Source organism: Engystomops pustulosus, chromosome 9, assembly GCF_040894005.1.
Source record: "Engystomops pustulosus chromosome 9, aEngPut4.maternal, whole genome shotgun sequence".
Lineage (NCBI taxonomy): Eukaryota > Metazoa > Chordata > Amphibia > Anura > Leptodactylidae > Engystomops > Engystomops pustulosus.
Genome location: NC_092419.1, coordinates 2176800 through 2235104, shown reverse-complemented (window position 1 = coordinate 2235104; position 58305 = coordinate 2176800). Strand labels below are relative to the sequence as shown.

The window sequence follows — 58305 nt, the reverse complement described above, 5'->3', positions numbered from 1 at the left end:
GGATGGAGGTGTATATATATATATCCAGTGTATCTCCAGGTGACAGGACGTGTAGTGTAGGATGGAGTGTATATATATATATCCAGTGTATCTCCAGGTGACAGACGTGTAGTGTAGGGATGGAGGTGTATATATATATATATCCAGTGTATATCCAGGTGACAGGACGTGTAGTGTAGGGATGGAGGTGTCTATATATATATACCAGTGTATCCCCAGGTGACAGGACGTGTGTAGTGTAGGGATGGAGGTGTATATATATATATCCAGTGTATCTCCCAGTGACAGGACGTGTAGTGTAGGGATGGAGGTGTATATATATATATATCCAGTGTATCCCCAGGTGACAGGACGTGTAGTGTAGGGATGGAGGTGTATATATATATATCCAGTGTATCTCCAGGTGACAGGACGTGTAGTGTAGGGATGGAGGTGTATATATATATATATCCAGTGTATCTCCAGGTGACAGGACGTGTAGTGTAGGGATGGAGGTGTATATATATATATCCCAGTGTATCTCCAGGTGACAGGACGTGTAGTGTAGGGATGGGGTGTATATATATAGATATCCAGTGTATCTCCAGGTGACAGGACGGGTAGTGTAGGGATGGAGGTGTAATATATATATATCCAGTGTATCTCCAGGTGACAGGACGTGTAGTGTAGGGATGGAGGTGTATATATATATATATATCCAGTGTATCCTCCAGTGACAGGACGTGTAGTGTAGGGATGGAGGTGTATATATATATATATATCCAGTGTATCTCCAGGTGACAGGACGTGTAGTGCAGGGATGGAGGTGTATATATATATCCAGTGTATCTCCAGGTGACAGGACGTGTAGTGTAGGGATGGAGGTGTATATATATATATCCAGTGTATCTCCAGGTGACAGGACGTGTAGTGTAGGGATGGAGGTGTATATATATATATATCCAGTGTATCTCCAGGTGACAGGACGTGTAGTGTAGGGATGGAGGTGTATATATATATATCCAGTGTATCCCCAGGTGACAGGACGTGTAGTGTAGGGATGGAGGTGTATATATATATATCCAGTGTATCTCCAGGTGACAGGACGTGTAGTGCAGGGATGGAGGTGTATATATATATATCCAGTGTATCTCCAGGTGACAGGACGTGTAGTGTAGGGATGGAGGTGTATATATATATATCCAGTGTATCTCCAGGTGACAGGACGTGTAGTGTAGGGATGGAGGTGTATATATATATATCCAGTGTATCTCCAGGTGACAGGACGTGTAGTGTAGGGATGGAGGTGTATATATATATATCCAGTGTATCTCCAGGTGACAGGACGTGTAGTGTAGGGATGGAGGTGTATATATATATATCCAGTGTATCTCCAGGTGACAGGACGTGTAGTGTAGGGATGGAGGTGTATATATATATATCCAGTGTATCTCCAGGTGACAGGACGTGTAGTGTAGGGATGGAGGTGTATATATATATATATCAGTGTATCTCCAGGTGACAGGACGTGTAGTGTAGGGATGGAGGTGTATATATATATATCCAGTGTATCTCCAGGTGACAGGACGTGTAGTGTAGGGATGGAGGTGTATATATATATATCCAGTGTATCTCCAGGTGACAGGACGTGTAGTGTAGGGATGGAGGTGTATATATATATATCCAGTGTATCTCCAGGTGACAGGACGTGTAGTGTAGGGATGGAGGTGTATATATATATATCCAGTGTATCTCCAGGTGACAGGACGTGTAGTGTAGGGATGGAGGTGTATATATATATATCCAGTGTATCTCCAGGTGACAGGACGTGTAGTGTAGGGATGGAGGTGTATATATATATATATCCAGTGTATCTCCAGGTGACAGGACGTGTAGTGTAGGGATGGAGGTGTATATATATATATCCAGTGTATCCCCAGGTGACAGGACGTGTAGTGTAGGGATGGAGGTGTATATATATATATATCCAGTGTATCTCCAGGTGACAGGACGTGTAGTGTAGGGATGGAGTGTATATATATATATATATCCAGTGTATCTCCAGGTGACAGGACGTGTAGTGTAGGGATGGAGGTGTATATATATATATATCCAGTGTATCTCCAGGTGACAGGACGTGTAGTGTAGGGATGGAGGTGTATATATATATATATCCAGTGTATCTCCAGGTGACAGGACGTGTAGTGTAGGGATGGAGGTGTATATATATATATATCCAGTGTATCCCAGGTGACAGGACGTGTAGTGTAGGGATGGAGGTGTATATATATATATATCCAGTGTATCTCCAGGTGACAGGACGTGTAGTGTAGGGATGGAGGTGTATATATATATATATATCCAGTGTATCTCCAGGTGACAGGACGTGTAGTGTAGGGATGGTGGTGTATATATATATATCCAGTGTATCCCAGGTGACAGGACGTGTAGTGTAGGGATGGAGGTGATATATATATATCCTGTGTATCTCCAGGTGACAGGACGTGTAGTGTAGGGATGGAGGTGTATATATATATATCCAGTGTATCTCCAGGTGACAGGACGTGTAGTGTAGGGATGGAGGTGTATATATATATATCCAGTGTATCTCCAGGTGACAGGACATGTAGTGTAGGGATGGAGGTGTATATATATATATATATCCAGTGTATCTCCAGGTGACAGGACGTGTAGTGTAGGGATGGAGGTGTATATATATATATATCCAGTGTATCTCGAGGTGACAGGACGTGTAGTGTAGGGATGGAGGTGTATATATATATATATCCTGTGTATCTCCAGGTGACAGGACGTGTAGTGTAGGGATGGAGGTGTATATATATATATCCAGTGTATCTCCAGGTGACAGGACGTGTAGTGTAGGGATGGAGGTGTATATATATATATATCCTGTGTATCTCCAGGTGACAGGACGTGTAGTGTAGGGATGGAGGTGTATATATATATATCCTGTGTATCTCCAGGTGACAGGACATGTAGTGTAGGGATGGAGGTGTATATATATATATCCAGTGTATCTCGAGGTGACAGGACGTGTAGTGTAGGGATGGAGGTGTATATATATATATATCCTGTGTATCTCCAGGTGACAGGACGTGTAGTGTAGGGATGGAGGTGTATATATATATATATATATCCAGTGTATCTCCAGGTGACAGGACGTGTAGTGTAGGGATGGAGGTATATATATATATATCCAGTGTATCTCCAGGTGACAGGACGTGTAGTGTAGGGATGGAGGTGTATATATATATATATATATCCAGTGTATCTCCAGGTGACAGGACGTGTAGTGTAGGGATGGAGGTGTATATATATATATCCAGTGTATCTCCAGGTGACAGGACGTGTAGTGTAGGGATGGAGGTGTATATATATATATCCAGTGTATCTCCAGGTGACAGGACGTGTAGTGTAGGGATGGAGGTGTATATATATATATCCTGTGTATCTCCAGGTGACAGGACGTGTAGTGCAGGGATGGAGGTGTATATATATATATCCAGTGTATCTCCAGGTGACAGGACGTGTAGTGTAGGGATGGAGGTGTATATATATATATCCAGTGTATCTCCAGGTGACAGGACGTGTAGTGTAGGGATGGAGGTGTATATATATATATATCCTGTGTATCTCCAGGTGACAGGACGTGTAGTGTAGGGATGGAGGTGTATATATATATATCCAGTGTATCTCCAGGTGACAGGACGTGTAGTGTAGGGATGGAGGTGTATATATATATATCCAGTGTATCTCCAGGTGACAGGACGTGTAGTGTAGGGATGGAGGTGTATATATATATATATCCAGTGTATCTCCAGGTGACAGGACGTGTAGTGTAGGGATGGAGGTGTATATATATATATCCTGTGTATCTCCAGGTGACAGGACGTGTAGTGTAGGGATGGAGGTGTATATATATATATATATCCAGTGTATCTCCAGGTGACAGGACGTGTAGTGTAGGGATGGAGGTGTATATATATATATCCAGTGTATCTCCAGGTGACAGGACGTGTAGTGTAGGGATGGAGGTGTATATATATATATCCAGTGTATCTCCAGGTGACAGGACGTGTAGTGTAGGGATGGAGGTGTATATATATATATCCAGTGTATCTCCAGGTGACAGGACGTGTAGTGTAGGGATGGAGGTGTATATATATATATATCCAGTGTATCTCCAGGTGACAGGACGTGTAGTGTAGGGATGGAGGTGTATATATATATATATCCAGTGTATCTCCAGGTGACAGGACGTGTAGTGTAGGGATGGAGGTGTATATATATATATATCCAGTGTATCTCCAGGTGACAGGACGTGTAGTGTAGGGATGGAGGTGTATATATATATATCCAGTGTATCTCCAGGTGACAGGACGTGTAGTGTAGGGATGGAGGTGTATATATATATATCCAGTGTATCTCCAGGTGACAGGACGTGTAGTGTAGGGATGGAGGTGTATATATATATATATATATATATCCAGTGTATCTCCAGGTGACAGGACGTGTAGTGTAGGGATGGAGGTGTATATATATATATCCAGTGTATCTCCAGGTGACAGGACGTGTAGTGTAGGGATGGAGGTGTATATATATATATCCAGTGTATCTCCAGGTGACAGGACGTGTAGTGTAGGGATGGAGGTGTATATATATATATATATCCAGTGTATCCCCAGGTGACAGGACGTGTAGTGTAGGGATGGAGGTGTATATATATATATCCAGTGTATCTCCAGGTGACAGGACGTGTAGTGTAGGGATGGAGGTGTATATATATATATCCAGTGTATCTCCAGGTGACAGGACGTGTAGTGTAGGGATGGAGGTGTATATATATATATATATCCAGTGTATCCCCAGGTGACAGGACGTGTAGTGTAGGGATGGAGGTGTATATATATATATCCAGTGTATCTCCAGGTGACAGGACGTGTAGTGTAGGGATGGAGGTGTATATATATATATCCAGTGTATCTCCAGGTGACAGGACGTGTAGTGTAGGGATGGAGGTGTATATATATATATATATCCAGTGTATCTCCAGGTGACAGGACGTGTAGTGTAGGGATGGTGGTGTATATATATATATCCAGTGTATCTCCAGGTGACAGGACGTGTAGTGTAGGGATGGAGGTGTATATATATATATCCAGTGTATCTCCAGGTGACAGGACGTGTAGTGCAGGGATGGAGGTGTATATATATATATCCAGTGTATCTCCAGGTGTTAGGACGTGTAGTGTAGGGATGGAGGTGTATATATATATATATATCCTGTGTATCTCCAGGTGACAGGACGTGTAGTGTAGGGATGGAGGTGTATATATATATATCCAGTGTATCCCCAGGTGACAGGACGTGTAGTGTAGGGATGGAGGTGTATATATATATATCCAGTGTATCTCCAGGTGACAGGACGTGTAGTGTAGGGATGGAGGTGTATATATATATATCCAGTGTATCTCCAGGTGACAGGACGTGTAGTGTAGGGATGGAGGTGTATATATATATATCCAGTGTATCCCCAGGTGACAGGACGTGTAGTGTAGGGATGGAGGTGTATATATATATATATCCAGTGTATCTCCAGGTGACAGGACGTGTAGTGTAGGGATGGAGGTGTATATATATATATCCAGTGTATCCCCAGGTGACAGGACGTGTAGTGTAGGGATGGAGGTGTATATATATATATCCAGTGTATCTCCAGGTGACAGGACGTGTAGTGTAGGGATGGAGGTGTATATATATATATCCAGTGTATCTCCAGGTGACAGGACGTGTAGTGTAGGGATGGAGGTGTATATATATATATCCAGTGTATCCCCAGGTGACAGGACGTGTAGTGTAGGGATGGAGGTGTATATATATATATATATCCAGTGTATCCCCAGGTGACAGGACGTGTAGTGTAGGGATGGAGGTGTATATATATATATATCCAGTGTATCTCCAGGTGACAGGACGTGTAGTGTAGGGATGGAGGTGTATATATATATATATCCTGTGTATCTCCAGGTGACAGGACGTGTAGTGTAGGGATGGAGGTGTATATATATATATCCAGTGTATCCCCAGGTGACAGGACGTGTAGTGTAGGGATGGAGGTATATATATATATCCAGTGTATCTCCAGGTGACAGGACGTGTAGTGTAGGGATGGAGGTGTATATATATATATATCCAGTGTATCTCCAGGTGACAGGACGTGTAGTGTAGGGATGGAGGTGTATATATATATATATCCAGTGTATCTCCAGGTGACAGGACGTGTAGTGTAGGGATGGAGGTGTATATATATATATATATCCAGTGTATCTCCAGGTGACAGGACGTGTAGTGTAGGGATGGAGGTGTATATATATATATATCCAGTGTATCTCCAGGTGACAGGACGTGTAGTGTAGGGATGGAGGTGTATATATATATATATCCAGTGTATCTCCAGGTGACAGGACGTGTAGTGTAGGGATGGAGGTGTATATATATATATCCAGTGTATCTCCAGGTGACAGGACGTGTAGTGTAGGGATGGAGGTGTATATATATATATCCAGTGTATCTCCAGGTGACAGGACGTGTAGTGTAGGGATGGAGGTGTATATATATATATATATCCAGTGTATCCCCAGGTGACAGGACGTGTAGTGTAGGGATGGAGGTGTATATATATATATCCAGTGTATCTCCAGGTGACAGGACGTGTAGTGTAGGGATGGAGGTATATATATATATATATCCAGTGTATCTCCAGGTGACAGGACGTGTAGTGTAGGGATGGAGGTGTATATATATATATCCAGTGTATCTCCAGGTGACAGGACGTGTAGTGTAGGGATGGAGGTGTATATATATATATCCAGTGTATCTCCAGGTGACAGGACGTGTAGTGTAGGGATGGAGGTGTATATATATATATATCCAGTGTATCTCCAGGTGACAGGACGTGTAGTGTAGGGATGGGAGGTGTATATATATATATCCAGTGTATCTCCAGGTGACAGGACGTGTAGTGCAGGGATGGAGGTGTATATATATATATCCAGTGTATCTCCAGGTGACAGGACGTGTAGTGTAGGGATGGAGGTGTATATATATATATCCAGTGTATCTCCAGGTGACAGGACGTGTAGTGTAGGGATGGAGGTGTATATATATATATATCCAGTGTATCTCCAGGTGACAGGACGTGTAGTGTAGGGATGGAGGTGTATATATATATATCCAGTGTATCTCCAGGTGACAGGACGTGTAGTGTAGGGTGGAGGTGTATATATATATATCCAGTGTATCTCCAGGTGACAGGACGTGTAGTGTAGGGATGGAGGTGTATATATATATATATATCCAGTGTATCTCCAGGTGACAGGACGTGTAGTGTAGGGATGGAGGTGTATATATATATATATCCAGTGTATCTCCAGGTGACAGGACGTGTAGTGTAGGGATGGAGGTGTATATATATATATCCAGTGTATCTCCAGGTGACAGGACGTGTAGTGTAGGGATGGAGGTGTATATATATATATATATCCAGTGTATCTCCAGGTGACAGGACGTGTAGTGTAGGGATGGAGATGTATATATATATATATCCAGTGTATCTCCAGGTGACAGGACGTGTAGTGTAGGGATGGAGGTGTATATATATATATCCAGTGTATCTCCAGGTGACAGGACGTGTAGTGTAGGGATGGAGGTGTATATATATATATATATCCAGTGTATCTCCAGGTGACAGGACGTGTAGTGTAGGGATGGAGGTGTATATATATATATATCCAGTGTATCTCCAGGTGACAGGACGTGTAGTGCAGGGATGGAGGTGTATATATATATATATCCAGTGTATCTCCAGGTGACAGGACGTGTAGTGCAGGGATGGAGGTGTATATATATATATCCAGTGTATCTCCAGGTGACAGGACGTGTAGTGTAGGGATGGAGGTGTATATATATATATATATCCAGTGTATCCCCAGGTGACAGGACGTGTAGTGTAGGGATGGAGGTGTATATATATATATATATCCAGTGTATCTCCAGGTGACAGGACGTGTAGTGTAGGGATGGAGGTGTATATATATATATATATCCAGTGTATCCCCAGGTGACAGGACGTGTAGTGTAGGGATGGAGGTGTATATATATATATATCCAGTGTATCTCCAGGTGACAGGACGTGTAGTGTAGGGATGGAGGTGTATATATATATATATATCCAGTGTATCCCCAGGTGACAGGACGTGTAGTGTAGGGATGGAGGTGTATATATATATATATATCCAGTGTATCTCCAGGTGACAGGACGTGTAGTGTAGGGATGGAGGTGTATATATATATATCCAGTGTATCTCCAGGTGACAGGACGTGTAGTGTAGGGATGGAGGTGTATATATATATATCCAGTGTATCTCCAGGTGACAGGACGTGTAGTGTAGGGATGGAGGTGTATATATATATATATCCAGTGTATCTCCAGGTGACAGGACGTGTAGTGTAGGGATGGAGGTGTATATATATATATCCAGTGTATCTCCAGGTGACAGGACGTGTAGTGTAGGGATGGCATATATCATGGGACAAGGCTCCAGCGTATCCCCCTTGCGCCTGCCCTCGGGGTGGGACGCACGGCAGATTCCGGACAGGACTCGGGGCGCATTCCCTCGGGCAGGACCTTTTTATAACTACATCAATCAATACGTCAACAAAAATGTCCAATTGACGAGCCCTAACAATAATCCATAGTATAATGAGCTCTTCCTCTATAAGATGCCCCCTTTCTGTTCTCCCCCCTTTGTGTAACCCCCTGATTTATGCCCATGTTTCCCTTTAGCACCCCCATTATTGGAGCTTATGACATTTTTTAATCTTTTACACAATCTCACCCTCATTTACTCCCTTGTGCCATCAACCCCCAAAAATCTGATACTCCCATTACCCCACAGCAGCTCCTCTCCCCTCTCTCTTCTCCTCTCCTCTCCTCCCTCTCCTCTCCCCTCACCCTTCTCCTCTCCCCTCTTCCCTCTCTCCTCTCTCTCCCCTCTCTCCTCTCCCTCTCCCTTCTCCCCTCTTTCCTCTCCTCTCCCTTCTCCCCTCTTTCCTCTCCTCCCTTCTCCCCTCTCTCCTCTTTCCCTCCCCTCTCCTCCCTTCTCCCCTCTCTCCTCTTTCCTCCCTTCTCCCTTCTCTCCTCTCCCCTCTTCCTCTCCCTCCTTCTCCCCTCTTTCCTCTCCTTTCCCTTCTCCCCTCTTTCCTCTCCTCTCCCCTCTTTCCTCTCCCTTCTCTCCTCTCCCTTCTCTCCTCTCCCCTCTTTCTCTCCTCTCCCTCTTTCCTCTCCTCTCCCCTCTTTCCTCTCCTCTCCCTTCTCTCCTCTCCTCTCCTCTCCCTCTCTCCTCTCCCTCTCTCCTCGCCCTGCCGGCCTAGAGGCACAATGGTGGAGCAGGGAGCTCATTGCTTCCAGCATCAACATTGCATCCAAGGAATTGTCTATGATCCCCCCCCCGTACAACATTTTAGATGGTAAATATGGCCGATATACAATAAAGACATCGCCTTAGACTCTGTTCACACGCAGCTCGTCTTCCATGGTAATAGCACAACTATCCTGCACAGTGACCTGGTGTCATCGCTTGTATGTAGGGGCCCTAGCGAGGTCATGTCCTGGTTATTATCTTCTGAATGTGGCACAAGGACCATCAGTGATGCATGTGGAGGCTGCTCCACCCGATCCTACAGAAGAGAGGGGTCAGGACATCCGCTGCCACATCACAGAATAATATGATATTGTGCAGGATTTGTTGTACCTCTCGAGATCTTATCTTTATCTTCTCTTCTCTCCAGACTCCTTCAATGTAGGTTTCATCTCCTCAGGATAATTGTCCTTTACCTATCAGTCAGGGGTGGACAAGGACAGAGGCATGATGGCGGAGCAGATCCTGGAGCTGACCCTGGAGATCATCTACCTGCTGAGCGGAGAGGTGCGGGGTCCTGGGCATCACATGAGGGTCCCTGAGATAGTATATAGTGATGAGTGTCAGTGCGTCTCTCCATATACAGGATTACACGCTGGTGAAGAGACCTGAGGGACAGAGCAAGAACCAGACGCCCATCATGGAGCCTCCATCACTGACACATCCCAGGGATAACGAGCAGAAGATCCTGGAGCCTCCATCACTGACACATCCCAGGGATAACGAGCAGAAGATCCTGGAGCCTCCATCACTGACACATCCCAGGGATAACGAGCAGAAGATCCTGGAGCCTCCATCACTGACACATCCCAGGGATAACGAGCAGAAGATCCTGGAGCCTCCATCACTGACACATCCCAGGGATAACGAGCAGAAGATCCTGGAGCCTCCATCACTGACACATCCCAGGGATAACGAGCAGAAGATCCTGGAGCCTCCATCACTGACACATCCCAGGGATAACGAGCAGAAGATCCTGGAGATCATCAACAAGATCCTGCAGATGCTGACCGGGGAGGTGAGCGCCGCCGGGAATGCTGGGACATGATATGGTCATGTGACTGGGTGATGACCGTGTCGTTGTGTGTGTCAGGTCCCTGTAAGGTGCGAGGACGTCACTGTCCATCTCTCCATGGAGGAGTGGGAGTATCTAGAGGGACACAAGGATCAGTACAAGGAGGTCCTGACGGAGGAGCACCAGGACCTCACACCTCAGGGTAAGGCTTCCTGGATCCTGAGATTTGACTTTACAAATGTTCAATAATAAAATCAGATTTCTCAGTTTTACACATATGTCTTACAGATGAATACAGTAACAGACCCCAGAGATCCCCCAGTCCTCAAGATGGTGCAACTAGAAATGAGAAAGCGGCAGAGCACGGCCAGGTAGAAGAATCACAGCATTAATGAGCTGTAGAGATGTTTGCATCAACATTGTTTCATTTCATGTTTTCTGTTTCTGTCAAGATTGATGACCTGGTTATTGTCAAAGTGGAGGAAAATGAGGATTATTATGGCGCTGAAATCCCCTGTGAGGAGGAGGATAGTAATACCAGCACAGGTGAGTACAGATAAGTCTCACAAAACTACATTTCCTATTATTTCCACTTATTAGGCAATAAAACAAAGCAGGACATTTATCTGGGCTTGTATGTCAGTTTTGTCTGAAATAATTACAATAAGTTGGGCACCGCTAGGCAGGGTTGGTTCCAGGTTTCAGTAGGCCTTTGGGCGACAGAGCCTTGTGCCCGGTGGTGTTCTTGAATCTTGGGAAGCCTGGATCGTCTGGAAAAAAAAATGATTAGCAGACACATAGGGGACAAGATGTCCGGCGCTCCGGGCTGCTAATTATTCACACCTCACAGGTGAGGGAGGTGATGTCACAAAGGAGGCGTGAATAATTAGCAGCCCGGAGTGCCGGACATGTTCTTGCGCTGCGGCCTGCTCATTATAAGTCTTCTTTCCAGGTGATCCTGGTGTGTCAAGATTCAAGAAGAACACAAATCTGAGCTCTTCAAAATCTGCATAATGCGTTGAATCCGTTTTGTTATCTCCAGGGGATGACTGCTCCAGAGGCTCGGGGAAACATGGCAACACCACACAAGATGCCTATGAAGACCACCTCATTCCTCCTACAGCCCAGCACAGCGGGGGTCTACCATGTGCTGCCACTACTCTCACCGACCCCTCATCAGAACAGTCGCAGGTCCCTCAGCCGTTCCCCTGGTCAGAATACCGGGAGTATTGTAGGAACAGAGCTAAGATGCTGAACCAGAGGACGATTCTCCGAGAGGAGAAACGATTTTCATGTCCGGAATGCAAGAAAACGTTTTCTTATAAATCTAATCTGTACGACCATCTAAAAGTCCACACCGGGGAGCGGCCATATTTGTGCTCAGATTGCGGGAAGTGTTTTACTCGCAGATCGGATCTTGTTAGACATCAGAGAACTCACAGCGGGGAGCGGCCGTATTCCTGCCCCGTCTGCAGGAAAAACTTTGCCATGAAATCCGTTCTTGCAGGACACGAGAAAATCCACACGGGGGAGCGGCCGTTCACGTGTCTGGAATGTGGGAAAAGCTTCAAGCGGAAGTTCAGTCTGGTCGTCCATCAGAGGATCCACACCGGGGAGAGGCCCTTCTCGTGTCCGGAGTGTACGAAATCTTATACTAATAAGAAACAACTGATGCTGCACCGGAGGAAACACGCAGAGGCCGAGAACATCGCCTGACGGGAAGACAATCAATCTGAATACACATTCCAACGTTCTTGGGTCAGATGTGAAAAGATCTCCTGGTGGAAGTGCAGGTCTTATATTTATTGCTCCATTCTATGAGCTACCGCAGTGATAACCACTGGACTTCCCAGATTCTGATCCCCTTCATACGGCCGTGTGCATTTCCGATCAGGACCTCAGCATCGTAGCCTTTTACATTAAGCCCGGCGCGGTCATGGTGCAGTAAGACGCTGCGGAGTGCTCGGTTAGCTGTGGTCTGTACACTAAATACAGAATGTTGTAGCTCTGGAGTGTCCAACCTTGTACAAATTATCTGTAGCCGTGGGCAGCGTTCAAGCCTTTGCGTTGCATAAGTTCTGGGGGTCACTTCGGCCAATGAGTGGCCCCCACAGACCTGGGGACCACAAAGGAAGTTCTTCTCAGAGTGCATGGAGGAGGCCTATGACCTATGTCCTATGACCACCACCAGCGGAGTATCGGAGTACAACAAGTATTGCTACACTTATAGCTTTTGATACAGAAAAATGTTGTCAAAATCCATCTCCTATTTCCAGAAGCGACGTGACCTGTAATCTGCATAGAACCTACTAAAAATATAATGATGGGGTTGTAAAAACCAAAGGTTCACAGTTACAAACCTAAAAACACATCTGCATATGAAAGGCTGGATCCCCAGGGCAATAACACATCTGTATTATATGGACTGTAGGACTTATCCCAGCCGGACTCTGGTGAACTTACACTTGGGTCGGGAACTAAGAGTTCTCCTTCTGGAGACTTTGCCAGCTAGAGGACATCTACCACCAGGATGTAGGACAGTAAACTGCGCACACTGACATACAGATTTGTGCCCCCTCTGGCAGGATCCGCTCTTTTAGCTTCTTAAGAAAAAAATGCTTTAAAATGCAAATGAGCTTGAGGGGCTCCAGGTTCCATTTACACCTATTAAGCACGGAGCCCCTCAGGCTCATTTACATCAGTTTAAAAGCTTTTTTTTTTTTTTTTTAACAAAACAGGGAATAAGAAGCTAAAAGAAGAGCAGATCCTGCCAGAGGGGGCGCACACCAGGATGTCAGTGCTTGATTTACACTCCTTGATCCTGGTGGTAGATGTCCTTTAAAGGAAATCTACCACCAGGATGAAGGATTGTAAACCGAGCACAATGACATACTGGTGTGTTCTCCCTCTGGCAGGATCTGCTCTTCTTTGAGCTTCTTATGCCCTTGTTTTTAATTAATAAAAAAGACTTTAAAATTAATTTAATTGAGCCTGAGGGGCTCCGTGCTCATTTAACACCTATGTTGAACTGAGCCCCTCAGGGTAATTTGCATAAATGTAAAAAGCATTTTTTTTTTTTTGCAAAACCCAGGACATAAGAAGCTAAAATAAGAGCATCTCCTGGCAGATGGGGGGACACATCAGTATGTAAGTGTGCTTGGTTTACAATCCTTCATCCTGATGGTAGATTTCCTTTAAGGCAGCCTTGTAGGCGTGTAGAGACTTATAGAGATTTAAGCTCCACTGGAGGATTCTGGGAAATATGATAATACGTTTTCCAGGATGGGATAAGGAAACTCATGCTTCTTTTGCTACCCTGTAAGGCAGCCCCCTAACCATCAAGCATGACCTTCAGGAAGCCTAATGCAGGATGTTATATCTATTACAGAAGGAACAGACTCCGAACTGCAAAAAGCGCTGTTTGGACCTGGTTGAGTCTCTTCAGTACAGTACAGGGAACATTATTAAAAGTTAATAAATGACACCACCCACAGCTCCGGGCACCGAAGTATGAAAAAGTTATTAGCATCAGAAGAGCACGGTGGCTCAGTGGTTAGCATTACAGTCTTGGAGCGCTGGGGTTCTGGGTTCAAGTCCCAGGGTCAACATCTGCATAGTGTTTGTATGTTCTCTCCGTGTTTGTGTGGGTTTCCTCCGGGTCCTCCGGTTTCCTCCCACACTCCAAACATACTGGTAGGTTTATTAGATTGTGGCCCCATTGGGGACAGGGACTGATGTGACAGCTCTGTGCAGCGCTGCGGTATCTGTGTGCGCTATATAAATAAAGAATAGAAGAAGATGGCAAAATGAAGAACTTTTTTTTTTTTTGTGCAGGAGGTTTTAATTTTTGTAAATGCATGAAAACATTATAAAACCAGTGTACATTTGGTGCGCCTGTGATCGCACCGACCCAAAGAATAAAGTAGACGCGTCATGTGGGGCGCACAGTGGCAGCCGTAACATCCAAGGCCACAAGAAAATGTCGCCAATGCATTCTGTCACTAATTTCACTGCATTTGGAATTTTTTTCCTGCAGTAAATGGCCGGGAATATTAACCCCTTTCCACCATTTGACGTAATTTGATCGAGCTTCTGGCACCGGATCCATTCAGAAGCTGCGATTGTCGGCTGAATATTATAGCTGACACCCGCCTCTAACACCCGGGATCAGAGATTCCTCCCATCGCAGGTGTTAACCCCTTACGCTTGACCGTGGCATGTAAGGGGCATCTCAAGTGATTTGGCACTTACCGAGGGGTCCACTAATCGGATGGCAGCCGGGGGGGTCTGCCAGTGCCTTGGGGCTGCACTATCCTCTCCCGGCTGTAACGCACTGAGCATGTGCAGCGCAGCATGTTACATAACATACATCTGTATTACACTGCTATATGAATGACGACTTGAACAAGCAATTAAAGCATCGCTCGTACGAGCCAACCGGTTAAAAACATTTTTTAAAAAGTTTAAAACAAAAGAGAGTTTTTGCAATAAAAAGAATTAAATAAAGTAAAAATCCCCCAAACACAAACATTCCCTATACACATCTAATAAATACCAACATATTTGGTATCGCCGCGTCTGTAACAATCTGTACAAAAACATTATTGGACCCACTTGGCAAACACTGTAAAAACAAAAGCCGAAAAACTCGACAAAAAAGTTACATTTTCCATAAAATCCCTTCACAAAAATATTCCAAAAAGTGATCAAAAGAAGTTATGAGCGCCAAAATGTTACCACTGAAAAGGACAACTCAACACGTAAAAAATAAGCCCTAAAGCAGCTCTGGCAGCCGAAAAATATGAAGGTTATGTCTCTGAAACAATGGCGATACGAAAATAAGTATTTTCTCTATATCAGTTTTTTTCCAGTAAAATTGTAAAAAAAACGATATAAATGAGGCGTCGGAGTGATCCATGGAATAAACGGTGAACGGCCCCCGAAGAATACAAAACGAAAGGAAATGAAAAGTGACGATTTTCTTTCCCCCATACAATCAAGAGTTAATAAAATCTCATCAATAAGCCAATAGAATGAAAGATTTGTAAAGTGCGTCTCACATCGCAGACACTGGGGGTCATTTACTAAGGGCCCGATTCGCGTTTTCCCGACGTGTTACCCGAATATTTCCGATTTGCGCCGATTGTACCTGTATTGCTCCGGGATTTTGGCGCACGCGATCGGATTGTGGCGCATCGGCGCTGGCATGCACGCAACGGAAATCGGGGGCATGGCCGAACGAAAACCCGACGGATTCTGAAAACCCACCACATTTAATAACCGAAAATGTGTCACTTGGGAAGCGCTTACCTTCACCTGGTCCGGCTCGGTGTATTGCGGCGCGATCAGATGCATTTCAGTGCAGCAGCGCCACCTGGTGGACGGCGGAGGAACTACCTTCATAAATCCCGTCCGGACCCGAATCCTGTGCAGAGAACGCGCCGCTGGATCGCGAATGGGCCGGGTAAGTAAATCTGCCCCAATAAGCCCCTGAGGGGCCCAAATTGCCAAAAAAAATAAAGATTTTATCAGCCAATAAAAAGTGACGATGCGTAATCTGCTGTGAATGGCCCCCATACTTTGTGGAGCGGTTTGGTTCTTTATCCGGCGAGAATTTGCACATTTTATGAAAAACACTTTCATTTAGCCAAAAAAATTTTTTTTTAAAATTTAATAAAATGTAATAAAATTGCATCCGATTTTTTCACCTCTGTAAAACAAAGGGTTAACAAATTTCATGTGGTTTTACATACGCTGAGGGGTGTAGTTTCTATAATGGGGGTCACTTATGGGGTTTTACTTTTATTTCACGTCCCATCAGTTTATGTGCTTTATCAGCAGCCGCCTGGCACTGATCACTACAGGACACCCGGGAGAATTACCGGAATATTCTCATATTTTATAACTTCATTCATCCGCTGCATTTGTCATGTTTGCCCTATCACTAGTCGTGTGCAGTATATACCGATACATTGCACCAGGGAGATGAAGGACCTGTGATGATGTCATGATCATGTGACCAGACATGTGGCTTGTGTGAGACTGGAGGGCGGTGCTGCAGGTGATGTCACTGCATGTTTGGTCACATGATCATGACATCATCACAGGTCCTGCACCTACCGTCTGTGTTTCCTGGGGAGTCTGAATGTTTCGAGGGATTCTCCATGTTCCCCTCCCCTGCTTCCTATAGACGTCCAGGTAATTCCTTGTCCCGTCTTCTCTGCTGTTTAGTTATTGCACTAAAATTACCTGTAAAATGTTGTTACAAATCTTCTACCTAAGTATCCGCAAGATCCCCCACCTGCCTGGAGACAGCCGGGGCCCAGAGTACCTGAGTGGCTGGTGTCACGGTGCTTGGTGTGGGGACCGGAGGGCTGTCCTACAGCCTGGCAGCTCTCCAGCAGGTGGTGTGTGCAAGAAATATGGAGGGAGAGGCTGCTATAGCGGATCTCCCTGGGGCAACCCCTGAGTGTCTGTAGAATATGTCCCTGGGTAATGGATGGGAAGCCCGTGGTGGTAACAGCCGTATCCAGGGATCAGACGGAGGCAACGATGTACAAATCAACTCACGGTTCTTTATTGAACAACAGGCAACGGCCAAACAATAAAACAGCAGATTCAGCAGAGCTGGAGGGAGATAACTGGTGCGCAGGAAGGTTACACGCAGCTTCAGGCTGGGCTGGTGCAGATGGAACTGAGTCCAGATGGGGACCTCTGCTCTGGACCTCTGCTTAAGTCTCCTGACTTGCCTTCATGTGTCAGGCAGCAGCCCTTGATGTACCTTTTCTTCCTGGTCCTGGGTCTGGAGAGCAGTTCTGTAGGGAGCCGCACACTGGACCGGCATCTCTATCCACTGACTGAAATCCAAGATAGTGATGTGCAGTTCGGGGCTCTTTTTTGTGAACGTTAGGAACCGGCTCCCATCAGAGAGCCGATGGCTCACATAACCCCGCCCCTAACCGGTTCACCATGCCCACAGTCAGGTTAAAAGTGTCGTGGAATGGGGGGACTGGCCTCCGGCTCCCTATTATTCCATTCAGCAGCCAGAAGAGCCGGCTCTTCTTAGTCAGCGGAGCCTAATGAGCCAGATCACTAAGAAGAGCCGGAATTCCCATCACTAATCTATGACCGTGTAATCCCGCCCAGCAGGGGCTTATATACTCTCTGGTCAGGTGGTAGCTCTCCTCCAATCAGCTTCCAGCTTGCTTTACAGGGACATCATTGGACAATAACATTTGTTATTGTTAACTCTTGCCTTACCAGGCAATGACCTATTGTCGTAGGATACATTCACATTACAGTGACCTTGTTCTCAGCATCACACGGCATCCACCATCACTACAACACAGCGCCAGCAGGGAATGAGACCCAAAAGCGTATTAATAGGCTAAGCCCCCCCCCCCCCCCATGACTCTGGGTCTCAGCCAGCACCGCACCGGAAATAAACCGTATAATACCGCACTGTGTGAACAGGTCTTGATTGCTCACATACGTATATAAAGAGGGAAAGAATGAGTTGATCAGCGCTTCGTAGGCGCTGCTTATCTCTACCTACAAAAACCTTTGCACTGGAGCCATGTGGTCTCTGGGACTCCTGTGTCTGTTCTATTATAATTGGGCAGAACAATGTATTCAATGTAAATCTCAGCCCTAGATATTCTTAGATATTAGTCTTGTTCTCTCTCCAGGGTCCTGAGGTGTAGTAAACCCCCCCCCCCCCCCCCCAATTCATCTTTCATTTACGTCCTCCCTGTCCCTCCGCTGATTGACAACTCAAGGATGGACGCAGGAGACAGGAGTCACAGGATAACGGAGCAGATACTAAGCCTGACCCTGGAGATCATCCACCTGCTGACCGGAGAGGTGAGGGATCCCATCTATACAGGGGGGTGAGGGATGATGGGAGTGATATTTATCAGTGCTCCTCTCTGCACACAGGATCACATGGTGGTGAAGAAAATGGGTGACTGTGTGGCACCCAGCACCCATCCCATTGTGCCAGGACGACAGAGCGAGATCACAAAATCTTCATCTGTGAAGCATCAGAAAAGTAACGAGCAGAAGATCCTGGAGATCATCAACAAGATCCTGCAGATGCTGACCGGGGAGGTGAGCGCCGCCGGGAATGCTGGGACATGATATGGTCATGTGACTGGGTGATGACCGTGTCGTTGTGTGTGTCAGGTCCCTGTAAGGTGCGAGGACGTCACTGTCCATCTCTCCATGGAGGAGTGGGAGTATCTAGAGGGACACAAGGACCAGTACAAGGAGGTCCTGACGGAGGAGCACCAGGACCTCACACCTCAGGGTAAGAGGAGACCGTCCACATATGGAAAGCTTTGCTGTTTAATGCATAAGCCTTATCCATACGTATGTTTCTTACAGATGGATCCTTTAATAGTCCTTCCCCAGAGAATTGTCCCTCTCCTGTTTATTCTCGGGACGGTGAGAAGCCGAACATCCCGCACGACCAGCAGGTGAGAAAATCTTATCACAGAGACACATGTAGAATCATCCATCAGTCTGTTATCTCAGACCTTCTGCGTTGTAGATGGACGACCTGATTATCGTCAAAGTGGAAGAGACGGAGGGAGACGAGGAGTATTACAAGGAGGAAACCCCCCGACATTACAAGGAGGAAACCCCCCGACATTACAAGGAGGAAACCCCCCAACATTACAAGGAGGAAACCCCCCGACATTACAAGGAGGAAAGCCCCCAACATCCTACTGATATCAGCACAGGTGAGTCGTAACCTCTCGCTGTAGAAGTCCCAATAACAATGGCCGCAATCTCTTAGGATCTGTCCACATCAGATTTTTGGGGGCATCATAGTTATAGGTAGAGGGTATGTACCAATATATACTAACAAAGGGAGAAACATATTCTAGTAAATTGGATTTCTGGGAAAATTCTGTGTTCTGGAATTTGTATGAGCGATGGCTGGCTGTAGAGCGCCCCCTGTTGATTTGGAGCAGAGACATGATGTCCATCCATTAAAATCTTTTTAATCCCAACAGATGTCCCAATGGGTCTTGGGTTCAGTTCTCTCCGGCCGTCCTCAGACTGTGAAACGCACCTGAATATCCCACAGAATCCGTCCGGCCGGCACTTCCTTACCATAAACATTCCTTCCCTCGCGCACGGCGGAGATCTGTTATCCGTTCCTGCTCCTCTCATCCGACCTTCTGATCGGCCACAGATTCCACTTCTCTCTCCAATGCCTGAAAATGAGCAGCAGAGGAACAATACTTCCAGAAATGAGGGTGGCTTTCCATGTAAGGATTGTGGGAAATGCTTTGCTATGAGATCAAACTTTATGGAACATCTGAAAGTTCACGCGGCGGAGAAGCCCCTGTCCTGCTCCGAATGTGGGAAACGCTTCAAGCGGAAATCAGATCTGGTGCGACACAAGAAGACGCACACGGGGGAGAAGCCGTACTTGTGCTCAGAATGCGGGAAACGCTTCGCCATTAAGTCCAATCTTTTTGCCCATCACAGAATCCACACGGGGGAGCGACCCTTCCCCTGTCCTGTGTGTGGGAAATGTTTCATCCAGAAGTCGGATCTGGTCGTACATCAGATCGCTCACACAGGGGAGAAGCCGTTCGGATGTAAGGTGTGTGGGAAATGTTTCAACCGGAAAAGAAGTCTGGTACGACACGAGAGAATTCACACAAGAGAGAAGCCATAGCTGTGGCCACATGGGGGGGGGGCGCCGGGTCCAGAATGTGAGAATTTTTGTATAAATAAAAGAAATCCAACAGAAGTTCTGTCATCTTCAGAATATGGGAACATCCAAACACTTTCACCAGATTCCGCACTATATCAATCTTTATGTAGCGCCAACATATTCTGCAGCGCTGTGCGGATAATAAGGTACATTTACAGATAAAATAGACAGGGAAATATTACGGAGGAATAACTTTAGGAATGAGGGCCGTGCTGTGTGATGTCCGGGTAATGTGTCATGAACCAGAACCTCGGACCTAAACGTTGGGTCCACTCATCTCCACCCACCGAGGATCAATAATGCTAATTATCCGGCTCTGAGTGTCTGCATCTACCCTCCCCTATGGATTGTACAGAAGAGAGGAGCAAACTTTTAAAAATTTGATGTAACTTTTTTTTTCCAAATGTTCAATTCAATCCAAATTTATTAATCTGGAAGTTTTCCCCGAAATCTCCAGGAGATTGTCAGTACATTATATCACTAAACACTGATGCAAATCCCAGTCCTGGTAATGAAACTGTCACAGATCCCCAAGTAGTCCAGAGTCACGCGGCCCCCAGAGTCACACATTCACCATCAGCCAATGTCACGGAGCCTAAAATTACAATTTGGAAGATTTCCCTGCTGGATTGTGCACCGAGGGTAAGGTATATCCAGAACTATTAGTATCCAGCAGAGCGTGTACTGGATATTTGGCTACAAAAATATACAGTGGCACAAGGAACAATCATGCAGAGTGTTTTGCAGGAATGATGGTGACCCCTCGTGCCCCCCCCCCCCCGCCTTTCCACAATTTTTTTCTACATGCAAAAAAAGTGAGGCGCCATATTTCAGGAATGCAGCAGGGAATAAAACCCAACAGAAGGCAGCGAGTGCACAGACACCACAAGGGACCCGCAGAGGCTTCTGTCTGTGACCCCGCGGGTGCAGTGAGATGGGGGGGGCAGCTTCTCCCAATGATATGTCCTCACCCATTATCATCCTTCATAACTGCATCTGAAAAACTGGACGTATGGATGCAGCCAAAGTGATGGATGGGCCCTGGCCAAGCCCCTCTCTACTCCCTGCAGCCTGTGCTCCCCCTGCAGCCTGTGCTCTCCCTGCAGCCTGTGCTCTCCCTGCAGCCCCTCTCTACTCCCTGCAGCCTGTGCTCCCCCTGCAGCTCCTCTCTATCCCCTGCAGCCTGTGCTCCCCCTGCAGCCCCTCTCTACCCCTGCAGCCTGTGCTCCCCCTGCAGCCTGTGCTCTCCCTGCAGCCCCTCTCTACTCCCTGCAGCCTGTGCTCCCCCTGCAGCTCCTCTCTACCCCTGCAGCCTGTGCTCCCCCTGCAGCTCCTCTCTTTCCCCTGCAGCCTGTGCTCCCCCTGACGCCTGTGCTCCCCCTGCAGCTCCTCTCTATCCCCTGCAGCCTGTGCTCCCCCTGCAGCCTGTGCTCTCCCTGCAGCCCCTCTCTACCCCTGCAGCCTGTGCTCCCCCTGCAGCCTGTGCTCCCCCTGCAGCCTGTGCTCCCCCTGCAGCCTGTGCTCTCCGTGCAGCCTGTGCTCCCCCTGCAGCTCCTCTCTATCCCCTGCAGCCTGTGCTCTTCCTGCAGCTCCTCTCTATCCCCTGCAGCCTGTGCTCCCCCTGCAGCCTGTGCTCTCCCTGCAGCCTGTGCTCTCCCTGCAGCCCCTCTCTACCCCTGCAGCCTGTGCTCCCCCTGCAGCCTGTGGCCCCCCTGCAGCCTGTGCTCTCCCTGCAGCCTGTGCTCCCCCTGCAGCTCCTCTCTATCCCCTGCAGCCTGTGCTCTCCCTGCAGCTCCTCTCTATCCCCTGCAGCCTGTGCTCGCCCTGAAGCCTGTGCTCTCCCTGCAGCCTGTGCTCCCCCTGCAGCCTGTGCTCCCCCTGCAGCCTGTGCTCTCCCTGCAGCCTGTGCTCCCCCTGCAGCTCCTCTCTATCCCATGCAGCCTGTGTTCTCCCTGCAGCCTGTGCTCCCCCTGCAGCCTGTGCTCCCCCTGCAGCCTGTGCTCCCCCTGCAGCCTGTGCTCCCCCTGCAGCCTGTGCTCTCCCTGCAGCCTGTGCTCCCCCTGCAGCCTGTGCTCCCCCTGCAGCCTGTGCTCCACCTGCAGCCTCTGCTCTCCCTGCAGCCTGTGCTCCCCCTGCAGCCCGTGCTCCACCTGCAGCCCGTGCTCCACCTGCAGCCCGTGCTCCACCTGCAGCCCGTGCTCCCCCTGCAGCCCGTGCTCTCCCTGCAGCCCGTGCTCCCCCTGCAGCCTGTGCTCTCCCTGCAGCCTGTGCTCCCCCTGCAGCCTGTGCTCCCCCTGCAGCTCCTCTCTATCCCCTGCAGCCTGTGCTCCCCCTGCAGCCCCTCTCTACCCCCTGCGGCCCGTGCTCCCCCTGCACCCTGTGCTCCCCCTGCAGCCCCTCTCTACCCCCTGCAGCCCGTGCTCCCCCTGCACCCTGTGCTCCCCCTGCAGCCCCTCTCTACCCCCTGCAGCCTGTGCTCCCCCTGCACCGTGCTCCCCCTGCAGCCCGTGCTCCCCCTGCAGCCTGTGCTCCCCCTGCAGCTCCTCTCTATCCCCTGCAGCCTGTGCTCCCCCTGCAGCCTGTGCTCTCCCTGCAGCCTGTGCTCCCCCTGCAGCTCCTCTCTATCCCCTGCAGCCCGTGCTCCCCCTGCAGCCCCTCTCTACCCCCTGCGGCCCGTGCTCCCCCTGCACCCTGTGCTCCCCCTGCAGCCCCTCTCTACCCCCTGCGGCCCGTGCTCCCCCTGCAGCCCGTGCTCCCCCTGCACCCCCTCTCTACCCCCTGCAACCTGTGCTCCCCCTGCACCCTGTGCTCTCCCTGCAGCCCGTGCTCCCCCTGCGGCCCGTGCTCCCCCTGCGGCCCGTGCTCCCCCTGCGGCCCGTGCTCCCCCTGCGGCCCGTGCTCTCCCTGCGGCCCGTGCTCCCCCTGCGGCCCGTGCTCTCCCTGCGGCCCGTGCTCTCCCTGCGGCCCGTGCTCTCCCTGCAGCCCGTGCTCTCCCTGCAGCCTGTGCTCCCCCTGCAGCCTGTGCTCTCCCTGCAGCTCCTCTCTATCCCCTGCAGCCTGTGCTCCCCCTGCGGCCCGTGCTCTCCCTGCAGCCTGTGCTCCCCCTGCAGCCTGTGCTCTCCCTGCAGCTCCTCTCTATCCCCTGCAGCCCGTGCTCTCCCTGCCGCCCGTGCTCTCCCTGCAGCCTGTGCTCTCCCTGCAGCCCCTCTCTACCCCCTGCAGCCTGTGCTCCCCCTGCAGACTGTGCTCCCCCTGCCGCCCGTGCTCTCCCTGCCGCCCGTGCTCCCCCTGCAGCCTGTGCTCCCCCTGCAGCTCCTCTCTATTCCCTGCAGCCTGTGCTCCCCCTGCAGCCCCTCTCTACCCCCTGCAGCCCGTGCTCCCCCTGCACCCTGTGCTCCCCCTGCACCCTGTGCTCCCCCTGCAGCCCGTGCTCTCCCTGCAGCCCCTCTCTACCCCCTGCAGCCTGTGCTCCCCCTGCAGCCCCTCTCTACCCCCTGCAGCCCGTGCTCCCCCTGCACCCTGTGCTCCCCCTGCAGCTCCTCTCTATCCCCTGCAGCCTGTGCTCTCCCTGCAGCCCGTGCTCTCCCTGCAGCCCCTCTCTACCCCCTGCAGCCTGTGCTCCCCCTGCAGCCCCTCTCTACCCCCTGCAGCCCGTGCTCCCCCTGCACCCTGTGCTCCCCCTGCAGCTCCTCTCTATCCCCTGCAGCCTGTGCTCTCCCTGCAGCCCCTCTCTACCCCCTGCAGCCTGTGCTCCCCCTGCAGCTCCTCTCTATCCCCTGCAGCCTGTGCTCCCCCTGCAGCCCCTCTCTACTCCCTGCAGCCTGTGCTCTCCCTGCAGCCCCTCTCTACCCCCTGCAGCCTCTCTCTACCCCCTGCAGCCCGTGCTCCCCCTGCACCCTGTGCTCCCCCTGCACCCTGTGCTCCCCCTGCAGCCCCTCTCTACCCCCTGCAGCCCGTGCTCCCCCTGCACCCTGTGCTCCCCCTGCGGCCCGTGCTCTCCCTGCAGCCTGTGCTCCTCCTGCCTCCCGTGCTCCCCCTGCTGTATAATATATCACAGGAGCGGCCCCTCTCATCACCTCTGTGGTTGCTCCGGATCCTCATTATTCTTATGTTATTCTGAAATTATTATAGAGTTTTATCCACAATTTTCTGAGGTAATAATGTGCACAGATCATGTGACCAATGGGAGTGACGTAATCTCACAGACACGCCCACCGCCTTCTAGCTGCACCTTTGTCTGCTCCGCCTCCTCCGATCTATCACGTGATCAGTGTTCCGAGTGACGTCACTGGTGACAACACATTCTAGTTCTCTGTCCCGGCGACCTCTGACTCCGCCTCCGCGCGGTCACGTGGTGGTGACGTAATATAAGGTCCTTTACCCTCCGAGCTGTGGCCGCCGCTGTCTTCGGGTCTCTGCTCTTTGTAGTCATGTGATCTCTCCACAGCGCCGCCTCCGCCGCCAGTACAGGGAAGGTAACTGCAGCGTGTATATACATGTATACAGGGGGCGGGGCTACACTGTGACTACAGGGGGGAGAGGGATGGGGGGTCTGTACTGTGACTACAGGGGGAGAGGGATGGGGGGGGGGTCTGTACCGTGTGACTACAGGGGGGAGAGGGATGGGGGGGGTCTGTACCGTGTGACTACAGGGGGGAGAGGGATGGGGGGGGTCTGTACTGTGACTACAGGGGGGAGAGGGATGGGGGGGGTCTGTACCGTGTGACTACAGGGGGGAGAGGGATGGGGGGGGTCTGTACCGTGTGACTACAGGGGGGAGAGGGATGGGGGGGTCTGTACCGTGTGACTACAGGGGGGAGAGGGATGGGGGGGTCTGTACCGTGTGACTACAGGGGGGAGAGGGATGGGGGGGTCTGTACCGTGTGACTACAGGGGGGAGAGGGATGGGGGGGTCTGTACCGTGTGACTACAGGGGGGAGAGGGATGGGGGGGTCTGTACCGTGTGACTACAGGGGGGAGAGGGATGGGGGGGTCTGTACCGTGTGACTACAGGGGGGAGAGGGATGGGGGGGTCTGTACCGTGTGACTACAGGAGGGAGAGGGATGGGGGGGTCTGTACCGTGTGACTACAGGAGGGAGAGGGATGGGGGGGTCTGTACCGTGTGACTACAGGGGGCAGAGGGATGGGGGGGTCTGTACCGTGTGACTACAGGGGGCAGAGGGATGGGGGGGTCTGTACCGTGTGACTACAGGGGGCAGAGGGATGGGGGGGTCTGTACCGTGTGACTACAGGGGGCAGAGGGATGGGGGGGTCTGTACCGTGTGACTACAGGGGGCAGAGGGATGGGGGGGTCTGTACCGTGTGACTACAGGGGGCAGAGGGATGGGGGGGTCTGTACTGTGACTACAGGGGGCAGAGGGATGGGGGGGTCTGTACTGTGACTACAGGGGGCAGAGGGATGGGGGGGTCTGTACTGTGACTACAGGGGGCAGAGGGATGGGGGGGTCTGTACTGTGACTACAGGGGGCAGAGGGATGGGGGGGTCTGTACTGTGACTACAGGGGGCAGAGGGATGGGGGGGTCTGTACTGTGACTACAGGGGGCAGAGGGATGGGGGGGTCTGTACTGTGACTACAGGGGGCAGAGGGACGGGAGAATTTATATGGAGAGTGCGATCAGTTCCAACTCTCTTTGAGCCGATGGTCGGGGGAGGAGATATCTCTATGATGTAGACGCCACAGTAAAAGGACTTACCTCTCCTTGGATTTCAGGATCACCCTTCTCCTCCTTCTCCTTCTTCTTCTTCTTCTCCTTCCTCCTCCTCCTTCTCCTCCTCGGATCCTCGCAGTATCGGATCTTCTCCATCACCACACGGTGTTTCCTCTGATTTGCAGCCACAACATGACGGAGCAGATCGTGGACCTGACCCTGGAGATCATCTTCCTCCTGACCGGAGAGGTGCGGAGCTTTGTACCCCCTCCCCCGCCACTGCCCCCCCCCCCCCCCCAATATGTGATATTTATCCCCCTCTCCGCACACAGGATTACACCGTAGTGAAGAAATCTGGTGACAATGTGGCCCCCAGGGCCCCCGACATGGAGCCCCCACCTCAGTCACAGATGCATCCAAGAGAAAACGTGCGGAAGATCCTGGAGCTGATTGGTCGGATTATAGGGATGCTGACCGGAGATGTGAGCGCCGCAGGGAATGCTGGGACACGGTGCGGGGGGGTGTCTGGTGGTGACCGTTTTGTTGTCTCTGTCCAGGTCTCCAGGGCCGAGTGGTCAGAAGATCCCCAGGATCTCACCATGAGGAAACACAAGCCCCAGGGTAAGCGGAGACCCCCCCATAACTGTACGGGTGGGCTCCAGCGATCGCGTGTAACCACAGGTCTGTCTCTTACAGAGGGGTCCGGCAACGCTCCAGAGAGAGGTCCGAGTCATCTCCACGAGTCCAACATGGACCTTCCCCGGAACAATCCTGTACAGGTATCAGACACAATGTAGGACCCCCCAGGAAGGGTCCTATGGGAGGAGCCAACCCCCCCAGGAAGGGTCCTATGGGAGGAGCCAACCCCCCCAGGAAGGGTCCTATGAAAGGAGCCGACCCCCCCCCTCCCCCCCAGGAAAGGTCCTATGGAAGGAGCCGACCCCCCAGGAAAGGTCCTATGAAAGTAACCGACCCCCCAGGAAAGGTCCTATGAAAGTAACCGACCCCCCAGTAAAGGTCCATTCACAGGCCTTCTCCCCGGTCAGGACTATGGGACCAGAAGCCACAGTTCCCACCATTCCACTCCCTCCTGTTCGCCCCCTAGGATCTGCTTTTAGCTTCTTAGACTCTTGTTTTAAGGGGAAAAGGGCTTTTATTTAATTATGCAAATGAACCTGAGGGGCTCCATTAACACCTCTAGAGCCCAGAGCCCCTGAGGCTCCTTTGAATCATTTTCACAGCCTTATTTTGTTAAAACCAGGACATAAGAAGCTAAACGGAGAGCAGATCCTGGCAGAGGGGTAGACACCAGGATGTCAGTGCTTGGTTTACATTCCTTCATCCTGGTGGTGAAAGAGACCTCCCTGCATCAGGTTATTTCATCCACTGCAATTCTATTTTAGACGGATGATCCCGTTGTGGTGAAAGTAGAAAAGACGGAGAGAGCCGAGGACCGTTACGGGGGAGACCTCCCTAGTAACACTACAGATGGTCCCACGAGTCCCCGTGGTGCTTCTCCCGTGGACCATCCATTAGAGGTATCCGATAGACCATCCAGACGTTCCCTACATTAGACTTTACTTCATCCACAACAATTATGTTTCAGATCGATGAGCGGAACGTAATGAAAGAGGAAGAGACTGAGGATGACGAGGAGTATTACGGGGGGGACCTCCCCAGCACCACGCCGGCCACTTCTCCCACTCCCCCTGTGGACTCCCCCGAGGATCATCAGGTAGAGGAAGCGGAAGAATATAATGACCCTATGAGAGACGTCGCTATCGGTAACTGATCTATTGTGATTATGTTGTAGATACACAAACAGGTGATCGTAAAAGTGGAAGAGATGGAAGGAGACGAGGAGTATTATGGGCGTGGCCGACCCTGTAAGGAGGAGGAGCCTCCTAGCGGTATCGGCACAGGTGCGTTATAGCCGTGGACTTCATGTGACCCTATAATGCGGCTTCAATCATCACCTTTCTATACTTTCTCCACTGGTAATAATGTGATTGATATGTTTCTATTCCCTACAGATGTCCTGATAAATATCCACGGCAACCCCCTCCCAGCCGCTACCGAGGGGGACGTAGAGTACTACACCATCCGGAATATATTTGGGGAACACTTTAACACGTCCAGTTCTCCTTTAGCCATTCACAGCAGAGATCTGTTGTCTGCTTCCACTTCCCTGGAAGGGCCTTCATCAGACCCAGCGCAGTTTTCCTGCTTTGACGGGAGACTTCTGGGAAGCGAGGGGCCGATTTCGTGCTCGGAATGTGGAAAACTCTTCACAAATCAGGAAAATCTTCTAGAACACCAGAAAATCCACACGGGGGAGCGACCTTATTCGTGTCAGGAATGTGGGAAAACGTTCCCCTGGAAATCGGATCTTTGCGAACATGAAAAAGCTCACGCGGAGGAGAAGCCGTTTGTGTGTTCGGTTTGTGGGAAATGCTTCAATCAGAAGTCCGGTCTGGTCAGACACCTGAGAATCCACTCGGGGGAGAAGCCGTTCTCGTGTTCCGTGTGCGGGAAATGCTTCAGAACCAAACAACATCTGGTGGAACACGAGCGAGTCCACACGGGGGAGAAGCCTTTCTCCTGCTCCGAATGTGGAAAATGCTTCCGTATCCGGAACAATCTTTATGTACATAAGCGAGTCCACACGGGCGAGCGCCCGTATTCCTGCACCGAATGTGAGAAGTCTTTCACTCAGAGATCAGAACTTACTGCACATAGGAGAATTCACACAGGCGAGAAACCGTATTCCTGTTCCGAGTGTGGGAAATTATTTACACGGAAACGCGGTCTCGTGGAACACCAGAGAATTCACACGGGGGAGAAGCCCTATTCCTGTACAGAATGCGGGAAACGGTTTAACCAGAAACAAGCTCTTGTCGTACATCGGAGAATTCACACAAAGGAGAAGCCATACTCCTGCGCAGAATGCGGGAAACGGTTCAACCAAAAAGCGGCTCTTATCGTACATCAGAGAAACCACACGGGGGAGAAGCCGTATTCGTGTGCCGATTGTGGGAAGAGCTTTATGCAGCTCCAGACTCTTCTCGTGCACCAGAGAAGTCACACGGGCGAGAAGCCGTTTTCCTGCTTGGAATGCGGGAAATGTTTTGCAATTAAAACTAATCTTGATGAACACATGAAGCTCCACGCGGACGAGAAGCCATTTCCATGTCTGCTATGTGGAAAATGTTTCATCCGGAAAACAGATCTTCTGAGACACGAGAGGATCCACTCGGGGGAGAAGCCGTTCACATGTTCAGTTTGTGCAAAAAGCTTCAGAAATAAGCAGCATCTTGTGGAGCATGAGAGAATTCACACAGGGGAGAAGCCGTTCTCCTGCTCAGATTGTGGGAAATGTTTCCGAATCAGAAACAACCTGTATGTACACAGGAGGGTTCACACCGGGGAGCGACCATTCGCATGTCCGGAGTGCGATAAAACCTTTACTCAGAGATCAGATCTGATCACACATAAGAGAAGCCACACGGGGGAGAAACCATATTCCTGTCCAGTTTGTGGGAAATGTTTTACCCGGAAACGTAGTCTTGTTGAACACCACAGAATCCACACGGGGGAGAAGCCCTACGGCTGCGCGGATTGTGGAAAATGCTTTAACCAGAAACAAGCTCTTGTTGTACATCAGAGAATTCACACAGAGGAGAAGCCATACTCCTGTTCAGACTGTGGGAAACGGTTTAACCAGAAAGCGGCTCTGATTGTGCATCAGAGAAACCACACGGGAGAGAAGCCGTACTCATGTGCGGATTGTGGGAAGAGCTTCCTCCAGCTCCAGACTCTGATCGTACATCAGAGAAGTCACACGGGAGAGAGGCCGTACGTATGCGCTGAGTGCGGGAAAGGCTTCATCCAGAAACAGTCTCTGGTCGCACATCAGAGAACCCACTCGCAGGAGAGACTGTACGTGCAGAGTAGCGCAAGCTTCTTCTAGACACTCGCACGTCTGGGAAGTCACGTTCTCCTTAGTTTAATGGCTGCTACAGGACCTTCTGTCAGGATCTGAAACCGAGGACATTGATATGTGATTTAGAGGAACCCATGTCCTCTCTTTCCTTTCACTCGATGTAATGTGATAGTTTTCTCTCCATAAACAAAACTACCAATGACTACGTGTGACTCTACATGTACCATGTGACACTATGTGTGACTTCCACGGATTATGTACGTGTGACTCTACATGTGACTTTACCACTGAGTATGTGACTCTATGTGTGACTCTACCACGGACTATGTACATGTGACTCTACCACGGGCTGTGACACTACGTGTGACTCTACGTGTGACTTCTACAGACTATGTACATGTGACTCCACGTGTGACACTACATGTGACACTTCGTGTGACTCTACCACAGACTATGTACATGTGACTACCACGGGCTGTGACACTACGTGTGACTCTACCACGGAGTATGTGACTCTACGTGTGACTTTACCACGGGCTATGTGACTCCACGTGTGACACTGCATGTGACACTACATGTGACTCTACATGTGACTCTACGTGTGACTCTACGTGTGACTTTACCACGGGCTATGTGACTCCACATGTGACACTTCGTGTGACTCTACCACAGACTATGTACATGTGGCTCTACGTGTGACTCTACGTGTGACTCTACCACGGACTATGTACATGTGACTTTACCACTGAGTATGTGACTCTACGTGTGACTCTACCACGGACTGTACATGTGGAATGCTCCAGCTGTGTTTCTCGTGTGTCATGAACAGTCTTGTAGTGTTGTCTACAGTTACCGAAGCTCTTGGGGTCAAGTACTGGACGGATGAAGTTGCTGTAGAAATCCGGCATCTTCTCTTCCCAACACCCATATTGACTTCATGGTTTGTAAATGAGTGTTTGCACTGCTCTTCCTCCGCTGTGGGACGCCATCGGCCGCTGCGCGCTCTTCTGAATGTGTCTGATCTACGGCTCCTTCGCAGGTGACTTATACGTTTTAGGATTGTACTTCTGGTAATGCACCTGAGGCCAAGGCCGCTGTGTACAGTCCTCTGGGGAGGAGCAAGAGCACTTAGGAGCAGGTCCTTGTATCCTGCTCCGCCCCCGCAGAACCTGCTCTCTGTATCACCGTCCTGGGGGCTCCTGTAACATCTTAACTTGCACCTAAATACATTGGACTTTGTTTTCTTGATATAGAGATCCAAGGCTTATGGATCTCACAAATTGCAGAGTAAAAAAGGACAGGATATCGGGGGCTTCTTTTCCCACCACTGAAACTCCTAATGCACGGGGGAAGGGGGGGGGGCAGTCGGCGAGCGTTTGCTTTTCCTGAGCGTTTGCTTTTCCTGCTCCCAAGTTGTTAATCCGGAGAAAGGAAAAATAGGAATTAATAAATTAATATTTCTGCAAAAGTTTTCTTGTATAAAGTTTTTTTTTCTTTATTATTTTGTATATAACTGTTACATATTTTCTGGTTCACATGAATTTGATAAAATAATTGCAAAATGGAATCTAAACAAAATCGGTGTGGATGTCCGGGAGGTGACTGGAAGGTCCCATATTGTCAGAAAGATCAGATCCTTTGACGCCACTCGATGGGTGGAATCAAAACTATCCCTAATAGTAACCCATACGGATAATGGTCATTGGTGGTAAAATTTGGAGACCCATCATTTTCTTTACCCCAGTTTTAATTGTTATTCTCATTCAGACATTCGCATCTTATTAATCTGCAATATAGAAACATTTCTTCAATTGGATGTAATTTCCCATAAATGCCATATGTGCCTTAGAAACAGTGCGGCTGTCCATGGATACGACCACCGCTACTGAAGGGATTGTAAAAAGAAACAAACAGTTTTCTCTTATGTAATGGCCGGGGTGTTACTGCATTAGTGAACACTGAATCCAGGTGGTTGGGTGCCTCAATAGCTCATGGGTGCCCACCTGCTGCGTCAGTCATTTGGTAAGAACTGGGCCTGGTTCTCATGGACAGTGGGGGTTTGGACCTCATTGGTTACACTGTATATACTGTGGATAGGTGGTGACACTGGGTACAATACTTCTGACTATACCAAGGAAGCAAACAGACCGCCGTCCTACCCCATTCATTATAGTAAACCTGAAAGTGACCCCACAGCGGCCGATAAGAATCCACTCCCTGACATGAGATGCGACACGAGGTCAACCTTCTCACCCCGGAGGCTCCCAGGCCGGGGTGTTTCTATTTCCTCCCCCAGATCCATAAAGATGGAGATCCAGGCCTATTACTTCTGGCATCGGCACCGTGACAGAAAGCGTCTCGGGTTGGGTGGAAAATCTCCTTAAACCCCAGAAGTTCTCCTCGCTACATCCAGGACACCACTGACCTGTTACATAATCTGAAGGCTGTAGGCCACTCCCTGATGGTACAATTCTGGCCGCCATGGAGGTGGAATCTCTATACACGAACATCCCCCATAAAGATGGAATAGCAGCACGCCGGGCACATATGGAGAAGCACAACTTACCTACAGAACGGGTCATACAACCTACCGACAGAACTGGTCTCAGAGCTCATACAATGTGCGGTCACCCACAACTATATCTCATCCGCAGAGGATCTGCACCTCCAGTGTACGGGAACATCGATGGGGTCAGGGTGTGCACCACAGGATGACAATCTGGAAGGCGCTCACTTATCCACATGCACCACAAACCCCACGACCTACCTCCGTTACATTGATGATATTCTGATCATCTGCAGGGAGGAGGCCATGATTCATTTCCACGAGGACTACAACTACTTTCTCCGCACCATCAGTCTGACACTGAGCTGTTCCGATAAGGAGACACTTTCCTGACACCACCATACAGATTAAAGACAGAAGCTTAACCACAACAATATTCCATAAAACAACAGACAGAACGACCAGAGAACTAAGAGCAGCCGCCATCAACACAGATGATTTACTCACATATAAGGAGACCCCACAGGAGGCCGGAGCACCCCTAGTAGTTACAGCCACAACTGGAGATCCTACGTCACATCACCAGCAATCTCCACCCGACTCTGCATAGAGATACGAGACTAAAGGAAATATTCCCAGTCCCTCCTCTCCCGTCCTTCCGGCAACCACCAAACCTGAAACAACTGGTGGTCCGGAGCCCTGAGACCCCCATCAGAAAATGGCCCCTCACCTGTCTGCAAAACAGGTGTAACACGTGCAGCACATCCGCACAGGTGACCGGTGCCTCAATCACAGCAGGTACATCGGATCAATGGACCTTTACCTGCAGGTCCTCTGTGTGATCAGTGCCCAACCACAGGCCTTTATGTTGGGGAAACAACCAGAGACTCCATCAGCGCATGAACACATCGATCTGATAGTAAACAGGAAAGGAAAGATCTCCCAGCGGCCGCACATGTCTCCAGAGAGGACGACGCTATGGACCTCACTATGGACCTCACTATGGACGATCTGCAGATCACTATTATCATGGGACATTACAAGACACAGAGGGAGAGGAAAGAATCCGAGGATAAATTACTGCAGAGATTCAGCACCTTACAAAGTGTCTTATAGGAAACCTACCATTTGTTTTTATGCAGTATGAAGCAAACACCCCTTGAGAATGCTGTAGCTACACCGATGCAGAAACATATCTTGTTTAATCCCTGAGCTTCATAGTGATGGTATTTATTATTCCTTGCCGTGTACTGGGAAGCAGGAAAAAAATTCCAAATGCAGTGAAAATGGTGAAAAAACGCATTTGTGCCGTTTTCTTGTGGGCTTGGATGTTACGGCTTTTACTGTGCGCCCCACATGACGCATCTGCTTTATACTTTGGGTCGGTGCGATCACGGGGATAACAAATGTATACAGGTTTTATAACCTGTACGGAGCTGTGGGTGGTGTCATTTTTTTTGCGACTTTTGATGGCGTTTTCATTGCTATCATTTTTAGGACTGTGCGACCTTTTGATCACTTTTATTAATTTTTTTAATATTTTTCAAAATGGCAAAAAAATGCCATTTTCGAATTTGGACGCTATTTTCCGTTACGGGGTTAAACGCAGTGAAAAAACGTTTTTATATTTTGATAGATCGGACATTTTGGGACGTGGCGATACCTAATGTGTTTATGATTTTTACTGTTTTATTAATATTTTTATCAGTTCTAGGTAAAGGGGTGATTAGAATTTTAGGTTTTTTTATTATAATTTTTTTAAAACTTTTATTTTTTACTTTTACTATTTTTCAGACTCCCTAGGGTACTTTAACCCTAGGTTGTCTGATCGATCCTATCATATACTGCCATACTACAGTATATGGGGCAGTATATGGGGATTTTACTCCTCATATACTCCTCATAAAACGAGACCGCTTCGGGCCTTCGTGAGACCCGAAGCTGTCATGGCAACGGATCGACGCTCCCCGTGATGTCATCGGGGAGCGATGATCCGCGGCAAGATGGCGGCACCCATGCGCGGCTATATTTTGGGGCTGCCGCCAGCTTTGCTAGCACTGATCGCGGGTGTTACCGGTAAGTGCTGCAATATGCAGCAAAGACTTACCGGCTATGGAGAGGGCTCGGCCCATAAGTCCTCTCCATGCACCGGGACCCAGTGCGCCACACTACTAAGGTGCGCATCGGGAAGGGGTTAAAAGGCCCCTCCCTCAACCTCCCACCAGTGTTACCAAATAACTACATCAGTATAGGCTTCAACTCAATTTTATTCAGTGCGTTAATTTCACATACACAGGTAATAACATAAAACTTCAAAGGGGGGGGGGGGCAGGGCCGTCATGGTGGACTTATGGAAACCGAATTACCAGTGAGGACTAATTCCTTTTTTCCATAACGTCCCCATTGAGACATACCAAATTATCCCCAGTCAGGGAGGGACCACAGCCTGAAGCACCTTCCGGCATAAGGCCAGATCTCTGGAAGTTAGGACGTTCAGTCTATACAGGCAGTCCCCGGGTTACATACAAGATAGGGTCTGTAGGTTTGTTATTAAGTTGAATTTGTATGTAAGTCGGAACTGTATACTTTATAATTGTAGCCCCAGCCAAATTTTTTTGGTCTCTGTGACAATTGGATTTTAAAAATGTTGGAATCTCATAAGAATCAGGAGTAACAATAAAGCTTCATTACAGACGCCTGTGATACCTGTTACCACTGATTATTGTATCCTAGGGCTAAAGTACAGGAAATTACCAACATCCACAGGGCCATTTGTAACTAGGGGTCGTCTGTAAGTCAGGTGTTCTTAAGTAGGGGACCGCATGTAGTGCCCAACAAATGTGACATTTGTAGCATTCTTTAATGGTCTCAGTAATCCATCGCCTCAAGATATTTAAGCACCGTGCGCCTTACATCCAAAAGATGCCACTTCTCCTCCAGAAGACTTCTTGGATGATGGCAAAACATTGGTAAAATATCTTGATTCCTATGGAAATTAGAGACAACTTTAGGCCAAAAATTTCTGTCCAGCTTAAGTGTAATCCTATCCTCAGAAATAGACAAATAAGGTTCCCGGATAGACAAGGCTTGTAACTCGCCAAGTCTTCTAGCCAAGGTGATGGCTATTAGGAAAGCGGTTTTTAATGTCAAGAAACGCATGTAGCTGGAGTCACTTGGTTCAAAGGGGCTCGTAGTTAAAGCGTGCAAGACTAAAGATAAATCCCACTGAGGGGACTACTCTTTTATAGTAGGACGTAAGCGCGTACAGGCCTGGAAAACCCCTTTTCCCCACCTGTGTTCTGCAAAGAAGGCGCTTAGGGCCAAGACCGGGACTTTCAAGGTGCTGGGTCGTAGCCCTTTTTCAAACTTGTTCTACAGAAAATCAAGGATCTGACAGATATTAGGAGGATCCTGGTCAGGCACATCCTTTGACCAAGAACAAAACTTTTTCCATATTTTAAGATATACGGCATGAGTTACCGACTTCCTACTATTTTTCAAGGTTTAAATTACCTTATACAATAATCCTTTTGCTTTCAGGATCCAGGCTGATAATTTTAGAAACCCGGGGTTCTGATGCAGGACTGGCCCCTGATGTAGAAGGTCCGGCCTCTCGGGAAGAATGAATGGTAGGTCCACTGCTAACTTCTGTAGAATTAGGAACCAACTCTTCTTCGGCCAGAAGGATGCGACCAGGATAAGACTGTCTGGACTGACCAATAACTTCTGCAGCACCTCATCAAAGGGATTGTAGGAAAAGCATATCCCAGATCTTGTCTCCAGACCTGTGAGAACGCATCCACCCCCCAGGGAACCTCTCTTGGATTCAGAGAGTAGAATTTTTCCACCTTGCAGTTCTTCCTTGAGGCAAATAAATCGATGGCGGGCAGCCCACCTCGTTCAGGCTCCACTCGTGTGGGAGGATCTGAGATCTGCTGAGATAATCTGCCACCACATTCTCTGAGCCCTTCAGATGGATGACTGAAATCGAGCGAACATTTTCTTCTGCCCATAAGAATATTCTCCTGGATCTGGTTCCGCCCTGTCTTTTTAGATAGGCAACCGTAGTAGTATTATCTGACATGACTTTCACATGATGCCCCTCAGATGGTGGGTACAGGCTTCCAGTGTCTTCAGGACTTCTCTCAATTCTCTTTTGTTTGAAGAGTTTTGCGCCTTCTCCCGGGACCAACATCCCTGAACATATTTCAGGAAGGAGAGCTCCCCATCCAGGACTGCTGGCATCCATCTGAATCCGGATTAATGGCCATTGCACCCATTCTACTCCCTTCTGTAGGTTCCTGGGATTCTTCCACCAAATGATATTTTTACTTTTGTAGGAATTACTAATGGGCAATGCAAGTGATGATGGTTTAGGTCCCAATTTGAAAGGATCCAGGAAAGTCCTCAAGTGATTTTGGCACCAGGCCACACTCTGGATGCATGATGTCATGGTCCCAAGACCATCGCCGTCCAAACTGACACAGACTTCTTCTTTTGGAAATTCCTGATTTTCCCCTAGAAGCTTGTCCACTTTCTCCTCTGGAAGATAGGAGGTCTGTGTTACAGAATCTAGAGATACCCCTAAAAATTATTTTATGTAATTTGGGGTCTCTAAATTTATGATCCATCCCAGGGATTGCAGTATTTCTATTGTTGCCTTCTTCTGCCTCTCCAAGTGCAGGAAGTCGTCTAGGTAAGGTACCACAAAGAGCTCTTCTGTTCGAAGATATTTCACTACTTCCGCCATAATCTTGGTGAAGATCCGAGGAGCTAAAGAGAGACCAAAAGGTAATGCTGTAAACTGAAAATGAAATTCCTCCCCCGACGGAGAGAATACTGCAAATCGTAAGTATCTCTGTGACTCTGGGTGCATAGGCACATGGTAGTATGCATCCTTGAGATCCAAGGTGCATAAAACGGCTTTGTAAGGTATTAGTGGAGTGGCAGATTTCATCATTCCATTTTGAATTTGGCATATGCTACCCATCTTTTCAGAAATTTCAAGTTTGTAATTAATCTAAAGGCTCCCCCCCCCCCTCTGGCAGCATTGTTGTTTCTCTTGTTTATTTGCAGAGCTGAAAAGAAACTGCTTGCTTTTTCCTCCTCTAGACGTATTCCCGAATCCTTGTCTCCAGGCCTGTCTGCCCTTGAATTTTGATTGTTTTATGGTTGATGAAAAGTTTTAAAAAAACAGTTTTTTTGGTTGTTGCTTAGTTTCCGGAAATCATTTCTTATTATCAGCCGCTTTATCAAGGATTTCATCCAATTCCATGCCAAACAGAAACTCCCCTGAAAATGGAAGGCTACAAAGCTTTGCCTTAGAGCGCACATCTCCAGACAACTGCTTGAGCCAAAGTTCTCTTCTAGTCGCATTGGATAATGTGGCCTCTCTTGCTGAGAAACGGATGGTCTCTGCTGATGCATCCGCTAAAAAAGTCTGCAGCTGATTTCAGTAATGGGATAGAATCTAAAATCTCTTCTGATGTACCTTCACTAAGATGATCTTAACCAGAAGAGAAGAGTATGGGAGACCGAGGTAGTTGCAGCATTTGTTTTTAGTGTTGCCACAGAGGCTTCCCGTGCTTTTTTAAGCAGACAGTCTGATTTTCGATCCAGGGGATCCTTTAACTGACTGGAATCTTCAAACGGCAGATCAGTTTTCTTGACTACCTTGGCAATGGGAACATCAACCTTGGGTACATTATCCCAAATCTTTGTTTCTTCTGGGTCAAACAATAAACGTTTTTTAAACTCTTTGGGAATTGTTAAACGATTTTCTGGTTCTTTCCACTCATCCAAGACAAGATCTTTCAAATTTTCAACAAATGTTCACTTTTTTCCGTCTTAATCAGCCAAACAGCTCGTCTACCGGGGATCTTTCTTCTATTGTGTCTTCTATATTTAGGGTGCCTCTTAACGCATTGGTAAGTTCATCCATATCCTCATTTGGAAAAAGATACTTAGGGTCATTAGGTATGGATTGTTGCAACATGTCAGATTCATCCATATCCATTTCCTCTGCCATCTGGATAAACAATCACATAGACCTCAGGAGACTGTGACTACACCGCGATTCTATACATACCACCTGGCATCTGACGTCATCTTTTAAGGCCCGTCTCCTAGGCTGTGACGCTGAGGTCTCTGACATCAGTTCTGGCCAAACCGGAAGTGACATCGTGCGCTGAAGGAGCGCTATGTGGCAGCTGCAGCGGACCCGACAAGCGTGCCGTAAAGTCGCCGACACTGCCCGATGGCAAACCGAAGCCTGGAGACCCCAAGTGGGACTCCGAAGAGGCCAGACGAGGGAAGCCCCGGAGAAACAAGCACCCACAGGAGGTATGAGATCCACCCCCCCTCCCCCCCCCTGCAGGAGAGGTGTTACTCAACCCTATTCCTGTAGGGACAGGAAAAACACTGGTGGGAGGTTGAGGGCGGGGCCTTTTAATACTCTTAATTTCCTGTCCCTACAGAGGAAGGGGAAGCAACCTCCAGGGGCCGTCATGGGGGACGATATGGAAAACAATTATAAAATTATGATAATGAGGCTCTGTCGCAACGGAACTTCTCCTCTTTCACTGCACCAGAGGATGATGTAATCACTGACAGGCAGAAGTAATCAATCGCTGCACCATCCCCCAGCTGCTGTGTATAAGTCATGATGAGCTACAGCATTCTCAGGGTATGTTTGCTTCATAAGGCATCAAATCAAACGATAGGTTTCCTGTAATATCCCTGCCGCTTCATGACCCCCGACCTCTGACCTGGAGGCCACTAGCAGATAGGAGCCAGGGCTCTCCTCGGCCTCACAGGATTTCAGTGTATTTATTGCCTGTGGTAAATAAGACGTCGCTGTATCTATCAATCTGATGTGATAAAGTTATTGTCAGATCCTTGCTGATCGCTGCCGGTGTATAAAATGCTGAGAGTTTTCTGTTTCATGGATAACATCATGTCTGACGAGGAGAGCGAGGATTCTCCAAACCTCCAGCACCAGGTACATTCAATTACTATCAGAATGGTACGGCCTGATGGAATGGTACAGCCCCACGGAATGGTACGGCCTGACGGAATGGTACGGCCTGATGGAATGGTACAGCCCGATATCTTCCCTCTTGTGCTCTCCATGGCTACACTACTACCAGTACTTCTCATACAAGTGAATCAAGGACCTACGATGATGTCACTGTGATGTTATCAGTGGGCGGGGCTTCTCTAATCCCTGATGAGACAACTGATAGGCTCCGCCCTGCAGCTTTAGCGCCCACCCCTTGTTGATCACATGACAGTGACATCATCGCAGGTCCTGTAGCAGCTTCTCCAGGCACATCCCCGGTCAGTGTGTGTTTCATCGTCTTTGTCATGTGATTTGTGTGTTACCTGTGTATGCGCTGCAGATTATTGCACCTCAGTAGTATGTGCTGCAGATTATCGCACGTCTGTAGTATGCGCTGCAGATTATCGCACCTCAGTAGTATGTGCTGCAGATTATCGCACGTCTGTAGTATGCGCTGCAGATTATCGCACTCTGTAGTATGCGCTGCAGATTATCGCACCTCAGTAGTATGTGCTGCAGATTATCGCACTCTGTAGTATGCGCTGCAGATTATCGCACCTCAGTAGTATGCGCTGCAGATTATCGCACTCTGTAGTATGCGCTGCAGATTATCGCACTCTGTAGTATGCGCTGCAGATTATCGCACCTCAGTAGTATGTGCTGCAGATTATCGCACTCTGTAGTGTGTGCTGCAGATTATCGCACGTCTGTAGTAATCGCTGCAGATTATCGCACGTCTGCAGTATGCGCTGCAGATTATCGCACTCTGTAGTATGTGCTGCAGATTATCGCACTCTGTAGTATGCGCTGCAGATTATCGCACCTCAGTAGTATGCGCTGCAGATTATCGCACTCTGTAGTATGCGCTGCAGATTATCGCACTCTGTAGTATGCGCTGCAGATTATCGCACTCTGTAGTATGCGCTGCAGATTATCGCACTCTGTAGTATGCGCTGCAGATTATCGCACCTCAGTAGTATGCGCTGCAGATTATCGCACCTCAGTAGTATGTGCTGCAGATTATCGCACTCTGTAGTGTGCGCTGCAGATTATCGCACGTCTGTAGTAATCGCTGCAGATTATCGCACGTCTGCAGTATGCGCTGCAGATTATCGCACTCTGTAGTATGTGCTGCAGATTATCGCACCTCAGTAGTATGTGCTGCAGATTATCGCACTCTGTAGTATGCGCTGCAGATTATCGCACTCTGTAGTATGTGCTGCAGATTATCGCACTCTGTAGTATGCGCTGCAGATTATCGCACCTCAGTAGTATGCGCTGCAGATTATCGCACTCTGTAGTATGCGCTGCAGATTATCGCACCTCAGTAGTATGCGCTGCAGATTATTGCTCTGTGTAGTATGCTCTGATTATCACACGTCTTTAATATGTGCTGCAGATTATCAAACGCCTATGTGCGCTGCAGGTTATCGCTCTGTGTAGTATGCGCTGCAGATTATCTCACGTCTGTAGTATGCGCTGCAGATTATCGCACGTCTGTGATTATCGTACTCTGTAGTATGCGCTGCAGATTATTGCACGTCTTATTCTTTGGGTCGGTGCGGTTTTGGGGACACCAAATTTAAACAGGTTTTGTTAGGTTTAATCGGTTTTAAAAAATTCAAACCTTTTTGTGCAAAAAAAATACATTTCTCCATATTTTGAGGCTGATGTTCTGTGAGACTCGTGATGGTGGAGAGGGGCCTTTCAGACATTAGGGCTACTTCTAGCGCTGGGAATAACGCGGCAGTGATAGGGAAGGGCGCGGTGTGAACTTTTTTAACATTTTTTTTTTATTATTCATGTTTTTTACTGTTTTATTTTTTCACACCCCCCAGGTTACTATAATCCTGGGGGCTGATTGATAGTTTACTAAATTGCAATTATGCAAAACACTGGGGCTCATTTACTTGGGGTTTTGCTCCAGTTTTCTGTCGGACTTCTTTCTAGTGTAAATATCCAGGTATAAGAAGTGTCTGCACCTCGTGTGTCGCTCGTGACCTTTATGTGGCGGCTGCACTCGTCTTCATGCGTCTTCTGCACTGCTGCAGCGTCCGGGGCTCAGTTGGAGTGCGACACATTTATCGTACAGAGTCGGACAGAAACGCGTCGCACGCCCCATGGTAAAGGTGCAGCAATAAAACTGGTGCCCTCTGCCTGTGGACACTGGGCCCTGATAGCGACCTCCCGGAGCCCGTGCCGGCAGCTGGAGCCCATCGTGCGCTGTCTCCCTTCTCATGTGACTCTGACCTTAGTTTTGCAGAGCTGTGATGGTGACGCGCTCTGTGCATAGATTTGCTGTATCCCCCCTCCGCACTCCCTCCCAGTGCCCCCCACACATTACACTGCCCCCAGTGGTCTCCTCTCCCCTGCTCCATCTCTATGGCCCCTGGAGCAGGAGCTGAAGGCTTAATCATCGTCATCAGTTCTTAGAAATGTTCCCATTTCTCTCCCCAGATGTCCAGTCTCATCCAAGTTACCGGATAATTACTGACCCCCTGGACGATGGCGGAGCAGATCCTGGAGCTGACCCTGGAGATCATCTACCTGCTGAGCGGAGAGGTGCGGGGTCCTGGGCATCACATGGGGGTCCCTGAGATAGTATATAGTGATAAGTGTCTCTCCATATACAGGATTACACGCTGGTGAAGAGACCTGAGGGACGTCTGACATCCAGCTCAGGAGGACGGAGCAATAACCAGACGCCCATCATGGAGCCGCCACCTAAATCATTGCTGCACCTCAGAGATAACGAGCAGAAGATCCTGGAGATCATCAACAAGATCCTGCAGATGCTGACCGGGGAGGTGAGCGCCGCCGGGAATGCTGGGACATGATATGGTCATGTGACTGGGTGATGACCGTGTCGTTGTGTGTGTCAGGTCCCTGTAAGGTGCGAGGACGTCACTGTCCATCTCTCCATGGAAAAGAGGGAACACAAGGATCAGTACAAGGAGGACTTAGAGGGGGAGGACGAGGACCTCACACCGGAGGGTAAGCAGTCACTTGGGGGTCACTGTAATGAGGGATCAGTTTTGGAGGTCATCTAATCAGGTGTAAGCAGCCGGTGCCGCCATTGTGTCTGTGCTTCTTCCAGATGGATCCAGTAGGTGTCACTCGCCTGAGACTTGTTCCAGTTCTCTTTCCGATTCTCCCTTGGATCATCCTGGGAACGATAAGGTAAAGGAATGAGACTGAAGAATATACGGAGCTGGAAAGGGGGCCCCATCCACATGATGTGGCTACAACATTCATTATGCAGATATGTAAATGATTAGGGGTGTGGTCTGATGAGGGTCCTGCCATATAACAAGAAGACCCTCGGGCTGGATCTGTGGGGGGCTCTTCTATGAAGGGATAGTCAGGACTTTTGGGTAGAGGTTGCTGACGGCGCCTTTACATTGCAGATTATTATTATTATTCTGCTAATTGGAATGTAATCAACCGGATGCCAACAACTTCTTCTTCTTCTTTCTTCCGCTCATGTTGTCGCTGTCCTTCTGTGGGATTCTGGGACATTTTCCTGATGGACTCTTGTGGTACTGATCAGAATAATGGACCCGACTTATCCCGTATCATGTAGATGGGTTTTGGGAGACGTCACAAATGGATTTCACTTACTGTGTTTCGTTTTAGACGGATGAACTGGTTATTGTCAAAGTGGAAGACACGGAGGGAGACGAGGAATATTATAGGAGTGACTTCTCTAGTCGGGAGGAGGAGGAGACACCTACTGACACAGGTAAGTAGCCGCCGGCTGGTGGCTCAAGGTTTTTCAGTACATGCGGTATAACATGTGAGGGGACTAAGCGGCGCCCCCATAACTACACAGGGAAGTCGCTTGTTACTTTCTCTTACAATGTATCAGCGTCCAATCACCGTCTAAGGCCAAACAATAAAAATCACCCGTTTTATTTCCCGACAGATGCCCCTTCTCTCCCTTCATCTTCTGAACGTGTATTAGAATTCTACGACGATGGGAATATCTTAGGAAAACACTTGAGCCCCTCGATGCGGCCCTCGGTCATCCACAGCAAGGAAACCCCCGATCCCGCTGCTCCCTCATCAGACCAATCACAGGTCTCCGACAGGAGCCATCACGATAACAGGAGCCGATTTTCCTGCAAGGAATGTGGGAAAAAATTCATAAATAAAACCAATTATCTTGAGCATCAGAGCGTCCACACGGGGGAGCGGCCTTATTCGTGTCAGGAATGTGGGAAAAGTTTCATTTGGAAATCCAATCTTTGTGAACATCGAAAAATTCACGCAGAGAAGACTCCGTTTGTGTGTTCACTGTGCGAAAAAAGTTTTACCCAAAAGTCGTGTCTTATCAGACACCTGAGAAGCCACACGGGGGAGAAGCCACACTCGTGCTCAGTGTGTGGGAAGTGTTTCACACAAAGTCAACATCTCGAGGAACATCAACGCGTCCACACCGGGGAGAAGCCGTTTCCGTGTCCCCAATGCGGGAAATGTTTTGCCATTAAATCAAATCTTTTTGCCCATCAAAAAACTCACACAGGAGAGAAACCATATTCCTGCGAAGAACGTGCGGAAGGTTTCACAACCGATCTTGATGATCATCTCAAGGTCCACACAGAAGAGAAGTCATTTTCATGCGTCTCGTGTGGGAAAGGATTTACCCGGAAAGGAGATCTCCGGAGACACCAGAGAATCCACTCGGGGGAGAGGCCGTTCTCGTGTCCGGTCTGTGGGAACGGCTTTAGGAGTCGACAACATCTAGTGGAACATGAGAGAATTCACACGGGAGAGAAACCATTTACCTGCTCAGATTGCGGGAAAAGTTTTAGATTAAGAAACAATCTTTATATACATAAGAGAACTCACACGGGGGAGCGGCCATATTCGTGTTCGGAATGTGAGAAGTGTTTTACCCAGAGATCGGATCTTATGGCTCATAAAAGAAGCCACACGGGGGAGAAGCCTTACTCGTGTCCAGATTGCGAGAAGAGTTTCACCCGGAAACGCAGTCTTGTTGAACATCAGAGAACTCACACGGGCGAGAAGCCCTTTTCATGTACCGAATGTGGGAGACGCTTCAACCAGAAACAAGCCCTCATGGTCCATCGGAGAATTCACACAAACGAGAGGCCGTATCCCTGCGCAGAGTGCGGGAAACGCTTCAGCCAGAAACAAACTCTCATCGTCCATCAGAAGTGTCATCCTGGGGTTTAGCCTTCTCTCCTCTATACGGGATATTCACCATCTACACACCCGATCCGTAATATCTGACGATGACCCCCTCCCATATATAGGTGGTCCAGGGGGGGCTGACACTGGACCCCGCACCGTTCAGCCCCATGTAACCGATCAGCCCCATGGAAACCCCTGTTGTGGCAGAGCTTCCAATTGGTAAGGAAGTGGTGGTTGATCAGACATGTCCGCCGGGCGGGTGCCTGACCTTCTCCAGCCACAGTGGGGCCCATGCACGGGGCGGACAATGACGCAGCACGGCCGGTGCGGGTACATTTTATCATGTCACTAGGTGTCCCTCTTCATACAGTGACTACAAGGACTTGTGGAAGTGCCCAGGAGGAGGAGCTTGTTCCCTCCTCGGTTGCTGGACTTCAGAAACATCGGGTATAAGACGTCTGAAGCCACAACCCTCAAGTGTCCCTCACGTCCCGAGTCAGAGTTTTTAGTCTCCATTTCCATTTTCGCTCTTCGGATGTTACTGAGCAGAAAACATTAGTGTCACATCAATAAATTTACTGAATTTCTCCAAAAAGTGTCTGTTTTTGAAATAATCATTTGCCCTGTGCTGAGTGTTAAGTAAAATACTGTTTAATGTCTTGGAAGGCGCACCGCTTAGTGGTTACAGTCCTCTGGCAGGCACACAGCTTAGTGGTTACAGTCCTCTGGAAGGCACACAGCTCAGTGGTTACAGTCCTCTGGCAGGCACACAGCTTAGTGGTTACAGTCCTCTGGAAGGCACACAGCTCAGTGGTTACAGTCCTCTGGCAGGCACACAGCTTAGTGGTTACAGTCCTCTGGAAGGCACACAGCTTAGTGGTTACAGTCCTCTGGAAGGCACACAGCTTAGTGGTTACAGTCCTCTGGAAGGCACAGAGCTCAGTGGTTACAGTCCTCTGGAAGGCACAGGGCTCAGTGGTTACAGTCCTCTGGAAGGCACACAGCTTAGTGGTTACAGTCCTCTGGAAGGCACACAGCTTAGTGGTTACAGTCCTCTGGAAGGCGCACAGCTCAGTGGTTACAGTCCTCTGGAAGGCACAGAGCTCAGTGGTTACAGTCCTCTGGCAGGCACACAGCTCAGTGGTTACAGTCCTCTGGCAGGCACACAGTTCAGTGGTTACAGTCCTCTGGAAGGCACACAGCTCAGTGGTTACAGTCCTCTGGAAGGCACACAGCTTAGTGGTTACAGTCCTCTGGAAGAGAACCAAGTCTAAAAAGTCTATAAAGTGTAATACTGCGTGATTAGAATGTGTATCTAAGCTTGTCATGTAGTATGATGCTGTCTACATCTAAGCCTATAGTGCAGTGGTTCTCATCCTGTGGGTCGGGACCCCAGCAGGGGTCGAACGACCAAAACCGGGGGTCGCCTACAGCCATCGGAGCCGAAATTTTACTGTGTTTTTACTGCGAGTTGCATGGTTTGGGGTCACCACAGCATGAGGAACTGTATTGCGGGGTCACAGCATTACCAATGTATCTAAGCCCACGTGCTCTGCTCCTGCAGTCCCAGCGGGTGTATCTAAGCCTATGAGCTCTGCTCCTGCAGTCCGGGAGGGTGTATCTAAGCCTATGAGATCTGCTCCTGCAGTCTGGAGGGTGTATCTAAGCCCACCAGCTCTGCTCCTGCAGTCCGGGGGGGGGGGGGTGTATCTAAGCCCACGTGCTCTGCTCCTGCAGTCTGGGGGGGGTGTATCTAAGCCTACGTGCTCTGCCCCTGCAGTCTGCGGGCGGTGTATCTAAGCCCACGTGCTCTGCTCCTGCAGTCTGGGGGGTGTATCTAAGCCCACGTGCTCTGCTCCTGCAGTCTGGGGGGTGTATCTAAGCCTATGTGCTCTGCCCCTGCAGTCTGGGGGGTGCATCTAAGCCCACGTGCTCTGCTCCTGCAGTCTGGAGGGGGGGGGGGGCATCTAAGCCCACGTGCTCTGCTCCTGCAGTCTGGGGGGGGGGGGGGGTTGTATCTAAGCCTATGTGCTCTGCTCCTGCAGTCTGGGGGGGGGGGGGTTGTATCTAAGCCTATGTGCTCTGCTCCTGCAGTCTGGGGGGGGGGGGGTGTATCTAAGCCTATGTGCTCTGCTCCTGCAGTCTGGGAGGGTGTATCTAAGCTCACGAGCTCTGCTCCTGCAGTCTGGGGGGGGTGTATCTAAACCTACGTGCTCTGCTCCTGCAGTCTGGGAGGGTGTATCTAAGCTCACGAGCTCTGCTCCTGCAGTCTGGGAGGGTGTATCTAAGCCCACGTGCTCTGCCCCTACAGTCTGGGAGGGTGTATCTAAGCCCACCAGCTCTGCTCCTGCAGTCTGGGGGGGGGGGGGTTGTATCTAAGCCTATGTGCTCTGCTCCTGCAGTCTGGGGGGGGGGGTGTATCTAAGCCTATGTGCTCTGCTCCTGCAGTCTGGGGGGGTGTATCTAAGCCCACGTGCTCTGCTCCTGCAGTCCGGGAGGGTGTATCTAAGCCCACGTGCTCTGCTCCTGCAGTCTGGGGGGGGGGTGTATCTAAGCCTATGGGCTCTGCTCCTGCAGTCTGGGGGGAGGTGTATCTAAGCCCATGTGCTCTGCTCCTGCAGTCTGGGAGGGTGTATCTGAGCCCATAAGCTCTGCTCCTTCAGTCTGGGAGGGTGTATCTAAGCCCACCAGCTCTGCTCCTGCAGTCCGGGAGGGTGTATCTAAGCCCACATGCTCTGGTCCTGCAGTCTGGAGAGGTGTATCTAAGCCCATGTGCTCTGCTCCTGCAGTCTGGGGGGGGTGTATCTAAGCCTATGTGCTCTGCTCCTGCAGTCTGGGGGGAGGTGTATCTAAGCCCATGTGCTCTGCTCCTGCAGTCCGGGAGGGTGTATCTGAGCTGCTGACATGCTGCTCCTGGTGACTCCGCCCTCGCTGATCACATGACTGTGACGTCATGCCAGGTCCTGCTCCCGGTGCCGTGGGGTTTATCATTAGCCCGGTACATGTCTGTGTCATGTATGTTCTGTGTATGTAATCATTACACGCCTGTATCACGCGCTCTGGTGTTTCTCATTACAACCAATCAGATCCCTGCTTTCATTTTCAGATCTGCTCTCAGAAGGTGAGCGCTGATTGGTTGCTATGGGTAACAGGTATAATAGATACATATAATACACGAGATGATATAATGTAGCGGCTGCAGCTCCCGGCATTACCCGGGGCAGGAACAGAATAGAAGGGGTAACAAGAATATTTCATATGCATCTGTGTCTCTCTGACCGTCTCTCAGTCTCTGACCGTCTCTCAGTCTCTGACCGTCTCTTTGAGTGACTGTCTCTCAGTCTCTGACCATCTCTCAGTCTCTGACCGTCTCTCTGAGTGACCGTCTCTCAGTCTCTGACCGTCTCTTTGAGTGACCGTCTCTCAGTCTCTGACCGTCTCTTTGAGTGACCATCTCTCAGTCTCTGACCGTCTCTCAGTCTCTGACCGTCTCTCAGTCTCTGACCGTCTCTCAGTCTCTGACCGTCTCTCAGTCTCTGACCGTCTCTCAGTCTCTGACCGTCTCTCAGTCTCTGACCGTCTCTTTGAGTGACCGTCTCTCAGTCTCTGAGCGTCTCTTTGAGTGACTGTCTCTAACTCTCTGTCTGTGAATGTGACTGTCAGTTTGTCCAGGGGGAGATTTATCAGAAGTGTCTGAGAGCAGAACGTTTCTAGTTGCCGAAAATTTCGGCTCAAAACTGATTCCATGCCGTTCCCTGAGTCACATATCACAGCATAAACCTGAAGGAGAACTTTTTTACTATAACTTATAAAAACTTTTGCCTCTGATATTCCGTCCACTCACCGGGCGACTTCCAGCTACAAAACAGACACGACCGAGGGAAAACCGTGAACGAGCAGCGGTGGGAGCAGCACTGGGGGGCCCCTCATACACTAAACAAGGGGAACCAATGGCGCCTGTAACCGGGCAGGAAGCAGAAGATTCAGCCCAGCGACAGGGATTGATAGGTCAGGACATTGAGCCAATCAGCAGCTGTCGCCGGGGGGAGGACACTTCTACACTGTGAAAAAGAGCGGGAAAGTTAGGAAGAAAGGAGTTCATTACCTCAGACATGACACCACGCGGATCCCTCCGATCCCTCCATACATCATTGTGGGAGCCTCACGTTATATTCTTACATCTTTTCTATTTAGTACAGGACACTTTTCTTTCACTCTTTAGGTAACCGGATAATTACTGACCCCCTGGACGATGGCGGAGCAGATCCTGGAGCTGACCCTGGAGATCATCTACCTGCTGAGCGGAGAGGTGCGGGGTCCTGGGCATCACATGGGGGTCCCTGAGATAGTATATAGTGATAAGTGTCAGTGCGTCTCTCCATATACAGGATTACACGCTGGTGAAGAAACCTGAGGGGCGTCTGACATCCAGCTCAGGAGGACGGAGCAATAACCAGACCCTCATCATGGAGCCTCCATCACTGACACATCCCAGGGATAACGAGCAGAAGATCCTGGAGCCTCCATCACTGACACATCCCAGGGATAACGAGCAGAAGATCCTGGAGCCTCCATCACTGACACATCCCAGAGATAACGAGCAGAAGATCCTGGAGCCTCCATCACTGACACATCCCAGGGATAACGAGCAGAAGATCCTGGAGCCTCCATCACTGACACATCCCAGGGATAACGAGCAGAAGATCCTGGAGCCTCCATCACTGACACATCCCAGGGATAACGAGCAGAAGATCCTGGAGCCTCCATCACTGACACATCCCAGGGATAACGAGCAGAAGATCCTGGAGCCTCCATCACTGACACATCCCAGGGATAACGAGCAGAAGATCCTGGAGCCTCCATCACTGACACATCCCAGGGATAACGAGCAGAAGATCCTGGAGCCTCCATCACTGACACATCCCAGGGATAACGAGCAGAAGATCCTGGAGCCTCCATCACTGACACATCCCAGGGATAACGAGCAGAAGATCCTGGAGCCTCCATCACTGACACATCCCAGGGATAACGAGCAGAAGATCCTGGAGCCTCCATCACTGACACATCCCAGGGATAACGAGCAGAAGATCCTGGAGCCTCCATCACTGACACATCCCAGGGATAACGAGCAGAAGATCCTGGAGCCTCCATCACTGACACATCCCAGGGATAACGAGCAGAAGATCCTGGAGATCATCAACAAGATCCTGCAGATGCTGACCGGGGAGGTGAGCGCCGCCGGGAATGCTGGGACATGATATGGTCATGTGACTGGGTGATGACCGTGTCGTTGTGTGTGTCAGGTCCCTGTAAGGTGCGAGGACGTCACTGTCCATCTCTCCATGGAGGAGTGGGAGTATCTAGAGGGACACAAGGATCAGTACAAGGAGGTCCTGACGGAGGAGCACCGGGACCTCACACCTCAGGGTAAGAGGAGACTCTCATTTAACCCACATTATTATCTGCCCCAATTTTAGTCTCCTGGATTAGGTCTCGAGTCAAAAATCACGATCCAATCGCGTGCGCCAAAATCCCTGGGCAATTCGCCGCAAATTGGAAAAATTCAGTTCCCTGTAACATACAAGATAGGTTCTGTAGGTTTGTTCTTAAGTTCAATTTGTATGTAAGTCGGAACTGTATATTTTATGATCCTAACTACAGTTCAAATTTTTTTTGCTGTAATGGGAACAAGGATTATCCATAAATCTTCATTACAGACTCCGTACAGCTGATTATTGCAGCCTGGGACTACAGTAACATCCAGAGAGGTCACCAGAGGTCACAGGGGGCAGAGGGGTCCGTCTGTAACTAGGGGTCATCTATAAGTCCGATGTTCTTAAGTAGGGAACCTCCTGGGGGACTGCCTGTATACACTCACCGGCCACTTTATTAGGTCCACCATGCTAGTAACGGGTTGGACCCCCTTTTGCCTTCAGAACTGCCTCAATTCTTCGTGGCATAGATACAACAAGGTGCTGGAAGCTCCTCAGAGATTCTGGTCCATAGTGACATGATGGCATCACACAGTTGCCGCAGATTTGTCGGCTGCACATCCATGATGCGAATCTCCCGTTCCACCACATCCCAAAGATGCTCTATTGGATTGAGATCTGGTGACTGTGGAGCCATTTGTGTCCAGTGACCTCATTGTCATGTTCAAGAAACCAGTCTGAGATGATTCCAGCTTTATGACATGGCGCATTATCCTGCTGAAAGTAGCCATCAGATGTTACAGGGTACATTGTGCTCATAACGGGATGGACATGGGCAGCAACAACACCATGACACCACCACCATCAGCCTGACCCGCTGATACAAGGCAGGATGGATCCATGACACCAGCACCACCAGCCTGACCCGCTGATACAAGGCAGGATGGATCCATGACACCAGCACCACCAGCCTGAGCCGCTGATACAAGGCAGGATGGATCCATGACACCACCACCACCAGCCTGAGCCGCTGATACAAGGCAGGATGGATCCATGACACCAGCACCACCAGCCTGAGCCGCTGATACAAGGCAGGATGGATCCATGACACCACCACCACCAGCCTGAGCCGCTGATACAAGGCAGGATGGATCCATGACACCAGCACCACCAGCCTGAGCCGCTGATACAAGGCAGGATGGATCCATGACACCACCACCACCAGCCTGAGCCGCTGATACAAGGCAGGATGGATCCATGACACCACCACCACCAGCCTGACCCGCTGATACAAGGCAGGATGGATCCATGACACTACCACCACCAGCCTGAGCCGCTGATACAAGGCAGGATGGATCCATGACACCAGCACCACCAGCCTGACCCGCTGATACAAGGCAGGATGGATCCATGACACCACCACCACCAGCCTGACCCGCTGATACCAGGCAGGATGGATCCATGACACCACCACCACCAGCCTGAGTCGCTGATACAAGGCAGGATGGATCCATGACACCAGCACCACCAGCCTGACCCGCTGATACAAGGCAGGATGGATCCATGACACCACCACCACCAGCCTGAGTCGCTGATACAAGGCAGGATGGATCCATGACACCAGCACCACCAGCCTGAGCCGCTGATACAAGGCAGGATGGATCCATGACACCATCACCACCAGCCTGACCCGCTGATACCAGGCAGGATGGATCCATGACACCACCACCACCAGCCTGAGCCGCTGATACAAGGCAGGATGGATCCATGACACCACCACCACCAGCCTGAGTCGCTGATACAAGGCAGGATGGATCCATGACACCACCACCACCAGCCTGACCTGCTGATACAAGGCAGGATGGATCCATGACACCACCACCACCAGCCTGACCCGCTGATACAAGGCAGGATGGATCCATGACACCACCACCACCAGCCTGACCCGCTGATACAAGGCAGGATGGATCCATGACACCACCACCACCAGCCTGAGCTGCTGATACAAGGCAGGATGGATCCATGACACCAGCACCAGCAGCCTGAGCCGCTGATACAAGGCAGGATGGATCCATGACACCACCACCACCAGCCTGAGCCGCTGATACAAGGCAGGATGGATCCATGACACCACCAGCCTGAGCCGCTGATACAAGGCAGGATGGATCCATGACACCACCACCACCAGCCTGAGCCGCTGATACAAGGCAGGATGGATCCATGACACCACCACCACCAGCCTGAGTCGCTGATACAAGGCAGGATGGATCCATGCTTTCATGTTCTGACCCTACCATCCGAATGTCGCAGCAGAAATCGAGACTCATCAGACCAGGCAACGTTTTTACAATCTTCTACTATCCAATTTCGATGAGCTTGTGCAAATTGTAGCCTCAGTTTCCTGTTCTTAGCTGAAAGGAGTGGCACCCGGTGTGGTCTTCTGCTGCTGTAGCCCATCTGCCTCAGAGTTGGACGTACTGTGCGTTCAGAGATGCTCTTCTGCCTACCTTGGTTGTAACGGGTGGCGATTTGAGTCACTGTTGCCTTTCTATCAGCTCGAACCAGTCTGCCCATTCTCCTCTGACCTCTGGCATCAACAAGGCATTTCCGCCCACAGAACTGCCGCTCACTGGATGTTTTTTCTTTTTCGGACCATTCTCTGTAAACCCTAGAGATGGTTGTGCGTGAAAATCCCAGTAGATCAGCAGTTTCTGAAATACTCAGACCAGCCCTTCTGGCACCAACAACCATGCCACGTTCACAGGCCACAAATCACCTTTCTTCCCCATACTGATGCTCGGGAGAACTGCAGGAGATTGTCTGGACCATGTCTACATGCCTAAATGCACTGCCGCCATGTGATTGGCTGATTAGAAATGAAGTGTTAACGAGCAGTTGGACAGGTGTACCTAATAAAGTGGCCGGTGAGTGTATATATATTTATACTTCTGTATTTGAGGGTGTTATACATGTCGGCACATGCTGATCGGAACCCATTATAATTATTGTGTTGTGTTTATAATATAAAAAGAAATTATTTCATTTATTTCCAATAGATCCCAATCACAGTCCTGACCTGCGGCCACATAGTGAGGAAGGGGGACAATCTATCACTTCCATTCTTCCTTCAGTCACGCCCATCGCTCCGGAGAAGCCTCCGACCCAATCACAAATTACTGAACGATTTCCAATTTCAGAACCAAAAATCAAACTTTTGAAAGACCAGAAAAGTTTTACAGGGGAGGAGCCGTTCAATCTCCAAGATGATGAGCTGCCGATAATCTGCAAAGTAGAATATAACAGCGATGAAGAAGACTTCAGTGTCCCGAGCCTTCCGTCTCCCGATCTGTCTTCTCATCCCACCCAACCAGAAGTCACTGAACAATTCCCATGTTTAGAACCCAAGACAAAACTTTTCAAAAACCAGAAAAGTTTTACGGGGGAGAGGCCGTTCCCGTGTACAGAATGTGACAAACGTTTCAAAGCCAAAGCGCATCTTCTCAGCCACATGAAGCTTCACACGGGGGATAAGCCGCATCGCTGTCTGGAATGTGGGAAACGCTTCTCCTACAAATCACAACTCATCTTCCATCAGAAATATCACACGGGAGAGAGGCCGTACCCGTGCCCAGAGTGCGGGAAGTGCTTTATATCTAACGCACAGATGGTCAGTCACCTGATAATCCACACCGGGGAGCGGCCATACGCATGTTCAGAGTGTGAGAAACGTTTCGCCTACAAATCAAACCGGGACATACATCTGAGAACCCACACGGGGGAGAAGCCATTTTGGTGCCCAGAATGTGGGAAATGTTTTATAACTAACTCAAAACTTATTCAACATCGGAAGAGAAGCCGCAGTCACGTCCACAAGGAGGGAGATTCTTTACCCAGATCATTTAGAAGACGTCCGAGTTCTCCATTCCCTACTGATCCCAGTGTCTGATGTGTGGGATCCATCCATTACTATAAGATGCACAAGAAGGAAGTTCTAGGAATGAACTGATTTCCAGTCCGTAAATAGGACACTGCGGGACTTCACTCCGATTTCTGGTCACTGCGGAGAACCGGAAGGAAGCGGAAACGAGAATTACCTTCACTATGAGTTACATAATGGACCTTTCTAATCAACCAGGGATTCCGAATATTTGTGGGACTGTTCCTTTAAGGAGCTCCTCATGGGTGCCCAGCTGGCAATACCATGGAATGGCCACTAAACAGTGGATGGATACCTCAACTTTTTTCACCAGTGTATAGTGCACATCTGAGTGAGCTGAGGGCCAAACTGGGGGATATTCCCATCAAAAAACATAGGGGGGCCCCCCTTAAAGCCCAGAGCAGGAGCCATTAATAGTAGGTTGTAGAGTGAAAAGTACTAATAAATATACATCAATTTATTGCAATTCTAATTCAAACAAGTGTCTGTCTACTTCCTGATCTGAAATGGAAACTACAGCATAGGAAGAAGCCCATCGGACATGGGAACATTGTATCTGCACAGAAAAGGTAATAGTCCTAAAAACACCAAATATAAAGCATAAAAACTATGAAGTCCGAAAATAGAAGTTATTGCAGAGGATGCCCCCTGTCTATGGTGATGGTAGAACCTCCTCTCCTCTAGGTGTAGAGGAGGCACCCTGTCTATGGTGATGGTAGAACCTCCTCTCCCCTAGGTGTAGAGGATGCCCCCTGTCTATAGTGATGGTAGAACCTCCTCTCCTCTAGGTGTAGAGGATGTCCCCTGTCTATGGTGATGGTAGAGCCTCCTCTTCTCTAGGTGTAGAGGATGCCCCCTGTCTATGGTGATGGAAGAACCTCCTCTCCTCTAGGTGTAGAGGATGCCTCCTGTCTATGGTGATGGTAGAACCTCCTCTCCTCTAGGTGTAGAGGATGCCCCCTGTCTATGGTGATGGTAGAACCTCCTCTCCTCTAGGTGTAGAGGATGCCCCCTGTCTATGGTGATGGTAGAACCTCCTCTCCTCTAGGTGTAGAGGATGCCTCCTGTCTATGGTGATGGTAGAACCTCCTCTCCTCTAGGTGTAGAGGATGCCCCCTGTCTATGGTGATGGTAGAACCTCCTGTCCTCTAGGTGTAGAGGATGCCCCCTGTCCATGGTGATGGTAGAACCTCCTCACCTCTAGGTGTAGAGGATGTCCCCTGTCTATGGTGATGGTAGAACCTCCTCTCCTCTAGGTGTAGAGGCTGCCCCCTGTCTATGGCGATGGTAGAACCTCCTCTCCTCTAGGTGTAGAGGATGCCCCCTATCTATGGTGATGGTAGAACCTCCTCTCCTCTAGGTGTAGAGGATGTCCCCTGTCTATGGTGATGGTAGAACCTCCTCTCCTCTAGGTGTAGAGGATGCCCCCTGTCTATGGTGATGGTAGAACCTCCTCTCCTCTAGGTGTAGAGGATGCCCCCTATCTATGGTGATGGTAGAACCTCCTCTCCTCTAGGTGTAGAGGATGCCCCCTGTCTATGGTGATGGTAGAACCTCCTCTCCTCTAGGTGTAGAGAATGCCCCCTGTCTATGGTGATGGTAGAACCTCCTCTCCCCTAGGTGTAGAGGATGCCCCCTGTCTATGGTGATGGTAGATCCTCCTCTCCTCTAGGTATAGAGGATGCTCCCTGTCTATGGTGATGGTAGAACCTCCTCTCCTCTAGGTGTAGAGGATGCCCCCTGTCTATGGTGATGGTAGAACCTCCTCTCCTCTAGGTGTAGAGGATGCCCCCTGTCTATGGTGATGGTAGAACCTCCTCTCCTCTAGGTGTAGAGGATGCCCCCTGTCTATGGTGATGGTAGAACCTCCTCTCCTCTAGGTGTAGAGGATGCCCCCTGTCTATGGTGATGGTAGAATCTCCTCTCCTCTAGGTGTAGAGGATGTCCCCTGTCTATGGTGATGGTAGAACCTCCTCTCCTCTAGGTATAGAGGATGCTCCCTGTCTATGGTGATGGTAGAGACACCTCTCCTCTAGGTGTAGAGGATGTCCCCTGTCTATGGTGATGGTAGAGCCTCCTCTGGAACATAAGCCCTGAAATAATCTCAGTTCATTGTGAACCGCCAGAGATTGTGATTAGTTCCTCCTTTAGGTGTGTGAAGGAGGACATGGCTGGTGCCATATTTGGCTGGCACACGGCGTCCCGGATACATGAGGTAGCTGGTGCCTCCTGATGTATTTGACATGGTGGAGGGGCGATACTTACCTTACACCCCAGTGCACAATAAATGTCCCTCGTTCAGCTGGACTCCACTTCCATGAAGCTGCTTTCGGAGTTAACCATCTCAAGGGATCACTGAGAGTTTTCATAACTGGAATGAAAACTGTAAAGTAATTTACAAAACACAAAACCCAAAAACTTGAAAGTTCTGCTATGGTTTCCAGATTTCTGGCATCAGCAACCTCTTTGATTTTACTGTCCTCTATACCAAAACCTTTGTCTGACCCATAAAGGTCTCATTTTCATTAGAAATTTGCACTTTTTGCAATCCCTTCTCCCGTTTCAGCACCGCACAATGAGGTCATGTGAAATATTGCGAGTCACTTCCTAGTCATGTAGCACTTGCCGAAACCTCGTTGGGACATTTTCTTTTCTACTCCTGGAGCTTCTATCATCAGAGGTCGGGCTGGATATTACATTCTCTTTGCTTTCAATATTCTAAACCTGCGACTCAGACGGTTCAATCTCCTGCAAACAAGTGTGAGATTTGGTTCTCTTACGAGTCTCTTCTGTTCCTGCACCAAAATCACAAGATTCGGAGTCTGGGGACATACGGTAACTGTCAATAGTTTCTCCAAACTTCTTGTATTGTCAGTCTAAACTTATATCTTTTGTAAGGTTTATATTTGGGCCCAAAGTCCTCAGTCTGGTCTCAGTCTCACTCTTCAGTTTCAGTGCCATCACTCCTAAAGCCGGCGCCACACGTGGCGCTTTTGTCTGCGTTTGCAAACGCAGACAAAGTCGCGCCCACCGGGGCGGGCCTCGGCCCGATCGCATCGGCGTTTCTATGGAAACGCCTGCGATCGGGAACGAGCCGCCGGTGTTTCGCGTTAGTTTAACGCGAAACACCGGCGTCTCGTTCCCGATCGCAGGCGTTTCCATAGAAACGCCGATGCGATCGGGCCGAGGCCCGCCCCGGTGGGCGCGACTTTGTCTGCGTTTGCGTTTGCAAACGCAGACAAAAGCGCCACGTGTGGCGCCGGCCTTAGGCAATCCCAATGCTTTCCGCTTATCCCATTGTTTTCCGCTTGTCCCATTGTTTTCCGCTTGTCCCATTGTTTTCCGCTTGTCCCATTGTTTTCCGCTTGTGGCCTCCAGAAGCATCAAAAGGTCCAATATCTGGTAAATCAAGAAATGTCATCCTCCTCGTTGCGAATATGTAGTGTATGGACACAGGTTACGGGCGCAGCCTTCAGGATAATACTGTAACCGCACACGGCCAGCAATGACCATTAACCGTGGCTGATGGGGTGAAGAAGGGTGTAGGGTATTTAGAAAGGCAATGCAAGCGCCTGGGAGTGGAGAAACGCAGGAACGTCTGGCAGCGGCCCCTGACATGCACACGGTAAAGCTTCTGTGCCGACGCAATCACCGGTCGTAACTGTGCGTCCAAATACGGAAACTCGCTGCCATTTATACAGATGTTATGTACATTTCCAGCGAGGGGTTAAAATTCTATAGAAATGAATGGACATTTGAACAGATTCATTATAATTGTCTTAGAAATGGAAAATAACGTTAAAGGTTCAAACACAGACGTATTTGTAAAAAACACATGATTTTCCATTGGATTTTCCTCAGTTTTCTGTCAGATTTTCAAACGCATTGCATCTCTCTCAGAATGAGGGACCGTTCATCAGATTTCCATATGTTTTCTGTCAGATTTTCTTCAGTTTTCTGTCAGATTTTCTTCAGTTTTCTGTCAGATTTTCCTCAGTTTTCTGTCAGATTTTCCTCAGTTTTCTGTCAGATTTTCCTCAGTTTTCTGTCAGATTTTCCTCAGTTTTCTGTCAGATTTTCCGCAGTTTTCTGTCAGATTTTCTTCAGTTTTCTGTAAGATTTTCCTCACTTTTCTGTCAGATTTTCCGCAGTTTTCTGTCAGATTTTCCGCAGTTTTCTGTCAGATTTTCCGCAGTTTTCTGTCAGATTTTCCTCAGTTTTCTCTGTCAGATTTTCCTCAGTTTTCTGTCAGATTTTCTTCAGTTTTCTGTCAGATTTTCCTCAGTTTTCTGTCCGATTTTCCGCAGTTTTCTGTCCGATTTTCCGCAGTTTTCTGTCCGATTTTCCTCAGTTTTCTCTGTCAGATTTTCCT

General features: G+C 49.3%; 4 protein-coding genes across 6 annotated transcripts in view; all 4 read left to right on the top strand.

Moving 5' to 3' along the window:
* The window catches only part of LOC140077563 (uncharacterized), a 12993-nt gene extending 336 nt beyond the window's left edge, over positions 1-12657 (top strand). The window contains exons 2-7 of the mRNA XM_072124829.1: positions 9850-9986; positions 10066-10497; positions 10573-10696; positions 10783-10865; positions 10947-11040; positions 11537-12657. Of these exons, the coding sequence (XP_071980930.1) occupies positions 9927-9986; positions 10066-10497; positions 10573-10696; positions 10783-10865; positions 10947-11040; positions 11537-12210 (1467 nt within the window). The 5' untranslated portion in view covers positions 9850-9926 and the 3' untranslated portion in view covers positions 12211-12657. The remainder of the gene's footprint in view (positions 1-9849; positions 9987-10065; positions 10498-10572; positions 10697-10782; positions 10866-10946; positions 11041-11536) is intronic.
* Positions 12658-16562: 3905 nt separating this feature from the next.
* Positions 16563-20211, top strand: LOC140077565 (uncharacterized). Its single transcript, XM_072124832.1, has 7 exons — positions 16563-16692; positions 18183-18357; positions 18433-18603; positions 18679-18802; positions 18880-18971; positions 19046-19238; positions 19515-20211. Exons 2-7 carry the CDS (start codon positions 18274-18276, stop codon positions 20186-20188), a joined length of 1338 nt encoding a protein of 445 aa, XP_071980933.1. The 5' UTR covers positions 16563-16692; positions 18183-18273; the 3' UTR covers positions 20189-20211.
* Positions 20212-25960: 5749 nt separating this feature from the next.
* LOC140077458 (uncharacterized) lies at positions 25961-45166 on the top strand. The gene is made up of 19 exons (XM_072124681.1): positions 25961-26147; positions 26231-26380; positions 26456-26519; positions 26595-26677; positions 27302-27436; positions 27505-27633; positions 27712-27820; positions 27932-29853; positions 30645-30880; positions 36514-36640; positions 36688-36758; positions 38256-38274; positions 38477-38689; positions 41895-41969; positions 42041-42214; positions 42290-42401; positions 42505-42587; positions 43044-43149; positions 43333-45166. The coding sequence occupies exons 1-19, from the start codon at positions 26091-26093 to the stop codon at positions 44604-44606; spliced, it is 5139 nt and encodes a 1712-aa protein (XP_071980782.1). The 5' UTR covers positions 25961-26090; the 3' UTR covers positions 44607-45166.
* A 2330-nt stretch (positions 45167-47496) lies between these two features.
* On the top strand, positions 47497-54161 carry LOC140077560 (uncharacterized). Of its 3 annotated transcripts, none has more exons than XM_072124821.1 (5): positions 47497-47562; positions 48787-48873; positions 48953-49792; positions 49868-49991; positions 53053-54161. In XM_072124821.1, exons 2-5 carry the CDS (start codon positions 48817-48819, stop codon positions 53940-53942), a joined length of 1911 nt encoding a protein of 636 aa, XP_071980922.1. In that variant the 5' UTR covers positions 47497-47562; positions 48787-48816; the 3' UTR covers positions 53943-54161. The 3 variants fall into 3 exon arrangements, with proteins under 3 accessions (XP_071980922.1, XP_071980925.1, XP_071980924.1); XM_072124824.1 differs by lacking the exon at positions 47497-47562 and adding an exon at positions 47576-47685; XM_072124823.1 differs by lacking the exon at positions 47497-47562 and adding an exon at positions 47712-47804.
* The last annotated feature ends 4144 nt before the right edge of the window (positions 54162-58305 follow it).

Coding starts and splice junctions, on each gene's coding strand:
- LOC140077565 (XM_072124832.1), top strand. CDS start 18,274: ATGGACGCAGGAGACAGGAGTCACAGGATAACGGAGCAGATACTAAGC. Junction 18,604..18,678: donor TGCAGATGCTGACCGGGGAG/GTGAGCGCCGCC, acceptor TGTGTGTGTCAG/GTCCCTGTAAGGTGCGAGGA. Junction 18,803..18,879: donor CCAGGACCTCACACCTCAGG/GTAAGAGGAGAC, acceptor TGTTTCTTACAG/ATGGATCCTTTAATAGTCCT.
- LOC140077560 (XM_072124821.1), top strand. CDS start 48,817: ATGGCGGAGCAGATCCTGGAGCTGACCCTGGAGATCATCTACCTGCTG. Junction 49,793..49,867: donor TGCAGATGCTGACCGGGGAG/GTGAGCGCCGCC, acceptor TGTGTGTGTCAG/GTCCCTGTAAGGTGCGAGGA. Junction 49,992..53,052: donor CCGGGACCTCACACCTCAGG/GTAAGAGGAGAC, acceptor TATTTCCAATAG/ATCCCAATCACAGTCCTGAC.
- LOC140077458 (XM_072124681.1), top strand. CDS start 26,091: ATGACGGAGCAGATCGTGGACCTGACCCTGGAGATCATCTTCCTCCTG. Junction 27,437..27,504: donor CCGTGGACCATCCATTAGAG/GTATCCGATAGA, acceptor ATTATGTTTCAG/ATCGATGAGCGGAACGTAAT. Junction 42,402..42,504: donor CGAGGACCTCACACCGGAGG/GTAAGCAGTCAC, acceptor TGCTTCTTCCAG/ATGGATCCAGTAGGTGTCAC.